The sequence below is a fragment of the Arvicanthis niloticus genome, chromosome 5 (genome assembly GCF_011762505.2).
Source record: "Arvicanthis niloticus isolate mArvNil1 chromosome 5, mArvNil1.pat.X, whole genome shotgun sequence".
In the NCBI taxonomy this organism is placed as follows: Eukaryota; Metazoa; Chordata; class Mammalia; order Rodentia; family Muridae; genus Arvicanthis; species Arvicanthis niloticus.
In genome coordinates this window covers 34053680-34109935 of record NC_047662.1, presented here as the reverse complement: position 1 = coordinate 34109935, position 56256 = coordinate 34053680, and the positions used below count along the sequence as shown (strand labels likewise).

General features: G+C 45.4%; 4 protein-coding genes across 9 annotated transcripts; 1 reads left to right on the top strand and 3 right to left on the bottom strand.

The window, feature by feature from the left end:
* Window positions 1-9550: 9550 nt before the first annotated feature.
* Window positions 9551-14249, bottom strand: Znf691 (zinc finger protein 691). Of its 2 annotated transcripts, none has more exons than XM_034501681.2 (2): window positions 14190-14249; window positions 9551-11017 (listed from the first exon to the last, which is right to left on the bottom strand). In XM_034501681.2, the coding sequence occupies exon 2, from the start codon at window positions 11013-11015 to the stop codon at window positions 10164-10166; it is 852 nt and encodes a 283-aa protein (XP_034357572.1). In that variant the 5' UTR covers window positions 11016-11017; window positions 14190-14249; the 3' UTR covers window positions 9551-10163. The 2 variants fall into 2 exon arrangements, with proteins under 2 accessions (XP_034357572.1, XP_076790424.1); XM_076934309.1 differs by lacking the exon at window positions 14190-14249 and adding an exon at window positions 13707-14183.
* A 1467-nt stretch (window positions 14250-15716) lies between these two features.
* On the bottom strand, window positions 15717-31052 carry Ermap (erythroblast membrane associated protein (Scianna blood group)). 3 transcript variants are annotated; one of them, XM_076934307.1, is made up of 13 exons: window positions 30882-31052; window positions 29947-30031; window positions 27721-27810; window positions 27189-27527; window positions 25642-25923; window positions 23911-24027; window positions 23312-23344; window positions 22863-22895; window positions 21193-21213; window positions 20068-20088; window positions 19945-19971; window positions 19835-19861; window positions 15717-18579 (listed from the first exon to the last, which is right to left on the bottom strand). In XM_076934307.1, the coding sequence occupies exons 2-13, from the start codon at window positions 29969-29971 to the stop codon at window positions 17864-17866; spliced, it is 1731 nt and encodes a 576-aa protein (XP_076790422.1). In that variant the 5' UTR covers window positions 29972-30031; window positions 30882-31052; the 3' UTR covers window positions 15717-17863. The 3 variants fall into 3 exon arrangements, with proteins under 3 accessions (XP_076790422.1, XP_076790423.1, XP_034359650.1); XM_076934308.1 differs by having other exon boundaries at window positions 30885-31052; XM_034503759.2 differs by lacking the exon at window positions 29947-30031.
* A 5094-nt stretch (window positions 31053-36146) lies between these two features.
* Svbp (small vasohibin binding protein) lies at window positions 36147-41860 on the top strand. Of its 3 annotated transcripts, none has more exons than XM_034502834.2 (3): window positions 36147-36319; window positions 36703-36852; window positions 41467-41760. In XM_034502834.2, the coding sequence occupies exons 2-3, from the start codon at window positions 36739-36741 to the stop codon at window positions 41551-41553; spliced, it is 201 nt and encodes a 66-aa protein (XP_034358725.1). In that variant the 5' UTR covers window positions 36147-36319; window positions 36703-36738; the 3' UTR covers window positions 41554-41760. The 3 variants fall into 3 exon arrangements, with proteins under 3 accessions (XP_034358725.1, XP_034358726.1, XP_034358723.1); XM_034502835.2 differs by having other exon boundaries at window positions 36182-36319; window positions 36700-36852; XM_034502832.3 differs by having other exon boundaries at window positions 36318-36603; window positions 41467-41860.
* Window positions 41861-47225: 5365 nt separating this feature from the next.
* On the bottom strand, window positions 47226-55622 carry Tmem269 (transmembrane protein 269). Its single transcript, XM_034503925.2, has 5 exons — window positions 55396-55622; window positions 52593-52690; window positions 51674-51817; window positions 50937-51140; window positions 47226-47489 (listed from the first exon to the last, which is right to left on the bottom strand). Exons 1-5 carry the CDS (start codon window positions 55503-55505, stop codon window positions 47368-47370), a joined length of 678 nt encoding a protein of 225 aa, XP_034359816.1. The 5' UTR covers window positions 55506-55622; the 3' UTR covers window positions 47226-47367.
* Window positions 55623-56256: the final 634 nt, after the last annotated feature.

Genomic DNA, 56256 nt, shown 5'->3' with positions numbered 1-56256 from the left:
GTATAGATAAACTAGTAAATATTTTATTTTCTGTCCTTGTACCTACAATAAATTGCCCATTCCCAGTTTATGACCTTTATTTGCCAGATAGTGGTCTCATTCCTAACCTAGGAGGAATGTTTTCCTTGATCATAAATTTGTTCCAAACCTGCTTTTTTTTCTTAGTGCAATTAGCCTGTGACATATGAAGGTTCACAGAGCTCTATTTGCAGCTTTTGTTCTACAGAGGGCTTGAGATTGCTTGTATCAGTTTAGGAATTCTATAAAATCATGATCAGAATTATGAAATCATTAATTTGTCTACACAGCATTACTACATGAAAGTACATCTTCATATTGATTCTGCAGGAGATCTGTCCAATAGGGTGGGCTGATGCCAAGGAATTATTAGGCTCTGTAATAACGACAGGGAAGGTATATCAGCAGCAAGAGGCATTTCTGGGATGAAGTCTCTGAGGACCCTGCATTTCAGAGTACACCTATCACAGCCATGCAAAACAGTGGGTCATGTCCAGAAAACTCACTTGCTCGTTCCTGTCCTAGATGGCTTCTGACATAAAACCAAATAAACCCTTTCTTCTGTAAGTTGCCTTGATGGTGGTGTTTTACTACACCAATAGAATAGTAACTAATTCAGTTAGAGTCTGTATATCTCCTGCTCCAGTACTTGTCTAATCAGCTCCACTAGAGGGAGATACTGTGTATCATAATTATAATACTCATTACAGTTGATGAACCTATATGGACATAGTTCATAGTTTACCACAGCTTTCACTCCTGCAGACTGGGTTTGGATAAATGTGTGATAACCTATATCTATTATCTATGTATCTATTAATGTACAATATGTGGTATTTTCACTGCTCTGAACATCCTCTGTGCTCTATCCATGCATCTGTTCCTCCATCCTAACCCTAGCAAACACTGGTCTTTTGTCTCATAACTTAGCCTTTTCCAGAATGTCATACAGTTGGTATTATACATGTGGGTTTAAAGATGGCTTCCTAAAACTTAGCATATATATTTAACACCCCTCTGTGGCTTTGTGGCTTAAAAGGCTCCTTTTTAAGTCCTGAACACTACTGCATTGTGCATAGATGCACCATTGTTTATTTACACGCTGAAGGGCATCTTGTTTGCTCCAACTCTGGAAAATGATGAACAGAGATGTTATAAATGGGTTCCAGTTGGATATAACTCTCCAGCTCCTTTGAAGAAGCAACAAGGAGCACGTGACAGCTGGATTATATACTAAAGGCACATTTAGTTTTTAAGAAACTGCCAAACTCCCAATGAGACCATCCACTTGGCATTTACACCTGTCGCTCCACACCCCCACAACTGTTGAAGTCAAAGTTCCAGGTTTGGAACTTTGAAATAGACAGAGTGGTATTGCACTATTGCTTTATGTGTAATTTCCCAACAACATATGTGGAATGCTTCTCATGTTTATTTGACACCTCTATATCTTTGCCAAAATGTCTTTTCAGATCTTTTGTTCATTAAAAAAAAATTCACGTTCAGGGCTGAAAAGATGGCTCAGTGCTTAAGAACACTTGTGGCTCTTGTAAAGGATCCAAGACCAGTTCCATGGGACACCTTCTTCTGGCCTCCTTAGATACCAGGCATGATGTAATGCACATATACACACAGAAAACATTCATACACAACACAAAATAAATAAATCTTTTAAAAAATTGTCTTAGTTGGGCTGGAGAGATGGCTCAGTGGTTAAGAGCACTGACTGCTCTTCCAGAGGTCCTTGAATTCAATTCCCAGCAACCACATAGTGGCTCACAACCATCTGTAATAGGATGAGATGCTCTCTTCTGGTGTGTCTGAAAAGGGTGACAGTGTACTCACATACATAAAATAAATAAATAAATCTTCTTTTTAAAAAGTCTTAGGGTTTTATTGCTATGAAAAGACATGACCACACCAACTCTCATAAAGGAAAGAATTTCACTGGGAATGGCTGACAGTTTCAGAGAGTTAGTCCATTATCATCATAGCTAGAAGCATGGCAGCGTGCAGGCAGACATGGTGCTGGAGAAGGAGCTGAGAATTCTACATCCTGATCACAGGCAGCAGGAAGAGAACTGGCTTAAGCTTCTGAAACCTCACAGCCCACCTAATCATGCACTTCCTCCAACAAAGCCAAGCCTCTTAATAGTGCCACTATCTGTGGGCCTAGAAGGACCTCTTTCAAACCACCACCACCAAAAAAAACAAAAACAAAACAAAAAAAAAACAAAAAAACAAAAACAAAACAAAAACAAAACAAAACAAAACAAAACAAAAACCATGTTTTCTTATTTTTGACTCTCTGAGATAGAGCTTTTCTGTGTAGCCCTGGCTGTCTTGGAGCTCACTCTGTAGACCAGGCTATCCTTGAACTCAAGAGATCCACCTGCCTCTGTCTCCTGAGTGCTGGGATTAAAGGCATGTGTCACTACAACCCAGATGTCTTCTTTTTATTCTAAGTAATGTCCTTTGTGTCTTTTGTCCTTTGTCTTTTGCAATTATTTCCCAGTCTGTGGGTGGTCTTTTTTCTCACAGAACAGAATTTTTTCATGTTCACAAAGCCCAGCTTATCAATTGTTTCCTGGATCTGCTTTGGAGGTTGTGCCTTAAAAAGTCATCGTCACACCCAGGGTCATTTAAGCGTCCTCATAGGCAATCTTCTAGCGGTGATAAAGGTGTGTGTGTGTGTGTGTGTGTGTGTGTGTGTGTGTGTGTGTGTGTGCAGGGGTCCACAGAGGTCAGAAGAGGGCGTTAGAGCCCTGGAGCTGGAGTTAAAAGGGTGCTTGTGAGCTTCCTGTGGGTGCTAGGAACCAAACTTGAGTCCTCTGCATGAGCAATGAGCACTCTTTCTCCTCGGCCTCTCTGAAGCTCCTAGTAGTGTTTTGTATTTTTGTAGTTTTCCCTTAGGTCTTATTCATTTAAGTTGATTTTAAAGAGAAGTTGGGGGTGTTGCTTGTTTTTTATTTTGGCTTGTGGGACGCCTAGTGGCCCAGCACTATCCATTGGACAGATTGGCTTGGCTTCTTTGTATTGATTCAGCTTGTCAAAGATCAGTTAGATACATGCATAAGAGTGTATCTTGGGGCTCTTTGTTCGGGTCCACTAAATTAGGAGTATCCTGTCACTGGACACAATGTCTTCATTGCTACACTTTAAGGAAAGACTTGAATTCAGTGTCTTTTCTTTGCTACTTTTGTAACTTTTCTCATGTAGACCTTGTACCACACATTGTTATTTTTTCACCTGTTTCCAATTTTAGGGATGCTAATGTAGCTGCTATTGTCTTAGTCATTGTTCTATTGCTGTAAAGAGACACCATGACCAGGGCAACTCTTACAAAAGAAAGCATTTCACAGGCAGTCATGTTCCTAGAGAAGTAGCTAGAGTTTTTAATACTAATCGGTAGACAAAAAGATGGAGAGAGACTCTGGGCCTGGCATGGTCTTTTGAAACCTTAAAGCTCACCCCCCAGTGACATACTTCCTCCAATGAGGCCACACCTCCCAATCCTATTAATTTTTTCAAATAGTGCCACTGCCTGGTGACTAACATTCAAATGTATGTACGGGGACCATTCTTATTCAAGTCACTGCAGGTATTATATTTTCATGTTTGTTTAGTGTGTGTGCACACACAAACACATGTCACTTGCTGTGACATGTGGATGTCAAAAGACAATTTGTGGAGTCAGTTCTTTTCTTCCACCATGTGGGCTCCAGGGATGGAACTCAGGTCATGAGGGGAGGTAGCAATCCCTTTACCTACTGAACTATCTTGTGGGCCCAAATGCTAATATATATTTAATCTAAAATTCTCGCTGGGCAGTGGTGGTGCACGCCTTTAATCCCAGCACTTGGGAGGCAGAGGCAGGTGGATTTCTGAGTTCGAGGCCAACCTGGTCTACAGAGGGAGTTCCAGGACAGCCAGGCTTACACAGAGAAACCCTGTCTCGAGAAGAAAAAAAAAAAGAAAGAAAGAAAGTGACCAACTGACCAACTTCTTTTTTTTTCCCCCAGAAGTTTTTTTTTTTTTTTTTTTCTTTCCCCAGAAGTTAAACTCACAGCTGTGTGGAGCCTTCCAATGCATGGAATCCCCCAACAGCTTCTACCTGTCAGATGGTCTGCACTAACTTTCCAATAATTAATCAATTATAGTTGAGGTTTTCCTGCTAGTTCCCACAGAGACATGTGCTTTGTATAATTCTCTATCCAGCCTTCTGTCTCTTCATTCTAGAGGCAATGATTTGGCTCCTGAGACTGTTTCTCATCTGGGGTAAGGAACTGTTGGTTGTTCCACCTGTCAGGACAGAGGGGCGTCTTCCATACTTTACATACAGTTTTACTTTGAGTCAAGGTCTTGCTATGTAGCAAAAGCTAATCTTGAACTCATGAGTGACTTTCTGCCTCCCTCCTGGGTGCTAGAATTACAGACATGCACCACCACACCCAATTTTAATACATTTTAAAATTCAACATAGAATTTGGGTTTAACTAGCATACACGAACTCTCTAGCACTACATAAACCAGGCTTCGTGGCATATTACAGTAATTCCAGCACTCAGGAGGTGGAGGCAAGAGGATCAGAAATTTAAGGTCATCTTTGGCTACCTGGTTTGAGGCCACCCTGGGCTACATGAAATGCTGTCTCAAATAAAAACTTAAATAAATAAATTCTATACCAGAATTAATAACTTACAAGGGCCAATGACGTGCTTTTCTAGCATGTGAGAAGCCTGAATTCTATCCCTAGTACTGAAAAAGAAACCTGAGTAATATATATATGTGTCCATATATGTCCATATTTGGACTCCCCAGTGATATTTATTTTTTGTATGCTTTCTGGTTTTTAAGATTTATTTATTTGCTATACCTGAGTGCTCTATCTGCGTGTGCACCTGTGTGCCAAAAGAGGCCATCAGATCCCATTACAGATGGTTGTGAGCCCCCATGTGGAATTGAACTCAGGATCTCTGGAAAAGCAGACAGTGCTCTCAACTGCTTAGCCATTTCTCTAGCCCCTGATTTATTTATTTATTTATTTATTTATTTATTTATTTATTTATTTCAGTGCTGGCTACTGGACCTAGGGCTTTGAGCACCGCTAAGTTAAACCCCTAATCCCTTTCCTATGCTTTGCATTGTTGCCATGGACTGTCTATTTGAACTTGAGTATCCTTGCTTGAACTCAAGAACTCCCTTTAGCTTTCTTTTCTTTTTCTTGTTTTTGTTTTGTTTTTGAGTCAGGGTGTCCTCTTACAGCCGCCCTTGCTGGCCTTGACCTCAAAGATTCACCTGCTTGTGCTCCAGAGTGCTGGATTTAAAGCCTGTGTGTTACCCTGTCCTGGTGGTTTTGGTTAGGACAGGGTCTCTCTCTGTAGCCCTGCCTTGCTTTTCCTGAGGCCCACCGAGTTGCTGGGACTGCAGGCTTGTATCATCAAAGCAGGAAGCATGTCTTGTACCTGAGGTCCAGTGATGTTCTCCCTTGGCTTTTATCTTGGAGAGTCTGCATTCATCCTCCACTTTCTGATGGACATTTTTGACAGATGTAGTCTTTTGTTTGGCTGTATTTTTTCTCTTTTTTCTTTCAGCATTTTGAGTATGTCTTTTGTTTGGCTGTATTTTTTTTCTTTTTTCTTTCAGCATTTTGAGTATGTCATTGCACTGTCTTTTTTGTTTTTTGTTTTTGTTTTTCAAGACAAGGTTTTTCTATGTAGCCCTGGCTGTCTTGGAACTCACTCTGTAGACCAGGCCAGCCTCGAACTCAGAAATCCACCTGCCTCTTGCACTGTCTTCTTGCCAATCAGGTTTCTGCTGAGAAATTTCTTCATAAGATTTTGGGGAATCCCTTGTGTGTAACAGCTCGTTCATTTTTCTCTCCCTGTTTTCTTTATGGTGTTCGGACTATAATATCTCTTAGCATGGGCTGAATTCTCTGACCTCTTGGGCATGGTTATTCATTTCTACCCTCAGATTTAGGAAGTTTTTAGTCATTATTTCTTGAAATATCCTCTCTGTCCCTTCTGCCTTCACTTTTCTCTTAATGAAACTCCCACAATGCATCAGTCTACTTGATGGTATCTGGTAAGTCCCTGAGGATTGTATTACTTTTTTCATTTTTATTTTTCTTGAGACAAAGTTTCACTAGCTAGCCTAGGCTGATTTGCAACTTCAGATAACTCCTTGCTTCTGACCTCCCTGGAGTTGGGGTGAAAGGCACCTGTTCTTAAAGTTTTGTTCCTCTGATCTGGCAATTTCAAATGACCCACTTGACTCTGAGTTTTCAGATTTTTTTTTTTTTTTCTTTTGCTACTATTTGGGCTGGCAAGATGCTCAGTGGGAAAAGGCACTCACCTCAGCAGTCTGGCAGCCTGAGTTGGCTTCCCAGGACCCAAATGAAGGAGGAAGGAGAGCAGTGACTCTGTAGAGCTTTCTTCTAGCTTCTGCATGCACACTCTGGCTCAGGCACTGCACCCTACATGCACATCATGCACACCTATGATAATAATACTAATTTTTTCAAAAAACAAAGTGTTTTTAAAATCTCATTTTATTATTATTATTTTTTTTAATTGGAGATGTGGCACACATCTGTAAAAGGATAGCTGTCTTTTGTTCTGGTTGTGTTTTGTTTTTTCAAGATAGGGTCTTATTATGCAGCCCTAGTTGTCCTGGAACTCTCTCTATAGTCCAGGCTGACCTTGAACTCGGAGAAATCTGCCTGCCTCTGCCTCCCCAGTGCCGGTATTAAAGGTATATGCCACAGGGCTGGAGAAATGGCTCAGAGGTCAAGAGCACAGTCTGCTCTTTAAGAGGTCCTGAGTTCAAGTCCCAGAAACCACATGGTGGCTCACAACCATCTATGAGATCTAGTGCCCTCTTCTGGCCTGCAGGTGTACATGCCAGTAGACTGTTGTATATATAACAAATAAATAAATTAAAAAAAAAAAAGCTATGTGCCACTATGCCCAGAATTAATGCTAATTTTTAAATACATGTATATGTCTACACGAGCTTATGTGTACTATTTATGTGCAGGTGCTTATAGAGGCCAGAGTCTTCTGAAATCCCCTGGAACTGGCCTACAGGCGGCTGTGAGGCAGCTGATGTAGGTGCTGGGGACCAAACCCAAGTCTTTGCAAAGGCAGTAAGTTCTCTTAACCACTGAGCCAGCTCCCCAGCTGCAGAGGATAGCTTTCAAGAGTCAGTCTGCTCTTTTTACCCTGGAGCTGGAGATCAAGCTCAGATGTCAGGAGTGTACACTGAGCCATTCCTCTGGCCCATGCAGATTCTTTCCCTGCTCAAGTCAGTTATTAAAACCCTTTAGAGAAATTTCAGTTATTATAATTTCCAATTTTAGAATGTTGGTTTGGTTCCTTAAAACCTCTCCACGGATGCCCTCAAATTCTTCCTGCATCATTTTTCCTGACTTTTAGTAAATTCCATTCATACCGGGAAATGCCTTCAATAATCAGCCCACTCCACTCTGGGGGAGGGGTGTCTCCCAGTGATTTAGAGGGAGATGTCACTTTTTTTTGTTGAGACAAGGTCTCTCTACATATCTCTGGCTGTCCTAAAACTCACTATGTAGACCAGGCTGCCTCAAACTCAACACAGTGTCACCTGCCTTGGCCTCCCAAGTGCACTAGATCTCATGTCTCCTTAGAGGTTTTAGGAATTCACAATCTCGTGCACCCCCTAGAGTTCATTTCAGTCCTGCAGGCTTTTGGCACCACAACAACATGCTTTTGATTGTCTTCAGTGGTCAATTAGTATTTAAATTATGTCAAATTACATGTCTAAGATTTTTAGCTTTCTGTTTCTTGAGACAGGGTCACCCTATGTAGATCTGGCTGTCCTGGAACTCAATATGTAGATCAGGCTGGTCTTGAACCTGAAGAGATCTGATTCTGCCGCTCAGATCTTGGGATTAAATGTGTGGCATATGCTGGGCGACAAGTCTTAAGGTAAGGTTAAACCTGGTCACACAGTTCAAGAAAAGAAATGGAAGGGAAAGGAAAAAGAAAAAAACGGGGAGGAAAGAGATATGAAACATAAGTGCGTCGCAAACTGTAAAGTCCTCTACAACCACAAGGGAATCATCTGAGAAGTCTCCTACAGTTTACATTTACCATGTTACATTTACTTATTGTATGTGTGTACACATGTGCCAGGCATGTATGCATGTGATCAGAGGGCAAATTATGGGAATCATCTCTCTCCTTCCAACATGTGGGTCCTGGGGATCAAACTCAGGCTGTCAGGCTTGGGAGCAAGCACCTTTAGCCACTGAACCCTCTTGCCTGCCCAGTCTTCTATAATTTAAATCAAATTCCTAAACACTGGGCAGTAGATTTCGTTTGTGGTCACGGCATCTATGGCCTCCATTGTCTTGGACAAGTCGCTGTCTCTGGCAGCCTGTTTCCTTATCTGTGAAATGTGGACACGCTTTTACCTCTCAAGGTGCCTGTGAGAATTCATGAGTATAAAGTTCCTGGTATATCCCATCCAGGCTGAGTGGCAGGGTCAAGTCATAGCCATCCCCTTATCAACATCCTGGTAACTGGGCACAACTGAAGAGTACTTCTTACCCAGGGAGGCAGGACCTCAGACTGACAGAAGAGATTAACACCCTTAGGAAAGGGTGTCTTGATTTTGGTAAAGGATAGTTGGGTGAACACTAAACTTCCAAGTGAGAAACTGACCTGGGAAACCAGGCCTAAATGAGGGCAGGAAACCTTACTGTCCGAGCCCTAGGGACGAATCTACTGCTACTAATGAAATACTATCATCTGGTTTTAAGAATTTTTATATCACCTCATTCCCAATTCCCTACTCCCTGTCACTGTCATTTCCCTTAGCCACAAAAGTGCTCAATTAATAGTCTGAAGTTTGAAAGGTTCTTATCATATGTGACTTCCTTTTGTTTGTTTGTTTGTTTGTTTTTTGAGACAGGGTTTCTCTGTGTAGCCTTGGCTGTCCTGGGACTCACTCTGAAGACCAGGCTGACTCTGAACTCTGAAATCCCCCTGCCTCTGTCTCACAAGTGCTGGGATTAAAGGGTGCACCACCACTGCCCGGCCGTGATGTGACTTTCAAGAGTGAAGAGGTCAAGGCTGTATCAAGAGGCCACACTAGTACCTACCTCTAGGCCAGCCTCCTTCAGAGGCCAACAAAGGATATGCAAAAAACCATAAGGCTGAGCTGAAGAATCCAGGTCTACACAGGCCTACCACACACCCACTGTGTGTGACCTTCCTTTCAACTGTTTCATCTTCTGCCCTTGAGGGTTTCTGTGGCAACCAAAAGAGATAAAGAATGGCTTGTACAACTAACAGCCTATAGAGGATGTTCAAGTGACTATTTCCCTCTCGATCCTCTTCAAAGGCTCCAGAGGCTTGGCCCTGCTGTCCTTCACATTTCAGAGGAGCCATCACTTGTTTCAGAATACAACTCAACATCTTTGCAGAATGGCTGCCCCGGGACAATCTCCCCTGCACCCCACATTCCCAAATAAGTACACAGGTCCTTTTCAATGAAGTGTTTTACTGTTGATCACTAAGGAGACAGACACAAGTTGGGATGAGAAAACCAGGTAACAAGCACTGGAGTGTCCCTGGATTGTGGATCCCTGAGGCTTCCTTTTCATTCTTACTGGAGGATCACAAGCCTCTCCTTGGACTGGAGAGGCCCTTCAACAGGAGGGCCACACCTCCCAGCCTAAGGCTCTAGAGGCTGACATGGGATGAGGCACAGCAGGTAGGAACTCACAGGCCACTGTAGTGTGTGTGAAGTTAGACAACTTGGGAGGACCTGTAGACAATGACACCATCTCAGGCACTACCCCCAAAGCCAGGGTACTGATGCCCCAGTGACAGGAGCATGTCTTCAGCCTACCCCATTCCCCCCACCCCCGCCCCTGAGGAAATGAAGAGTGAGCACTCTGATTTTCCAAGGCAAAAAACTGCTGGGAAGAGGCAGGATTTTCACTCAGTCCCTTCTTAGGATTTCCTGAGCTTTAGAAGAAGCTGTTCCACAAGTGAAGGGTTTGTGGTCCTGGAGGCCACAGCAGATGCTAAAGGCCTCTTCCTCCATGCAGGTAGGCTCTATGCTCTCCCTCACTCTCTAAGCAGGGCTCCCCTTTAGCTAGAATCCTTCTCCTCCTGCTCGCCCAAGTGTGTTTTCTGGTGTCGGATGAGGTTTGAGCTCCGGGAGAAGTGTTTTCCACACAGGGTGCACCTGTATGGCTTCTCCCCTCTGTGCGTTCTCTGGTGTGCACCAAAGTTGGAGATGTCACTGAAAGTCCGCCCGCATTCAGTGCACTCGTAAGGCCTCTCACCCGTGTGGGTACGGTGGTGCACCCCAAAGCTGGAGCTGTTGCTGAAGCTCTTCCCACACTCACAACAGATGTAAGGGGCTGGCTCTAGGTGGGTTCGGTGGTGTACAGCCAGCGTGGCGCTCTGACTGAAGCTCTTGCCACAAATGTCACAGCGGTATGGCCGCTGGCCGAGGTGATCTTGCTGGTGCGTGGTGAGGTCGGAGCGCCGCCGAAAGCTCTCCTGACACTTGGCACATTGGTAGTGCTTCTCTTCCAGGTGGATGCGCTCGTGCCGGATGCGGTTGGAGCTCCGGGAGAAGCTCTTGCCACACTCGGAGCACTTGTACGGCTTCTCACCAGTGTGGATCCGCTGGTGCGTCCTCAGGTTGGAGGTATTGTTGAAGGTTTTGCCACACTGACCACATATAAAAGGCTTCGCATCTGTCTCTGGGCTTGAAAAGGTCATGGGATCCCCGGGGCCTCTAGCTTGGGCAGTGACTTTCCGCCATGGCTTTTGTGGATGCTTTTTGTGGAGCCCCTCCGACAGGCTCTCCTGCCCATGTTCCTCCCTAGAGGCGATCTGAGAATCCTTTGAGCTGTCCACTCTCCAAGGCTTAGCCCCTTCCCCTTCCTCAGGCAGGTGTGCTTCGGGACTCTCCTCCTTCTCGCTGCCCATCTCTGAACCCGGAGAATGAACACAACATTCAACACCTTTATTCCTTGTGTCTGGCCATGAGACCCCACAGAATCTTGCTTTCTGGTTGAAGCTGTGTACACCTCCCCCCAGGAATAATGTCAAATAACTTTATTTACTCCTTAACTTTCAAATGACAAACTTTCACAGAGAGCTAAGGCTACCCACCACTAACAGATGTACCCTGTGCAATCTGATTGTCACTCTTCTTAATGCCATAAACAATGCCAATCTGGACTATAGTTTATGTGTAAGTAAAGGCACTTCCTCTAGAGATGAATTCACCTTCTTCCTGTTAAGTAGCCATCTACTCACTGACTCTGAGATGAACATAAATACCCAGAAGTAGTTACTTACAAGGCCCAGCGTGAATAGCCTTATGCTCTGCCAACCCATTCCTCTCTAGACCTTTCCATAATCTTCCAACAGGTGAACAAGTCCTACTGCAGGGCCTGAGCTCTGTCTGCCATTGTGAATCAGTGCCAGCTTCACACAGGTTCACACACACACAGCTGCACTCTTAAATAACACACAGCTATGGTCACATTTAGTGACATTCTACCACACCACACGCAGGACCAAACACACTGACGTCAGCTATTTCCACCACATATGCATTCATGTCACACATACAACCAACATACTGACATCAGCCATGTAGACCACATACACATCCATATCTGATACAGCCACAAAAAATACACATGCCCCGCCCTACAAAGTGAACTGAATGGAAATGTACAGAAAGCCAGAAGTATATCCAGAATGCTTGTCTTGCTTTCTTCTGTCTAACCTCATGCCCTGCTAAGATCCCTCAGCGATCTCCTGAGTTGTGCCCACCTTCTCCTTTATAACAGAGTGCTGTGCTTCTTTGCATACTTACTTTTTCACACATCTGTTCTCAATAGTTATTTATAATCAACTTAAGGGACTGGGTCATTGTAGCAGCTTTCTGTAGCACAAGGCTGGGCACTCATTGATTTCTGGATGAGAGGTGAGATGGATGAGAACTTTCATCTCTGCCCCTGTTGACTCTGCCTAGGACTTTAGGATCTATATACAAGAAGCAATGTAGCCTCCACTAATTATTTTTAAATAGGGTTTCTCTATGTAACTGTGGTTGTCCTGGAACTCTCTATGTAGACCAGGCTGGCCTTGAACTGACAGAGATCCACTTGTCTCTGTCTCCTAAGTGCTGGATTTAGAAGCATGTGCCACCATGCATGCCCAACTGTATATTCTCTTTTAAAACTGCTAAGACCATATAATTCTCCAAATGTCTCTCCAGGGCTGAATGCTAGGTAAATATAAGCATAGAAAGACTGCCAGGCATGGTGGCACAGGCCTCTAATTCCAGCACTTGGAAGGCAGAAGCAGGCAGATCTCTGTGTGTTCAAGGACTGCTCAATCCCTACATAGTGAGTTCTGGAACAGACAAAGCTACATAATGAGACTCTGTCTCAAACACTAAAACAAACAAACAAGCAAATAAATTTTAAGACAGACTGAGTTGGGGGCTGGAGAGCTGGCTCAGTGGTTAAGAGCACTTATTGCTTTTGCAGAGAAACCAGAGTCAGTTCCTAGTACCCACATCAGGTAGCTCACAATTGCCTGTAGCTCCAGCTTCTGGGGATCTAATGTCCTATTCTGCTCTCCACAGGCACCTGCACACATGTGGTACACACACATACATATACTCAGGTACACACACATACATATAATACACTTTTAAAACTGAGCTGAAAAAAATGAGTCAGTAGGTAAAGACACTAGTGACCAAGCCTGAACACAATCTAGAAGGTGAAGTTCCAGGGAACAGACAGTATGGACCCATTCTTCCTGGCCATCGCTGCACACGGCACATTACACAGTGCTCAGTAAAAGTTAACATTTTTTTTAAAGGTCCCACAGAGCACTCGACCTAGGGCTGAGCAGTCTGCATGCATCATCTTGATTCATTTTAACAGCACCTCTGTCTTCCCAGTGCTGGGATTAAAGGCATGTGCCACTACACCTAGCTCAACTACGCATTTTTCACACTTTAGAAATGATGAAACTGAAACTCAGAGAAATCAAGTCATTTGCCTAAGAGCACACAGTAAGTGGCAAAACTGAAGCCCATGCTCAACCCTCCAAAGCCGAGGTGTTTAACCATTCCACTAGTACTGGAGGGAGAAAAACACAAAAGATGAGAAAAGGTGCCACAGCAGTTAGGACACACAAAGACATTTCTCTGAAGAGGGCAGGGAAGGAGCTTCACGGAAGAGGTGGTATTTGAACTATGACTTGCAAAATGGACAGATGAGCAAGACCAAGGCTAACAGGGACAGGGAGTCCATTTCTGACTGAAAAAGCAATGCAGAAAAAAATTCAAAGTCACACTGCATTATAAAGATCTGAGGGAGAAGAGACCTAGGGCATATTGGGGTTTCTTCCTCGGAGCTCAGCAGCAGAGTCTCGAGCAAGAGTGCAGAGGAGGGACGAGTTCTAAGAACAAGGCAAGAAGATGAGGTTTGGCCATCACAGATGATGAAGGACAAAACCTGGATTAGAGGGAAGAGACCAAGTTGTGGTCTGAAAGATTAAAGTTCTAGATCTGGGTACAATTCAAGGGCACTGGGAGTAACTTGGAAGGACCAGGGACAGGGTGTGGAAAACGAAGGAAACACTCACGGGAGCTACATAGCAGATCAGAGACGGAACATCAAACAAGCCAGAGGATCTGAGGTGGTCAGGGAGAGGGGACAAAGACTGCAGCACTGTCCAAAGAGCCTAGTTACGTGGGGAAGGAGGGTAAAGCTGGAGGAGTCGGCTGGGAAAGCTGAAGGACAGGAGTTGGGTTCAGAGATGTCCATTTCCATGGCTTGGGGCTGGAGCTGGAAGAGTACAAGGGGCGATCCTAAAGACATGGTGTAGGAGTTGCATGGAGTGGTCCAAGGCCAACAGTGAGGGAAGGAAGGTAGTAAGGCTGGGCCATCCGAGGACCGGGACAGGATCGCAGCGGAGGGACACACGGTACCCGGCGGCCTTTGGGACTCGCAAAACAGCAGCTTTCAAGGCCTTCGCGAGAGCGAAGGGGCCAAGCTCGAAGCGCCCGGCGTCTCGCGTCCGCCTTCCCCATAACCCCCACGTCACCTCAACATAGCCCCGACCCACCTCACTCCAGCAGCTCGGTCAGGGACAGCGCCGCCTCGGTGGGCGGGGAAGAAGCCGGAGCCGGAACTCAGAGAGGACTGGCCTTCTCACCGTCGGGATTGGATCCTGTGAACATTCTTCCTCTCTATTGGCTAGCCTAACTGTCACACTGCACAAGACCTAGGCGGGACGGCCAATAAACATAGGTATAGGGCGCGGCATGCTGGGAGTTGTAGTCCTAAGGTTCGCTTCGATGAAAACATTTGCCCACTTTAGAACTCAGCTGAGACGCTGTCTTCACTTCTAAGGTCATCAGGTTTTATTTCTGTTTGTCTTTTGGAGTTGTGGCCCTCAACTTCTTAAACTTCATTCATTCAAATCTTAAACTTCATTTGAAGTTTACAGTTTAAAATTAAAAGAAAATGTACCTGGAAAGAAGTTTAAAGATAAGTAATTTGATCTCTTTGTCCGAGACTCTTAAGTGTCCTCTTCCAAAGACTGACCTCCAGCCAGGTCGGCCAGTGGCTTTTTCTGTGTCCTACGTGATCCTGTTAACCCAACAGTCTCTCATCAATCTAGATATAATAGATCAGTAAAGTGTCCAGAGATAGTTTTTGTTTAGTTTATCGGTTGGTGTTTTCCCATATTTTATTTTGAAGAACATTAAAGATTAGGAGCTTGCAAGATAAGGAGGATAAAGATGAGTTGATGTGCAAGCTAACTACAAACTTTCCTGTTTGCACGGTCTTTCAGTGGTTGTCTTTGTAGCAGGCTTAGTGGTTGAGAGCACTTCTATCTCTTTCAGGGGACCTGGATTCCCAGCACCCACGTCAGGTGGTTTATGACCACCTGTAACTCCAGATCCAAGGAATCCAATGACGTCTTCTGGGCTCCTTGAGCACCTGCACACTACTACACACACACACACACACACACACACACACACACACTGAGAGAGAGAGAGAGAGAGAGAGAGAGAGAGAGAGAGAGAGAGAGAGAGAGAGAGAGAGAGAAGAGAGGGACAAGTTTTATAATCCCAGCTCTCTTCCTTATAAAATCCCTGGCACAATTATTGTAAGGATTTAAGGATTGAGTGGATAGACAGATAGATACTCAGACAGACAAACAGATATACATTTTCTGCCTCTACAAATAGCTCTATTCTCTATTGGTAAGTTCTCTCAATAGGTGAGACCAGTGTGAGTTAGTTTTAGGATTGGCTATTCAAGCAATTATGTTTGGAGCTGAAGATGTGTGTGAAGTGTATCTATTACACACTATTAGTTTATTTATTTATTTATTTATTTATTTATCTATCTATCTCTCTATTTATTTATTTATTTTGGTTTTTTGAGACAGGGTTTCTCTGTATAGCCTTGGCTGTTCTGGAACTCACTCTGTAGACCAGGCTGGTCTCGAACTCAGAAATCTGCCTGCCTCTGCCTCCCAAGTGCTGGGATTAAAGGCGTGCGCCACCACTGCCCGGCTCACTATTAGTTTATAAATTGATAAAAATAAAACATCAGAAGCCAGACTCAGTAGTAAAACTGGGTTTATTAAGAATGATGTCTAAAGTTTGCTTGAATGGCAGCTGAGCTATTCAGAAACCAAGCCCGTAATGTTTTCTCCATAACTTCTTTCATAATGAAGACAGCAAACCAAGCAATAAATACTCAAGGGCATATTTAATAACAGTACAAAGACAAACAAAATATTCCTTTTGGGCACTGTAACGGCAAATTTTACATATCATGTTGACCTGTCACAAGGGTTCCAGACACTTGGTCAGATGTTACATTTGATGTCTCTGTGAGGGGAGCTTGGACAAGATTAGCATTTAATCAGCAGCCTGAGTAAAGCAGTTACCCTCCTTAATTCCAGTGGGAGTCATCCAATCAGTGGAAGATCTCAGAAGAGTCTTGCTGCCTGATGGGCTTTAGATGGATATCAGTTCTTTCCCTGACTTAGACTACAACTAAAACATTGGCTCTTTCTAGGACTTTGACCTGCCAACTTCAGTCTCATATTTACTTTGTCCCCATGTCTTACTACATCTGCATGGAACACACACACACACTTGGTTCTATTTCTCTAGGAAACACTAATACAGACTCTATTGGAAAGAGCCTGTAGCAGATCTAGTTCCTGTGGGGTCCAGCTGCCTTCCCATCTGCAAATTGGTAATTAAGAACTCCACAAACAGGCCAGATCACATATGTGGGTGTGACTTGAAAGTGCCTTGCCTTCTTTGACTAATCCATATCCAAAACTTGGATTTCTTATTTAAGTATTTAACTTGAAAAGTGTGTGTGGATGTGTAGGTATGTGCAGTGAGTTGTAGATGCCCCTGAAGGCTAGAAGAGGAAGTCTCATCCTCTGGATCTGGAGTTACAAGTGGTTGTAAATTGCCCAATATGGGTGCTAGAAAACAAACCCAGGTCCTCTGCAAGAGCAGAATGAGCTCTTAATCGATGAACCATCTTCCCAGTCCTGAATTTATTATTTTATTGTCTCACCTTATAATCTTTCAAATATGATATCTTATCTCATTTTGGGGGTGGCATTGAGACAGGGTTTCTCCACATAGCCCTGGCTGTCCTAGAACTTACTATGTAGACCAGTCTGATCTATAATTTACAGAGATCTATTTTACAGTAACCCACCTGGGATTACATATTGCACTACCATCCCTGGCAGTAAGATGTCTTATTTGAAACAAGACCAACTTTCTTGAGATGAATATTCTCTGACCTGGAGGCTGTTGTCAAGTCTAATAGTCTTGTGGGTATACATGAGTGGTACAAACTTCCACTTTTTCTCACTAGGCCTCTCTGAATGTCAGGAAGCTTTCAGAAGGGCCATAGCCACAGACTGCAGAGTGACTCATTTGCTCAGAGCTGCACAGCTGGATTGCTTTGGTTACAGCTGTGCCTATCAGCCCGTGTTGAGGTTTCTTGGGATTATGATCCCTGGTCATGATGTAGGTGACTTAATTTTTGAAAACTTGTGCATTCTGGATGTCTCCATTTCAAATTGGCTGTTGGAAACAGCTCTGGGTGTCTCCAAACTCTGCTGCAAACAGCATGAAGAAAACAGAAAATCATGGAGTGTTTACTCTCTGTCTCTAACCCTGAACAAAGAAGAAAGGATGCACGAGTCCCAAGATATATACTTGTAAAAAGCTAGCATGGAGAGTTGGAGGCCTGACTGGGGGAAAAGGGAACAGTCTCTGGTGGAAAACGTTAGGATCTAGGGGCTATAACCTCACAATTGAAAACCCACTGAGCAGGCTGACAAAGAGAAGTTGGTGCCAAGGTTCCCTCAGAGAGAGAGAGAGAGAGAGAGAGAGAGAGAGAGAGAGAGAGAGAGAGAGAGAGAGAGAGAGAGAGAGACCGCCCTTTCCCCTGACCTGAGCAGAGTCCTCCTACTTTACATCCAAGGTCTCGTCCTAAACCTCGGTGGAGTGTGTTTTGTTTATTTCAAAATGTCATCTACCAGGGCAATGGAAGTGTCTAGTCTCTAGAAAAAAGGCAGAGTTCAGTGCTGAACCCTGGGAGAAAAGCGGAACAGAAACCACAGAAGGATCTGGATTGGGGTCAAGGAGATGAGGTACTGGAGAAACAGGTGCTGGGCCAGGAGCCTGAGTCCAGGGTGCCGAGCTGGATGCTCATGAGAGTGGAGCACAGGGCAGAGCCCTACAAAGAGGGAACCTTGAGCCCCTTAAGGGCAGGGCCAAGGTTAGAGGGCCAGGTATCATTAAGCAGAAAAAGCTCAGAACCCTGAGGGGACAGTAAGGACGGATTCACCTTCAGGGACACATCTCCATTAGCACGGTCTTTTCCTTCTTGTTTGGGGACAATCACTTCCTCTGATTTTTGGAGCTCGGTACAAATGATTAGAGGCGCCGTGTTTTTCCCCTCATCATGAAGACAAGGTTCAAAGAAAGGACGAAGTGGGCTCGAGAAACTATGGGTGAAAGTGAAGATGTGGGACTTATCAGTCACATTGTAAAAGGAGATGATGCCGGCTTCATAGTCCAAGAAAATCCCCACGCACTTTGGGGACTGTTTGAGGCGGAAGGAGGTCTGCGGGGACGTGAGAGCTTCATACTCATTCCCGCGACTCTGTCGCACAAGCCAGTGGCCATTGGCAGGCGAGGCCGTGACCTTCCCTTTCCTGCTTACAGACTCACTACACACTCCAAGAATCCATTTGGTCTTCTCACCCACGTACACTTCCCAGTAGTGACAGCCAGTTGTGAAGTACTCGGAGCCCAGGACGCTGACAACAAAGTCAAACCTCTCTGGGTTGTCAGGAACAGGCCGTTTCCTGTCTCCGAGCCTCACACATCTCCGATCCTCAGACAGGATGAGTTTGGGATGTGCCGTGTCCGGGTCCAGGGTAACCGCCACTGCAGAGAGTTAGAGGGGGGTGATAAGAGAGATTTATGTTTTAAGGACTCTTCCAGTAGATTTGGAAGGAAAAATAGTCTGGATGTCCGCAACCTATCATTTATCTGTTTTAGTTTACGGCTTTCTCCCGACCTCCTCCATGTGTGAACTAGACTTCTAGCTTACAGCCAGAGAGCTTGCCTGGTGCGCATGAAGTCCTAGGCCCCACCTTCATCACTACTACATTAAACAGGCAGGGCAACTCACTTCAGTGCTTGGGAGTAGAGTCTGGAGTATCAGTAGCACAAGGTCACCCTTGGCTACATAGAGAGTTCGAAACCAGCCAGCACCACTGCATTAGACTCTGTCTCAAAAAGCCAAAACACACAAAAAGATCTAGACTTGGATGTTAGACATTGGGTTGGTTAGGTTTTTTTGTCAACCTTATTACAAGCTAGAGCAGATAACAACCCGTGGGTCATGACTTCTTGGGGAGTCCCATATCCCATATCCTGCATATCATATATTTACATTACAATTAGTAACAATAGCAAAATTACAGTTATAAAGTAGCAATGAAAATAATTTTATGGCTGGGGGTCACCACCACATGAGGAACTGTATTAAAGGGACGCAGCATTAGGAAGGTTGAGGACCACTGAGCTAGAGCACTCTGGGAAGTGGGAAACTCAGTTAAGAAAATGCCTCTATCAGCTTAACTTGCTATTGGATTCCTTTTCTTGACTAATGGTGGATGTGATGGCGCTCAGCCCACTGTGGGTGGTGTCATTCCTAGGCAGATGTTTCCGACTGTATAAGAAAGCAGGCTGAAGAATCCATAGGGAGTATGCCAGTGAGCAGAATTCATCCCCCGTGGTCTCTGTTTTAGTTCCTGCCTCCACACTCCTGGCTTGGCTTTGCCTGCTGATTAACTGTAAGCTGTAAGCCAAATATACCCTTTCCTCCTGTGTTAGTTGAGGTCACTATTGCTGTGATAAAACACCATGACCAAAGCAACTTGGGGAGGAAAGGGTTTGCTTGGCTTATTATATCCTGGGTCACAGGATATAATGTATCTTATTATATCCTTTGAGGGGAGCTAAGGAAAATCACAGATTTGATCCACCTGTGCTACATAGTGACAGTAGTAGTAATAATAATAGCAACAATAATAACAATAAATGTACAGTCTGCATCCAGATGGACTGGGATGAAACCTAAGTGGCAGAGTTTGAGAAGGATGGACTGTGAAATGAGAACTCGTTATTAACTTACCAAAATGCAGCCGGGCTCTTCTCCAGCCTGAAAGGCAAAGAAGGGAGTTGTTAAAGCTGAGGAGAAATGAGAGGCCACCAGAGGCCAAAACCCGGGAGGGAGCCTCTCACCTGCATTGGCGGCAGCTCTTTTCAACTCTGGGGAAGAAGAAACAGGGGGTGAGCTATCTGCCTCTGTACTTACTAGGCAGGAGATAAAACAGTACGGACATGATAAAAACACAGGCCACTTACTCAGTTCACTCCGAAGTTTCTCTGAAGAATAAAAAACAGTTGGACACATCAGAACCAGGACAGTTACCCACTCCCAATGCTTTAGTCCCTCACACCCACATTCCTAGAGCAGGTATGTATGTATGTATGTATGTATGTATGTATGTATGTATGTATATATGTATGTATATAGTGTTCTGCTTGCATGCATGCCTGCATGCCAGAAGAGGGCATCAGATCTCATTACAGATGGTTGTAAGCCACCATGTGGTTGCTGGGAATTAAACTCAGGACCTCTGGAAGAGCAGTCAGTGCTCTTAAACTCTGAGGTAAATCTTATCTACAGACCCAATAAATACTGTATGTCACACCTGTAGGTGACAAAATAAAGGTGTGAAGATATTATAGAATAAAATATGTTTATTTAAAATTATCACCCAGTCCCTATTAGCTCTTGTTAGCATGTATATTTTCTCTATGTAAAATATATAGATATGTCACATGTCTTCAGGTTTGCTTGGTTTTTTGTGTGTGTTTTGCTTTGTTTTTGAGGTAGTGTCTCCCTATGTTACTCTGGCTGGCCTGGAACTTAATATATGGACCAGGCTGGCCTTGAACTCACAAAGATTTATTTGCCTGCCACTGCTTCCCAAGTGCTGGGATTAAAGATATGCACCATTGTATCTGGAAGGGTTTTTGTTGTTGTTGTTATTGTTGTTGTTGTTATTAGGTGTCAAAAATTTGTTCTCAAAGATGAAGTGACTGAGAATTCAGAGAGCTGTGTCAGATTCAAGTAGAGACTCGACGGTTGCAGATTCTCCCTAAGGGAATACTAGGCCTGGGTATAAAAGACTCCCAGATAGCTTCAGCTTGGAGAGACACACATCTTGGTAAAACAGTTCCCATTTAGAGGCTATGTAAGTGTTATACAGGAAAGAGAAACAGAGAGCATTCACAAAGGGGCTGTGAAGAGCCAGGAAACCACCTGTGGTTTGAATTACCCTATTCCCCTCCCCAAATAGTGAAACTTGAGTCACCCAGCCCACAGCAGAGATGTCATCAGTGACTTCAGCAGAAAGGACACTCAGCCTGCAACACAGATGGCAGCAGAAAGAAGGCGGTGCAATAGAACTCGGCAAAACTTACTGAGGGCTTTGTGGAGTCTTCCTGAAAACCAGAGAGAGACAGAGAGAGGAGTGAGCAACCAGAGCCTGCCCCTTTATCTCTGTGGCTCCGGAAGGCCTACCACTCCACCATCACCCCACAAAGTAAGAGATAGGGTTGCATCCAGCCCAATCCAACCCCTGGTTCCAAAGGTCAGACTCAGGAGTTCAAGGGAGCTTGTACCACTTTCTTGATGGCCAGCTGCCCCAGACTTTCATTCCTCTTTCCACGTGTATCTATCTGGTCTCAGTTCCTCCTTCTGTTTCCGTGTGTGTGTGTGTGTGTGTGTGTGTGTGTGTGTGTGTGTGTGTCTAACTCAAGCCTATTTGTAGCCTCCTGGTTACAGTACCTAAGGTGTAAACCTAGCTACAGGCCCAGCCCTGACTGCCTTGTATGTCTTTCTAATTCTCTGGAGCAATTCTCCAAAGTAACTGTTGCCACAAGTAAGGATCAGAGGAAGTTTGAAATATTTATCTGCTTCCTATACTTTGCAGGAGTGCTCTGGTTTCTCTAGAGGGCCCACCTGGCCCATATGTTCCCCTGCCTAGCATCATCCCTGCCAAAGAATTGAAGCTATGTATCTGAGAGGTTCCACCAAGCTAAGGGCTAGACTCAAGGTAGGTTCTTGGGCTTGGAGCAGTGAAGCTATGTCACAGCTTCTCAGCACTTAGGATTGATGGCTGTCACTTCTATGACTACATGCTTCCATTCACCGTGTCCTGTTCTTACGGAGTATGCCATGGAACCTCTTAACAGTGACACACATGGAATTACTATTCCTGCTTTGCAGAGAGTGGGCTGAGGCTCAGAAGGACGAGAAATTTTCTCAAAGCCATCTAGCTAGTAACTGACTATGGAGACAGGAGTCCAACTCAAGCCTGTCTGATTTCTGAGACAGTGTCCCCTGCCACCACACAACACTGTCCCCTTTTCCTCTTAGGCAGAACAACCAGTGTGACTGCAGTGTGCACTGCACGCTCCAACTTCAGGTTGGAGAGATACAGGGTGAAACACAGATCCTAACACTACTCAACCATGAGCCGTCAAACCAGTGATGTACCTTCTCAGCAAGACTTCACAAGCATGTCTGTTAACACTTGCTCTGGCTGGACCCCAGCACACATTCATTCAATTAATGATGATGGCTTGGCATTGAGGAAAAGGGGCCCCAGTCCCTGTGACAGATCTTTGGAAAGGTTTCTCTTGTAACACTGAGAACTTACTATCCCCACATTACAGATGAGGAGTCCAGAGCTCTGGACAGGACCGAATTACTCAAGGCCAAGATGTGGCAGACCAGCAAGCTGAGGCAAGTCCCGCTGACCCCAGAGCCTATGGTCCTTCCACATTGCCTCTCTCCATGTCAAGGTCATGTAGATTCCCGAGATTCTCATGCATCCCATGTGACCTTGTTCACGTATGTTTCAGTCATATGCAGACCTCCTTTTACAATGATTGTAGAAGAACTGTTGAAGGGAGAGTATGATGGTCCAGACCCAGCATTTGGGTCTTGGCATCTCCTCAACCACTGCCACAAACTCCATTGCCCCTTGACACTGGAAACTACATTCTGTACTGTGGAAGGACTGCCAGTATTTATGATAAGTAGAAAGGATACTGCCTTTGTTCCCTGTCTTGTGCTCCATACATACCTTTTTCTTTGGCGTGGTCCTCCAGAAGATTTTCTAGAGAAAGAAAAGAGAAAGCAAATGAGACTCTTGGCCACTTGTGTGGAGGGTCTCTGCTGGTTTTCTCAGCCCTGGAACTGTCCGGCTCTGCCATCTTCAGCTCCACCTCATCTGGCCTCATCTTTCTTCTGAACAACAAAAAATGGAAACCCAATTTGTCTCCCGTGTCTTGTCTTACTCCTCTGGTCTCTTCACAACATAGTAGCTGAAGAGCACACGTCAAAGCGCGATTCTGAGCAGGAGGTCCCCATCGGCTGCTTTGCCATCTCTTTTAGGAGAAAGACTGGGTTCCTCCATCAACACAGACAGAGGTTGAGAAAACTTTCAGGGACAAAGTTTAGTTCTGTGGACACTGGAGATACAGAAATCAACAAAACAAAAGCATGCCCCTGACCCCTGCCCAGGACACTTACCCACCTCCATCACCTGCTCGTACAGGAGCTTCTCTAAAAGGGGAGAGAGGAGAGGGTGAGCTCAGCTGAGGAAGCACCCTTCTAACACACGTCATTGCCCAAGCATGGTCTGAGCTGTCTGAATAGGACTGACCCCTTTTGCCAATATAGATGTGTGGCCATTTGAAAAGATCACAGTCTTCACGCCATCAGATGGGGGAAGAAGTGTTAGGTTATGTAACTTTCCAAATCCTTTGCAATTAAGATCCTGAAAAATGTGACCATTTTAAATGAGGGTTTTATCCAAATGAATATAATTGGATTTCCTGATTAGAAGGCTCTAATTTCTTAGTTAATTAGAAAGCTGCCAGGGTTGGTTCAGATCTAATTTTTCAAAGGCTGAGAATTCTTATCTCTACTCAGAGCCTCTCCACAGCTTACTCCACTCCCTCTGCCATGTGAGTCCCTGGCATATGGCTGTCCCATTTTCAACTGGCCGGGTCTCCCACCTGCAGCAAACGTCATGTCCACATCTACTCCTGTGGGTCTTTCTCCAGAGCAGTCACGGTCTCCCACGCCCCCACACCCCCGTGCCCACAGCTCCTTCACCACAAAGTTACCTTTTGATTTTTTTTGTTTGCAGATGAGCCAAATGCCAAGAAGGATGAGGAGCCCCAAGATGGGCAAGACCACAGAGAGAGCCACCGCTGGAGAGGACAGACTTCCTAGATCCGGGGCTGAAACAGAGACCCCCAATGACCACCCTCAGGGAGACATCTGAGAGCTGCTCCCTGCCTCGAAGGGCAGACGGCCCAGGCATGGGCCTCGGTCTCCACTGCCTCTAGGAAGAGCCCTGCTGAGACTGATGAGGCTCTTTGCTTCTCTTGGGAATTCAAGCTCCCAGTGACAAAGAGAAATGGGGTGCTCATATTTCACGAAGGCTTCTCAGCCACAAGCTGACCGTGTCCTCTAACTCCATGGACACATACTCCCAGGGACCTCACAATCCTGAATGTGCGCTCCTTAATAATTGCCAACCGTCCCTCGTGAATCCTTTTTCTCTTTCTGGTATGCAACCACAGGCTCAGCCGCAACAGTGTGCCCCAGGCCAGCCTCTCTGATCCACTATCAGCAGTGAGCACAGCAGCAGGCAGAAAGCCCAGGCAGGAAAAGAAGAGTGCCCCGTGTGTGCGACTGAGGGCTGTGATCCCAGTGAGTAGGGGAGGAAAGGGGTGGAGCTGTGACAAGTGGTGGGGACTTCCAGCTGGCCCGATGCCCTTGATCAACCTTTGGGTGGTTCTAGGCAAGAGACCCAGCCTCTCCCAACTTGGTTTAACTCATCTGTAAAATGGAGATGGTAAGAGTCCTAATTCCCTGGGACTTGGGGGAAAAGGAAGGGCTTAAATAAGTCACCTTAAACTCTTATCAGCTAGGGAGAGGCATATCAGAAGTAAGAAAAGAAGGGCATAGAGGAAGGAATAAAGAAAGGGCTGGCAGATGGCCAGGAGGCTGCTCTACCAACTCATTTTATCGCATGACTCCATATTTAAAGGGTATTTCAAAGTGTCACACCTTTTAACCTAGCAATTCCATTTCCTTAGAATGTGATTCTGAATCAGCTCCCAAATGGTGTGAAGATGTCCATTACATTATTAGTTATAACATGAGGGGGGAAATTGCAAGGTATCTGGATTTCCAGACACAGCCTTTGGTTAATTTGTTTTAACCTATAGACATATAATGAAATTCTATGCCACCCCAAAATCAAGTTATGAAGATATTTAAGGATATAGATGAAAAATAGCATATGGCTGGGCAGTGGTGGCGCACACCTTTAATCCCAGCACTTGGGAGGCAGAGGCTGGCAGCTCTCTGTGAGTTCGAGGACAGCCTGGAACTCAGTCTACAAAGAAAGTCCCAAGTCAGCCGGTGCTTACTACACACACTCCTCAGAGGTACATGCATGTAAGTCTTGAAAGCCATATCCCCAAAATATTAGCAGTAGTTCTCTATAATTTAGGAGAGTCTATGCCATTGTTTTGATCTTTCTAAAGTGTTTTATTTTTTCAAGTTTTTTTCTTTTCTTTTCTTTTCTTTTTTTTTTTTTTTACAATATACATTCTTATAGCTATAATATGATTTAAGTCATGGAAATTTTGAAAAAAAAAGTTTACATTTTATGTGTATGGGTGTTTTGTTTGCATGTATGTCTGTGTACCATATGTGTGCCTGGTGCTCCAACTGCCGAGCCATCTCTCTACCCCCAAAAATTCCTTATAAAGCCTCCACTGAGGTAGGGGCTTCCTCCAGGCCTCTTAGGAGCCTCAAGCTTATCTGCATCCCAGCATTACCTCCAATAACCATGGCTGTTGTCTTCTCTTGGCCAAGGGCTTCATTAAGGACAGTGCAGGACACATTTCCCAGAGCACTGTCCCTGATTCTGCTGGACACTGCTGTTCGGAACAGTCCAGTTTCATCCAGGGAGTAGGCCTCCGAAAGGGAGAGTAGTGCTCTCCCCGTAGTGTCTCTCCACCCAGTCCACGGCTTTGGGTACCATCCCACTGACCGGCACACCAGCTCGATCCACCCAGCATCAAAGGCCTTCACATGGATGTAGGGATCAGAGCCTAAAACTGAAGAGGACAGATTGCCTGATTGAGACAACAGCTGACTGGCAGAGCTCTGGCAAGGGCATGGTCCTAGCCAATTTCTTGTCCTCCACACCTCCAGCCTCCTCTAATGGACAGCCACAGCTGTTAACAAAACTATAGCATCTGTCTTCTTACCCTTACCCACAGCTGCTCGGTCCACCACAATGGGATTAAACAGTCAATCCAAACAAAGTTCAAGATCCACCCAGGACAACACCAGCATCGCACTATTATAATTGTTTTGGGACCCCCAGTCTCCATTTGAAAACGACGTGTCCTCTAAAGGACTCCATGACTGCAAAGAGTCTACCAACTACTGTGTGTTTTAAAGGAATTCATCCCGCTGGGGCATGTAACCAAATGACAATCTAAAGTTGATCAGAGGGGCTGGAGAGATGGCTCAGGGGTTAAGAGTACTGCCTGCTCGCCGGGCGGTGGTGGCACACGCCTTTAATCCCAGCCTGGTCTACAGAGTGAGTTCTAGGACAGCCAGGGCTACACAGAGAAACCCTGTCTCAAAAAAAAAAAAAAAAAAAAATAGAGAGAGAGAGAGAGAGAGAGAGAGAGAGAGAGAGAGAGAGAGTGTACTGCCTGCTCTTGCAGAGAACCCAAGTTTGATTCCCAACACCCACATGGCAACTCACATCTGTCTTTAATTCCAGTCCCAGGAGATCTGACCCTCTCTTCTGGGGTCTGTTGGCCCCAGGGACTCGTGAGGTATACAGACATGCATGCAGGTGAAACACCCACACACATAAAATAAAAATAAATAAATCTTTAAACCGATGATCTATGGTGACTGCACAGAGCTGACAAGGAGCAAACGCAGAGACTTGGATTGGATTTGAGCTGGATTGATTTTTCTAAAAACGCTGAAGCTAGTTTGAGAAACAGTATCTGCCTTTTGGCGCTTCAAATACTTAGAGCTCAGAAAGGAACTGTGCAGCGATTCCTTGTCACCGCTGGGAATTCTGGGCCTTGAGGACTTTTCCTTGCAGCCCTGATTATCAGTTTCTTGGTAGTGAAGAAGAGAAAGCTTCCCTTGTTGTCTAAGCCAAGTTTACAAGTCACCAACTATATTTATTCAAGGTCCTGTTTTGGACAATGTTTTCCAAAGTCCAAGTTCCTCCCCTCCTCACAACGAAACACAAGTCAGGGTTTCATTGAGTTGAACGGACAGGACTGGAGAAGTCCGAGCTGATAAGGTAGTTGCCACAAATAACCCCGCCCCTCCAACCCGTGCTAACCTGCCACCTGCAGGGTCACATTGTCCTCTCGACTTGAGTTTCCGACCCAGGCCTGACACTGGTACAGCCCTCGGTCCTCCAGCCTCACATTGCTGATTTGCAGGATGTAGCTTCCCTTGTGAGCATCCCTCATCAGTGTCGTCCTGCCCTTATATTCTGGCATCAGGTCTTCATCGCTGTCCTGCCTATCCCGGAACACGTGGACAGCCTGGGTGCCACGTGGGTGTGTGGGCCGATACCACCTCATCTCAGTGAGCACCATGCCAGGCCAGAGCAAGAGAGGGCAGGGCAACTTGGCTGTGTCCCCAAGAGGGGCTATGTAGACCTTGTCAGCACCCCCTGTGTGACAGAGACCAAAGGGAGAGAAGGATGCTTTAGCGACCGCTTGGGAAGGAGTGAGAAACGGGGTTTTCTTAGGGAAGGGCAATCCTGGGAAGGATAGTGGAAAATGGAATCCAAGAAGAACCAAGTCCCAGAGCCATGCCTCATCCCTGTCAGACCTCCCAGGCAGAGAAAGATCCAAAACTCTTACCTGACACCTGAGCAGGCAACTGGAAGATGGCTATCGTGAAAAGGCAGCCGACAAGCCAGGAACCAGAGGGACTTGGTCTCTCCATATGAACTAGGACAGACATGGGAAGATGGCTGATGAATTTGATCTAAGAAATCTAGGAACTGTGGCTGAGACACATGGCCCACCTGAGGAGCAAGGACAGGTGCTTCTAAACCCAGCTCCACCACTCCACTCTCTTTTGACACCACCCTTACTTACCCTCTTGTGACGATATGACTAAAATCCTCAGAAACTCTTCTTCTTAAAGTAGTTTTTAATTAATTTTAAATAAAATTTTATATATATATATATATATATATATATATATATAAATGCCCTCATATATAAAAATATATATGCCATATAAATACATATGAGGGGATATATATAATTTTTTTTAAGACTTATTTATTTTATGTTGGTGAGTATATAGTTGCTCTCTTCAGAGACCCCAGAAGAGGGCATCAGATCCTATTACAGATGGTTGTGAGCCACCATGTGGTAGCTGGGAATTGAACTCAGGACCTCTGGAAGAGCAGTCAGTGCTCTTAACCACTGAGCCATCTCTCCAGCCCATATAATTTTATTTATATATATTTATTTTATTTATACATAATTTTATTTATATACCTATAAAATATATTTATACATATATAAATTATATACATAAATAAAAATGCCCTCAGGCTGAAGAGGGTGTTGGCTCCCATTAACTGGAGATGCTGGTGGTTGTGAGAAAGCCTGCTGAGTGCACTGAGAATGTCCCCCTGCAAGGGCGGCAAGTGCTCTTAACTGCTGAGCCACAGCTCCAGTCTCCCTGCCAGCTTTTTTTTTTTTTTTTTTTTAAAAAAAAAAAGACTTATTTATTTTTTCTTATTTATATGAGTATACTGCAGCTGCCTTCAGACACGCCAGAAGAAGCATCAGATCCCATTACAGATGGTTGTGAGCCACCATGTGGTTGCTGGGAATTGAACTCAAGACCTCTGACAGAGCAGTCAGTGCTCTTAACCACTGAGCCATCTCTCCAGCCCTGTGCCAGCCTTTCAAGTTGACAATCAACCAAGGCTGCAAAGTCGTCATCATGTGCTATCATGAAGAAACCAATCCTTCAAACAGGCACTGAGCCTAGTTGACTAGACCTGTGCTCAGGTCTTACCTTTTCCTATTTGCCAGCCCCACATCACTAGCAAAGCTGTGTAATATCTGAGCAGCCATGTTACTAATCTGTTGGGGCAGGGCTTCTTCACAGGCAGGTGGACAGATTCAGGAAGAGAGTATGCACCAAGCACTGGCCAAAGATGCCTGGAGACATGTGCTTGATAAGTGTGTACTAAACTCAAAGAGATAGTCATAGCTCAGAGGTGCAAACCACAGTGTTTTAGCAGTGGGAGACCCCACAGAGTTCGCTGGTGGAGCTCTGCCTACCCACTTGCTATTGCCTGAACTGCCTAGCAGGAAGCATTTTCTGTCCTGCCACACTGAGGAGGAAGTTGAGAATGCAAACTGTCTAGGAGGAGAACACCTCCCAATTATCTCCACCTGTTTCCACCCTTCCCATCACTTTGGTTACCAGAAAACAACCTGAGCGCTGGAGCAATGGCTCAGCTCACAAGACTACTGCCTGCTCTTGTAGAGGACCTGGGTTCAGTTCCCAGCGTCCACATGGCAAGCTCACCAACATCTGTAGTTCCGGTTCCAGGAGATCAGATGCCCTCTTCTGACCTCCACAGGCACTAGGCACACATTCATGCATGCAGACAAACACTCATACCCATAAAATAAAAACAAACAAATCTTTTTTAAAACATAAAGCTGGTTGGGAGGCAGAGGCAGGAGGATTTCTGAGTTCGAGGCCAGCCTGGTCTACAGAGTGAGTTCCAGGACAGCCAGAACTACACAGAGAAACCCTGTCTCGAAAAACCAAAAAAAAAAAAAAAAAACCATAAAGCTGGGCTGGTGAGATGGCTCAGTGGTTAAGGGCACTGACTGCTCTTCCAGAGGTCCTGAGTTTGATTCCCAGCAACCACATGGTGGCTCAGAACCATCTATAATGGGTTCTGATGCACTCTTCTGGGGTGTCTGAAGACAGCTACAGTGTACTCAGATACATAAAAATAAATAAATCTTAAAAAAATACATTAACTTTACTTTATATATAAAAAACAACAACAAAACCATAAAGCCATCATGCAGCTTTGATACCTGACATCTTTCGTGAGTGTGGCATTACACACGTTTCCCATGCCACCACATGTTCCTTTAGCAGCTTCAGTGTTCCAACACAGACCTGTGAGAATTTGTAGAAATAATTCCATACAGTTGAACATTGCTACAGATGACAGTGGTTGGCAACTGGAATCAGGAAGCTTAGTCCTAAGGATCGTAGTGTAGTCTCCAACTAAACTGTAACTTAAAGCAAACTGCTTAAACTCTTGGGCCTTGAGTTTCCTAATTTTAAAATAGGAATGTTTTAAAATTTCAACACCAAATTGTCCTAAGAGAAGGGCAAAAACATAAATATAAAAGTTCTTGTTTTCCCACTGCCTTGCATATATCAAGTTTTTAAAGTTTTAATCAATTTGATAATGAAATACTATTTTTTAGATTTTTTCCTTTGACTTATTGTCTCTTAATGGCTTGAATAAATCTTTATATAGTAAACATTTTCCCCCATGACACAAGTTGGAAGTGTTTTCCTTCAGTCAGTCAGTCAGTCACCTTTTAAGTTTGAACTAGTTTGATTTTTAAAGCTTACAAATTATAAAAAAAGAAAAGAAAAAATATTCCAACAGACATTCTCTTGCCAGTCTTGACCAATTTATGAAGACTCTACACATCTATAAATGATCAGCTGATATCGCCCAGCCAGGGACCCAGCAGATGGTGAGGCCGAACTGCACACCTGCTGTAGTATGAATAACTACTGTGACATTAAGTAAGAGTCTTAGACAGAACCTGCCCAGCACTCTTGTAACTTGGATTTGAGGATCCTAAGTGACAGCTAACCATTGTCCCATTTTGTCCTTTAAGATGATATTTGTAAAGAGAAAGACTATTTCCCTGCTGAACTTGAGGATCCTGAGAAATTTAAAGAACTAAACAGGCTAAGGAAAGAAAGGAGAATGGAGAGAACTCACCACCTTTGGGATGGGAATCTTTGTCCTTTAGCTGCAGAGCTGGAGCCTCCTAGCTGGGAACACTGGGCTCCCCACAGGTAGGGCAGTCTGACACTGGACAAGAATGCCAGGAAGATCTCAAGAGATGGGTATGCAAAAAGTTCATATTCTAGTCTGATGACCAGAGACTCAAAGCCACAGAGGGCCTCTGGCTGTCCCTATAAACAAACAAGCAACGCCCTGTCTGCCCATCCCTGATAAAGTAAGAGTACAGAAAGGAGGCTCCCCAAAAGCAAGGGACCTGTATACTGCCGTGGCAAAGAAGGCGCTTCCCCCCCCCCGCCCCCCACTCTCTTTTACCCCAGTGCTTGGCACCAACCATGACTGCTGCAATTTGATTCCATTGCTCCTTTTTTTAAAATAAAGGCTTGCTCTCTTGTATTTCCCAACCAGCATAAATTAGAAGCTTCATAAATGAAACTGGAGACCATTATTTTGAGGGAAATAAGACATACTCAGGAAGACTAGTTTTCTCCTATATGTGGGATTTACATTTAGGGGTGTGTGTGTGTGTGTGTGTGTGTGTGTGTGTGTGTGTGTGTAAGCAAGTGTACAGGTTATGAAAGTCAAAAGGAGACCATGGAAGAGGAGAAAGAAACCATAAAAGTCAGGGGGAGAGTAAAGTAACACAGGCAGTATGAAAGCACAGGGAGGAGCATTGGGGAGGAGGGAGAACAGTGAGAAGGGGTTGGGGAGTGTGTGAGAAGATATTGGGGGAGGGGAATATAAAAGAACAAAGTCTAATGATATGTACATATGTAAATGCCACGATGAAACCCATCAATCACTTTGTACGCTTTTAAAAATTGACTTAAAAATTAGAAGGTTGGTTTCAAGACACCCGCCAATCAGCCATGGGTTTTATCTCCAGCTACACCTTGATATATACCTCCAGACAAGCCAACTTGCTTCCTGCCCCTCTTCAGGCGTTACACCCTTCCCAACTGACTTGCCTTCTTCATACTGACTGTACTTATAGCAATACCAAGTATGCACTTGCACTTTTATAAAGAAGTACTGGTCACTCAGAATTCCTCCAGGGTTTTCTTTTTCAGTCAACACTGGGCTTTGAATCTAGCAGATTCCGGTGGTGGCCTGCACTGTGTCCCCTGTTGATGGCTAAGCTGTCACTTTCAGTGTAGCTGAGGCTTGTCAGCAAGCTATAGAGCCCCGGCAGCTTTTTGCTTACTATCTGAGATTCTGTGCAGACTCCTGCAAGTTTCCCACTAGTTCCCCAGACAAAAGAAACCCTTTTCTTCTCCTAGATCTCCTAAAAATCCTTGCACTAAGGAACTTGTCTCATACTTTTCTTTGGGTATGGAGGTAGCTTGTACTAATTAATTCACTTGGTAAGACTCTGGGTTTCATTTCCAGCACACCACACACACACACACACAAACACACACACACAATACACACAACTCACATCATCATCTCATCATCATTCGTGTTAGGAAACCTCCAACTGCTCTCTCTCCTAGTTGTCCTGAATATATAACAATCAGACACGTACTCACCCTAGAATGCTAGCACTTACATCTCCTATTTGTTTGTTGGCAGTTGTAACTCAGCCTTTGTCTATGCCCCTTCCCCTGGGGGTTTAGTTATTTTGTTTTCAGACAATATCTCACTACATAATCCAGGTTGACTTCAAACCCATAACCCTCCTGCATCTGCCTCTTGAGTGGTGGTGACATGCTTCACTTTAAGGGGTTACTTGACAGAGGTCTGGACTTCCAGCTAAATAACTATGGTTTCCTGAACACCTCCCAAACCCTGAGGTGCTATTAAAGAACACTTACTTTATTCGAGACAGAGTCTGCTTGTGTACGCCAAGCTGGCCTTACACTTGGGGTCGCCTGGGTGCTACGATTATAGACACTCATCCCAGTGCTTGGATCTGGTACTTTTTCCTGGTTATTGAAATATAAATATCCACTGTAAAAATTTCACAAAATGCAGGAAAACTTAAACAAGACAAATATAATCCCTACTAATAAAGCAAGATTCATTGATAATTTTGCTGTTCCTTCTCCCACTTTCTGTTTTAAAACTATAAAACAAAATACTGTGGTTAGACAATATATGCTCTTTGTGGCTTTTTAAGTTTTAATATACTAAAGCACTGGTGTGCTTGTGTGCATGTGCGTGTGTGTGCACACGAGTGTATATGTGTGTGTGTGCACAGTGTGTGTGTGTGCATGTGTATATGTGTGCATGTGTATATGTGTGCATGTGCATGTGTGTGCGTGTTTATGTGTGTGTGTGTGTGTATGTGTAGAGGCCAGAGGTTAGGGTCAAGTGTCTTCCTCAATTGAATTCCACCTTGTATTTTGAGACAGAGTCTCTTACTGAACCTGGGTCCACCGAAGTGGTTAGGTTGCCTGGTCATCATGCCCTAGGGAAGCTGCTTGTGTGAAAAGCATTGTATTATACCATAAAACTTTCTCCTGTGCTATTTTAATGGTTGTGTTGAATTTTATTATAGCTACTCTTTATCATTTTGTGTTTTGTTTGTTTTTGTTTTGAGCAGGGTCTCTTTGTATAACTTTGGCTGTCCTGAAACTCACTCTGTAAACCAAGCTGTCTGTCTTTGAACTCACAAAGATCCACCTCCCTCTGCCTCCCGAGTGCTGAGATCAGAGGTGTGTGCTACTGCAACCAGCCCATTCATTCATCTTAATTCTGATGATAAGATGCTGGTTGTCTTACAGACAGAGCTGGTTCTGGTCATTTACTTATGACAACTTCTTAAAAGTGAAATTGCTTAAATTAATGGTTGGAGTCAACTTTTTAAAACTGGAGTAAAACAACTTTGCCATTTTACATTTTGCTTCCTTCTGGTATTGGGCATTGAACTTGTGGTCCCCTCCACACCGTGGCACATACTCTACCACTGATTAGATCCCCAACCTTCTTACTTCTTTGAGACAGCCTCTCAGTAAGTTGCTCTAGGCTGATCTTGAAATCATTTTATATGTAGTTCAGGTTAGCATTCAATTTGTGATTCTCCTGCCTCAGCTTTTCTAGTAACTGGGATTAGAGGCATAGTGTTTTAGTCATTTTAAAGTCTATATACAAAAGTATTAACATTGCCATGCATCAGATCTCTAGAATTTTGTCTTGTAAAATGAACTCTATATCCATTGAACAATAACTCTCCTTCCCCCCTCCCCCAAGCCCCACTTTATGTTTCTTAAGAATTTGACTAATTTTGATATCTCATAAAAATGGAAGAATGTAGTAATGCGTGTGTATTTATGTGTGTGTGCACATGTGTGCACACTCATGAGATTATGCCCATTTTTAAGGTTTTGAGATCTAGTGCAGAACTGGCCTCTGAAAAGAATATAACAACTCATACTTAGATTGAAAGCACCTTAGTGTCTACGTAGGCTTTCCATTGGGTGTAGCCCTGGCAGCTCTGGAATTTGCTAGGTAGACCAGATTGGCCTTAGGCACACAGGGATCCATTTGCCTCTCCCTTTGGAGTGCTAGGATTACCAGTGACAGAGGGACAAAAAAGCAGATCTGAATGTGTCTCCGAAGGCCAACATCTTCTGAACCCTGCCTGAAGTGCTCGTTTAGCACTTACTAGCCTGGTAACCGTGGATACATCAGTGAACTTTGGCATGCCTGCTCCTGTTTAGAAATCATACTGGTACACATGTCTTTATGAGGAATAGGGGACTTAATAATGCAATGCTCTCAGAGTATTGCCTAGAATGTAGGAAGCCCCAAAGGAAGGAGCTATCCTTATTACTCTGCCTCTTCCTCCTTCACACATTTCTTGCTAATATAACAAATGAAAATGATATCTTGATTATCTGTGGGCTGTTTTTCCCTCTCCTTCCCCCTCTCCTTCCACCTCCCACCTCGTGTGTGTGTGTGTGTGTGTGTGTGTTGGCTGAATATAGTTCTGTCGAGATTTCTGTGATAGTTTGAATATGCTTGGCTCAGGGAGTGGCACTATTAAGAGGTTGTGAGTTTGTTAGAGGACGTGTGTCACTGTGGGGTTGGCCTTTGAGACTCTTCTCCTAGCCATGTGGGAGACAGTCTTCCTCTTCGCTTCAGAATAAGATGTAGAGAAATGGCTCAATGATGAAGAGCACTTGTTGCTCTTGCAGAGGATCCAGGTTTGGTCCCCACATGGTAGCTCACAACTGTCTATAACTTCAGTTCCAGGGGATTCTATAGTCTCGTCTGGCCTCCAGCAACATGCCTGTCTGCACACTGACATGCTTCCTGCCATGATGATAATGAACTGAATCTCAGAACCAGTAAGTCAGCCCCAATTAAATGTTGTTTTTTATAAAAGTTGCCTTGAGCCGGGCAGTGGTGGCGCATGCCTTTAATCCCAGCACTTGGGAGGCAGAAGCAGGCGGATTTCTGAGTTCAAGGCCAGCCTGGTCTACAGAGTGAGTTAGTTCCAGGACAGCCAAGGCTACCCAGAGAAACCCTGTCTTGAAAAACAAAAACAAAAACAAAAACAAAAAAAAAAAAAAAAAAGTTGTCTTGGTCATGATTGGTCATGATGTCTTTTTACAGCAATGTAAAACCTAACTAATATAAATTCTGTCAGGCTGAGAGTATAGCTCAGTAATAGAAGGCTTGTATAGCACATGGTTGTGGCCCTGAATTTGTTGTTCGTTTTGTTTTGTTGAGACAGGGTCTCACTGTGTAGCTTTGGCTGGCCTGGAACTCATTATGTAGACCAGGTTGGTCTCCAACTCATAGAGATCCTTGCGCCTCCCCCTTCTCAGTGATAGGATTAAAGGCATGCACCTCCAGGCTGGGCTAGGGGCCCTGTATTTTAAAATAGATATATAGATATAGAGAGAGACAGGCAGGCAGGCAGGCAGGCAGGCAGACAGACAGACGGTCACTTTTTCAAAGCTTTCAAAGCACTGTAGCAAACAGGATCCCATTTGATCCTCCTTATATATCTATAAATCAGAAAGGAAGCAATCAGCAATCCTGACTTTCTTGATTTAGAACCTGATGCTCAGAATTCCAGTACTAGCCAATTTCAACCACAGGAATCAGATTTTGCCTTTCAAAGCCTCACAGTTGTCCCAGAAACTAGAAGCCAGGAAAAGCTTTGGTTACTTGTAAGAATGTCCCCGCTCCCGGCCCCGCCCTCCAATTACAGGCCCCGCCCTAACCCGCCTCCGATCCCGCCCCTCCTGGTCCAGCCACGCCCAAGTATGCTCGCTGCGCGCGCGCAGTGGCTTCTGCGGGAGGAACACCTCAGGCCGCGGCCCCGCCCTCCCCGGCGCGGCCCGCCCAGTCCAAGGGCAGCGGGCTGGGCGCTGCGGTCCCGCGGAAGGGGGAGGCTAGGGTGAACCCCGCGTGGGGGCTTGTCTGCGACGTGGCGGAGGCCGGGAGCCCGAGGCCGGGTAAGGAAGCGCGCGGACCCCCGAGCCGCCATCTTGCTGCGGAGGGGCCGGGCGGCCGGCCGGGCGGGGCTGGCTGAGGGGGCTGCCGCGAACCGAGTAGCTTGCCCCTCGGCCTCAAGACCCGGCCCTACCGTACGCCCCCGGGTTGGAGCTGCTTTCTCGGGCCTTCTCATCTGCTGCTCACCCGGGGTTGGTAGGGAAATGACCAGGAAATGACTGCTAGCCCATTGTGCAGGAAACTGAGACTCAAAAGTGAGGAGACTCGGCTAGGAACGCACAGCAAGGTGCTGGCGGTGGGACTCCAGGGCACCCTGCCTCACCTGCCAAGCCAGGGAGTTGGGAGAAAGACTAGCAAGCGGTTCTCTCTCTCTTTCTGCCAGCAGGTCAGAGCTGACCAAGAAGCATTCAGAAGCCAAACCATGGATCCACCTGCCCGGAAAGAAAAATCCAAAGTTAAAGAACCTGCCTTCAGAGTGGAGAAGGCTAAACAGAAATCTGCCCAGCAGGAGCTGAAGCAAAGACAAAGAGCAGAGGTGAGACTAAGGAGGGGGGCTCTGTATGCCTGAGTCAGATGGAGAAGGTGCTGGAAGAAAAAACAACAGAGAAAACTTCACAAGGGCTCCCTGCTTGCCCCCAGGCATTGGTCCCTCCAGAGGTAGAGAGTCCATCCAGGTCCCAAATGGTGAAGTGGAAGCCCAGAGTCACACACCAAGTTAGTGTCAGAATCCCAGCCTGCACCAGGTCTCCAATTGGCTCCTGGCATAGAGCTTTTGTGTTCGAGATCTGAGGAGTGCACAAAAAGAGAAGAGGCAGCTATGGATGAGAGGGGGGTCAGAGGGAGGAGAAGATGAACAAATGAATGAAGGAGAATACCAGTGTGACCTGTGACCCGGTGCACATGTGCATCTGGTGCAGAGAGTAGCTAGTTGGTGGGCAGGATGGTAAAAGTCTTCACTGGAGAAGCTTGACAACCTGAGTCTGTTCCTCAGAATCCATAAATAGGTGAAAGAACAGGTCTACATAAAACTGACCTACACACACACACACACACACCACTACCACCACCAAGAACAGCAGCAGCAACAGCAGGGTTTTTTTTTAAGCGTCTGCTCATAGCCATGTAAAGGCCCAAGCTTTGAACCCACCAGTGTGCTTCTTTGTTCTCTCAACACTTACAATCATTTAGAAACAAAAAGCTTTAAAATGTTTGCATTGCTAACGAAACACATCCAGACACGAGTATTTTAATATTTAGTATTAGGAAAAAAGCTTGCTAGTCTTTTTGTCTCTTTGTTGAGTGTGTTTTTTGAGAAAATTTAAAGTACAGGAAACACCTGGTATTCAGCTTCTCAGATTGGTAGTGATTAGTAGTATTGTCGAATTTTCCTAGAATTTTCTTAAGATAAAGCCACATATAATGTGACGTCTCCTTTGACTGTTTCTTGTCTTGCACCTTTTCTCCCTCTCTGTGGCTAAGCCCTTTTGTTTAATGCATTTTCATTCAAGTAGATGAATGCATTACCTGTCTGTGTATGTTTTGTTTGCGTAGCATTTTAGAGATAGTCATGTTACTTTTAAGAATCTGTTTTCTTTGTTCTTTATAGTGTCTACATTATAAACCTATTTTTAAAAGATGTATTTTTCATTGTATGTGTGGTGGATGTATGAACATGAGGTCAGGTGGCCTTGGAGGTCATACAAGCACATCGGATGCCTGGAGCTGGAGTTACAGGTGGTTATAAGCCACCTGGCATAGGTGCTGAGTGTGGAACCAGGGTCCTCTGGGAGAGCAGCAAGGGCTCTTAGTCACCGAGCCCTCTCTTCAGCCCCCAGACCACCTCATTTAGGGTACTCACCCATTCCTCCTATGATGGGTATTGTGATTACTTACATGTTTGCTTTTTACAAACATTCATGGTGGGGGGAAAACCCTTTTAGATGCTTCCTTGGCACCAGTGCTAGGATTTCTATCAGGCATTTGACTAGAGGAATTACTAGGTGGCAATCAACTCTCCCACACATTGCCAAATGGCTTTCAGAGGATTCCTCAAGCTCACACTCCTGTTGACAGTGTGAGACATGTCTCGTTCCTTTTGGTCTGACAGTTGATATTGTCAAACTTTGTTTATAGGATCCATTTATTAAATAAATATCCAGCTGCTGCTGTGGGTAGGCTGGCGTTTATGGACTCGAGACACATGCCTTGCCAAGACAGAGAACAGTTCTACCTTCATAGAGCATGTATTCCAGTAATCATAGTAATTTCAGAAGTTTTCCGTTCTATGAACAAATGTGCCATTTCTTTACCTGGGCCCAAGCTGTTGATCTTAATTGCTTTGTGGTTTAGCAGGCAATTCAAGGGGTGCTGTAAGAAACAGCTCCCCCCAAACTGTTGTGTGCACCCTGAAAGCTAGATGTGGAGAGCATTGTTCCTGTCCTTACTAGCATTGACTTGTCTGGCTTCCATGCATTCTTCCCATGTGATCTAGCAACAGATGCTTGTGAATATGCCTTCCTCAGTGCCGATTTGGTAAAATGAGGGTGGTAGGATCTACCTCACGGTGTTATAAGGAGTTGAAATAGAAATTATATAGGTAAAGCACTTACCACAGTGCTTGGCAAACTGCAGGCATTTGACAACAAGCAGTGATCATGACCTGGAGTCACCATGTTTCCAAGCAGCCAATGTGCTTTTACCATGTGGATTTAGAAGGACCAGCTGGTTATGTCCATATTTGCTTGCTGGGGTGTCAGACTGGATGTCCATGCTGGCAGCAGCTGGCACCTGTAGCTCCTCATGTCAGCCGGAGATGGGCCTGCACATGTGTGAGCAAATGCCAAGGCAGGTGTTACTGTTTTCCCCTTACCCTTTGTGAATCCTTTTGGAATAAGTTCTGTGACCCGAGTCCAGCTGTTCCTGAGGGCAGGCCTGTGGTCAGAGCAGTGCTTCTTACTTTGTGGCCCCTTGGTTTTGTTTCTGTGGTGTTAGGGCTTGAACCCAGAGCCTGTATATGCCTGTGCTCTACCACTGAGCCATATCCCCAGCCCAGTCTGCCATTTGCTTCCCCAACAGCTGTCTTGCTATTTTGTCTGTGTTTCCTGGAGTGGAATCTTCCATAGGAATGTGCTTCAGGAAGGAAGGCGGGCATAAAGATGCTGTCTTTTCAGAACGTTAGCTGTGAAGGAGAGCTCAGAGGCATGCATGGGGTTGGAGGCTCATTTGGAGGTGAGGTAGCTTATCTCTGCTTATCATAGCACTGCTCTGACCCAAAGTCTCACTCCTCACCTCAGATACCCTGGACATCTTAAACTTTTTCTTGCTCTGCTTACTTTCCCCTCTCTGCTACCATTATGCCTCTTTGACTGGGAGGTCTCTAGAATGCTACTTAATACCCGTCAGTCCTGGGACAGAAAGTAACATACAGATCACAAAGGCTGGCAGGTATCAAACATACAAGGCATATTATAAAGTATAAATGTAATCATGTGTGGTTTAAAGAAGAATAAACACCTTCATATCTACCACTCAGCTTAAGAAACTCAGCTTGAAGCCAAGCCCAGTGCATTTGGGAGAATGAGGTAGATTGATGAGTACATGAGTTCAAGACCAGCCTGAGTAATGTAGTGAGGCCTTGTTTCAAAAAAGAAAAAAAAAAAAAAAAAGACAGATGGAAAGAGAAGTGGGGAGAAGGGAATAGACCTGTAACTTGGAAGCCCCAGTTCCACATCTGGTGATGTGCGTGTTCGTATGACTGTTTAATTTTCTGCTGACCATCCCATTGCTGTTCTGTGTGAACTCTACCTCTGTAGTGTATACTCCTGAGTAGTAGTGCATAGCATAACAAAAAGTTACTGTTTTGCATATTTCTGGATTTTTATTCACCTGCCACTATCTCTGGCCTCAAGTTCATTTTAGTTTGTTTTGAGATTGAGACAGGATCTCTCTACATAACCCTGACTGATCTAGAATACTTTATGTAGACCAAGCTGACCTTGAACTCACAGAGATCTGTCTGCCTCTGCCTCCTGAGTACTGTGTACTTTTTCTTTAAGATTTTTTAAAAACTATTATTTATGTGTGTGTGTCCTTGGAGCATAGGTGCTAGAACTGAACCCCAGCCCCGTTGTAAGAGCAGCAGCACTCCTGACTGCTGAGCCATCTAGCCCTCTGGCCCCAGGTTCTACCCTTCTTTTGCCTCTCAAGATTTTCATTTTGTTTTATTGAGATAGGGACTGTATTATGCATCCCTGGGTATTCTAGAACTATGTAGACCAAAGTGGCCTCAAACTCACAGAGGTCTACCTACCCCTGCTTCCAAGTGCCTCTCAGATAGCTTTATTGTTATGAGTGTTTTGCCTGTATGCATGTCTGTGCACCATGTGAGTGCCTGGCCCATAGAGGCCAGAAGAGGGCATAGAATCCCCTGGACTGAAGTTAAAGACAGTTGTGAGCCACCATGTGGGTGCTGAGACCAAACCCATATCCTCTGCAAGAGCAACAAATGCTCTTAACCATTGAGCCATTTCTCTGGCCCCAAGTTCTATTTCTGAAATTGGTGGTGGACACTTTATTCTGTGCCTGGTTCTCTATTCCTGGACATTTTTCCTTACTACATTTATGTGTGTCGTGGCACATATATGGGGGTCAGAATGTTTCCAAGATTTTCTTCCTGGTACATGGCCTATGCCAGGTCATGTTCCCACTACCTCCTCCCTGGACTTAATTTAAGTAGCTGATAATCCCTCCTTCCACCACCACCCCATCTGGTCTCCAGCCATCTTTTCCAAAGCACAGATAGTCAGGTTTTCCCTGCATACCAATGTCTGCTGTCTCTAGAGCATGCAGGTGAAAAGCCAGACTCCCTGGAGTGGCTTTGAGGCCCAGACATTCCTGTCTTTTTCGGCTCCCAGCTTCCCTGTGTATACTCCACATTAATACACATGAAGTTCCCAGAACTGATCCTATGCTGTTCCCTCATAGCTGTCAGGTTCCATAAAGACCAAGCCCTGTGCCTCATTGCTGATCTCCTCAGTCCCTGGATGGAAGCTGCCATCCTGTCCTGGTCACTGCCCCCCAGCCCCTCCTGCTACAGTCCTAGCATTGCTACAGCTGCTTCCATTGCTAATGTATCTGTTTCTCTATTCAGATCTATGCTCTCAACAGAGTCATGACAGAGCTGGAGCAGCAGCAGTTTGATGAGTTCTGTAAGCAGATGCAGCCGCCTGGGGAATGAGCCAGCCTGCATCCCAGTCAGAGGGACTGGCGCCTTTGTGAGCTCATTCCCACTGTTACACTGAGCTGGCCCACTGGAGCCTTACAGAACTAATCAGGACTTGTGGAGACCTCTGCTCTGAACTTCCTATAGGTAACTTCCACCACACTGCTTTCTACTCTCAGAACTGGCCCATTGCTTGCTGGATAGACTTTTCATTTAGGACAGTGGATTTTTCAAAAAGACCTTTTTTCTATTGTTTGAGAAAAATCATTGTTTCTTGTGAAACTGTGTGTGTTCCCTAAAAATAATAAAATGCAAAAATGTTCGTTTGTTCTTGCTATAGAGGGAATGCCAGAAAGTGGAACAAAGACCAAAGTAGGTGGGACTGGAGGGGTGACTCAGTGGTTAGGAGCACTGGCTGCTCCTGCAGAGAACCCAGGTTAGATTCCCAGCTCCCAGTTCACAACCACCTGAAACTCCAGCCCAGGGCATCCATCATCATGTTCTGGCCTCTTTGGGTACCATACTCACATACACATACCCATACAAAGTTACACACACACACACACACACACATAGTTAAAATAGGCACCATGCTCACACATACCAATACAAAGTCACACACATATACACACATACACATATACACACATAGTTAAATAGGTCTTTTAAAAAAAAAGAGCTGGGCATGGTGTAGCACCCCCTTAAATCCCAGCACTCAGGAGGCAGAGGCAGGCCAATATCTGTGCATTTGACGTCAACATGTTCTACATAGCAAGTTCCAGGCTAGCTAAAGCTACATAGTGAGACCCTGTCTCAAACACACACATACACACACACACACACACACACACAGGGAAAAGGAGGAGGATTGGGATCCAATGTCCATGGGGACAGTGCTGGTGACTTTGCCTTTGGAATAAGGACAGCTCATTAGTTTCTTGAGGGGAAAAAATGCAGGAGTTGGTGGATTTGGTAAGGCAGTATGGAGGTCCTTTGGGGAGGAAGAAGCAGGTGACAGAAAGGGGAGGTGATGGAGGCTTGGGGGGAGGGTGTGAGACAGTGGTCTAGTTCTACAGAGAATGGAAGCATGGGCGACAGATGGGCGGCAGTAATGCGTCATTGGGAGGAGCAGACACTAGACACCAAGCAGTGCTGGCCAGTGCTCTCCGGCCCTGGTTGGCTTTGGAGGGAGGCATAGGAGATGGAGAGTTGTGAGGAAACGAACCAGAACTTTGCTTGGCAGCTAAAGCAGAAGCAGAGAAGGGCAGGGAGGTGTGTATTCCCATGGCACGGATTAGAACCACATCCTGGCTCTAGGCTGTGAAAAGTAGGTGAGAGCCAAGGTGTGGGCACATGCCTGTCGTCCCAGAACTTGAGAGCCTGAGCCAGAAGGACTGGGAGTTTAGGGCCAGCCTGGGCTACATAGTGAGACCCTGACTCAGTAAATGAGAACTGGCAGAGAGAAGGGACTTGGAAGGTGTCTAAGGCTCATGGGTTAGAATTTCTGTGGTCCAGAATTGACGTGACAAACATTTCTGTAGTAATGTTCATTTTGATTAGAGACCTGTCTGCTCCTGACAGCTTCCTGTCTTGGATTCTAAGAAGAAATTGAGCATCTTTGGAGTTATTCCAATTGTGGTGAGTCAGCCACTAGGCAAGAATTGCCTCTTTCCATCTACAGACAAATCACTGTCCAGAAAAGGGCACACTTGCAGAATAGTTGACTTATTATATCTGCCAAGACAGAGTAATCAGCCCTTAATAATTCTGCATCACTAGGTCTGTCAGATGATCCTGGGCCAGAAGGCTGAAGATCGGATTCTCCAACGTTCTGTAGTATAGGGACTGTCCAGGTGTTCAGTGGTCTCTATAAACTGGCTAAGTTTTAGAAACTATGCTTTGTGCTTCCCATAATTTCAGTCAACTCAGTCATTCTGGATTTCTGATGGGGTTGAAAACTTATAGTCTTATAGCCAATCCTTGCTATTTACTTTGAGAGAAAAGACTTGAGAGGATGGTTCTCAGCTGACATTCATTCTAAAGCCAAGAAAAAAAAAAAAAAAAAAAAAAAAAAAAAAGCCAGGTTCAGAACTAAGTCTTTTATTTAGGAGAGATGACAGAGGTTCTGCTTAGTCAACAAAATGATGGACTGGGTATTAGGTCTATCTTGCACCTTACTGACATAAATTGGTATAGTTATGCTCTAACTGTATTTTGAGAGAAAGTTTTATTTTAACAGGAAGGGTGATATGTAGGAGTAGCTAAGGTGGGAGGAGCAAGGAGAGGAGGAGTAAGGAGAGGAGGAGGAGAAGGAGAGGAGGAGCTAGGTGATGAGAGAGAAAGAGAGAGGGGGCCAGACATGGAGGCAGATGTTCACATGTCTCCGCCAGTCAAAGATAGTTGATATATCTAGGTTGGGTGTTAGGTTACACTTCTGATTGATATTGAGCATTACCAAATTTATAAAGCCATTGGTTAACATTAAAAAAAATTGTATAAAAGCAAAAAGGAGAAGGGGGTATGGGATAGGGGTTTTCTAGGGAGGGGAAATGGGGAAAGGGGATGGCATCTGAAATTTAAATAAAACATCCAATAAAAAAAGGGGGGGAACCAATCTAAATTCTGTATCACATGCCTTCCTACATAGGGAGTTCACAATAAATCAACGGAGGAAATAAAAAATAATAATAATAAAATAAAAAAGAATTTCTGTGGTTGAAACGGAGCTAGAAGTACCCTGAAAGGGATCAGAGAGTAGAATTCAGGGAACAGACGGGTGAGAGGCCATTCTTACTGGAATGACAGAGCCAGGGAATTACTACAGAAGGCCGAATAGGATGGAGAATCAGGTTTTGGAGTTTGCTGAAGGACTGGGAAGCCAGAGTACCGGGTCAGTCATCTCTGAGAAGTGCCCGTGTCAGGACTTGTCAGGTGACCTTGGGCAGGTCACTTTGCTTCCTGTGCCACAGTCTTCATGCCTTAAGGAGGGATGTTACTGCTCTGTTTTGGTTGAGTCAGTAATGGAAAGAACCACATCTGAAGTTCATCTGCCACACAGTAGATGCTCAGAAAACAGCACAACTGTGTGCTAACTCAGACCTGAGTCCCTGTAAACTTTAAAAGGTGCCCTTGCTCTTTAGAAGCTGTGGTGACAAGGTAGTCTGCACTGGGAGCCACTTCCCACTGTTAATGCTGTGTCTGTGTGACAGTGACAGGGAGGACCACAAACCCTTACCTGTCTGTCCACCCTTGCTTCCTTCTTTCCCTCTTTTCTTTTTCTCCTTCCCTTCCCTCTCTTCCTCCTTCCTCCCCACCCTCCCTCTCTCCCTTCCCTTCCTCCTTTCTTTCTTCAAACAAAGCAGAAAGCATATTCCCTCCTACATGAGCAGGTGGTAAAAAAAAGAATATGCCTGCCTGTAATGTTCTAGGCCCTGCTGATCACAGGGGTCCAGTACACACACAGATATATGTGACTCTTTTTTTTTTTTTTTTGGTTTTTTTTGAGACAGGGTTTCTCTGTGTAGCCCTGGCTGTCCTGGAACTCACTCTGTAGACCAGGCTGGCCTCGAACTCAGAAATCCACCTGCCTCTGCCTCCCAAGTGCTGGGATTAAAGGCGTTCGCCACCACTGCCCGGCTATATGTGACTCTTTACTCCCATTTGAGCTACTAGCCAGGGTTGATGGGTGGCAAGCCAGGAACACACACACACACACACACACACACACACACACACACACGCATGTGCACACACGCCCCCCCAGAGAGAAAGAGAGAGTCAGAGTCTGTGAGGTCAGTCTAGGTACTTGGTTTTCATCTTGGGGCTGCTGTACCAGGCCTAGAGACAGGTTTCTGAAGGGAATTTTCAGACTCTGTCCTTAGGAACCAAATACCCAGCTGCTGCTTAGGGGTCAAGGCATACAGTTGTCTCTGCTTCCAGCGTGTTCAGGAGTGTAATTCACATCACATCGCAGCAGGGTTACTGCAACACTAAGCAAGCGCTGGGATTTAGGGCATGTGCCGCCATGCCTGGATAAAACTAAAAGTCTTTTTTTTTTTTTTTTAAAAAAAATAGTTTTTCAAAGTTTAAAGAGTTGTTAAATTATTCCTTTTATCTATCCTTCACAATAGAGATCATATTAAATGATAAATTCAAGAATCCAGGGGGTGTTGGTAAAAACAACAGCAAAAACCTCACTTATGAAGCCTGACAACCCAGAGAATGTAAGTGGGGTTTATGACAGTAAACTTTTGAACATTTCACCCTAAAAGAAAAAAACCAAAAGCCTAGAGAAAATCACCTATTAGTTACTAGCCTGCGGATCCCATTGGAAAACGTCTGGGCATCAGGAAGGAATTACGCTCACAGTTGTAGACCTGAGTTTTCCAAAATTCCAGTTTGCATATGAAAGCCCACATTTTAAAATGTATTCCAAGTATTTGCATGTTTTGTGAGGCCACAGGGGGCTGGGCACCCCTGAAGAGGCCACACATGGTTGTGCACTGACCTGTTGAGACTGGAAACAAAACTTAGCTCCTCTGTCAAAGGGACCAGTGCCTCTCCAGTGCCTCAAACCCACATCCCCTCCTCTGAACCCTGGCAACAGAACTTTTTCTTGAAGTAACAAGCATACTCAGTTTATACTTCAAGAAAACCCTGTCAGAACCAGCCTAGCTTGTGTGTTTGTCTTCCTGCGGGGGGAATTAAATCCTCAATGCTACAGATGAGGATATGGGTTTATAGAGATTAAACATCTCACTCAGACTACAAAAGCAGGAGGGTCCCAACATAGGATCCCACTCGGAATGGAGCATTGCTTTGGGAGGGGAGTCGCCACTGTCGGGGTTCAGACAGAGACCTGCCTGGGCTCCCTGACTTCATTCATGTGCTCAGCGTGCATTCATGATATCCTTCACCTCTGTCCCTGGGCCAAAGCCCAGGAGGAATCTCAGAACGCGTCTTCTCTAGGAATAAGGCTGCGCCGTGAGCTGACAGCTGAGCCCCAGTACCGCACACTCTGCTCTCTAGACCTCAAAAGCAGACATGCTGCAGAGGAGCTCTGGCGCCACCGCGTGGGGAATGGCAGAATTAGCCAACCGTCCTCATGTCCCACCAGAAGACAGACTCTCCCTGGTTACTCTCTATAAGGTGCAACTTTAGAATACGATGTAATCAAATGCAGTATTTCTGTCTTGTTTGCATTTTAAAAGGCAAACTGGCATCTGAGTAGAGTTTAGTGTTTGAGAATTTAGAAAAGAAGCATACAGAATGAGATCTTAGAAGCCAGATTCTTGGGCTTTCTTTTGGTAGACCGCCGTTATTGGATTATTTAACATGGGGTTCCTGTTTCTCTTGTTGCTGCTTTTTCAGCTCTGTGAGGGACCTGTGAGGGACAGGGGATTGGGTAGGAGCCACTCAAACCCCCTTGATTGATAGATAGATAGATAGATTGTCCTATCATCTCTGCTCTTGACTATTACACCGAGTGATGCATTTAGGCTGCCAATCAATTTTTTTTTTTTAAAATAAAGTCTCATGTATCCAAGGCTGTGTTTGAGTTTCAGCCTAAAACTTAGCTTGGAAACAAAAGTCTATCCTACATGACTGATTAAAGTATTACCCCAAAAGGAGTCTGAACCCTTAGTAAGGAGAAAGAAACAACAGCTTCTGGGCCCAGGGTGGGTCGATGTGATTCAGAAGAGAGTGCATCGAGCATATGACAACACAGGCATCTGAAAGCTTTAGTGAAGACAGGCAGGTCTTGGTCCAGCATGCTAAGCCTGCAGCCCACAGAGCCAGCAGGAGTGGTGACGCTATGGCTTCCTCTTGCTAGAGCTTACTACAAACTCCTCTGCCCCACAGGGTTTCAGGGGAGAAGATATAGGAGAGGGACCAAGTCAGGCAGTAAAAGGCGGTGAGCGGGAACGGAGAAAAAAACAGCAGGATAACACCTGGAAAGAAAACGCAAACACTCAGTTTCATGAAGCACCTCACATGGCTCCTACCCAACCCCCTGTCCCTCACAGAGGGACAGAGACAGCAACAAGACAGGAATCCCACGTGTAAGTTCAGTTTACTAAGAAGATGGAAGCCCCTAATTGGAAGCTAATGTAATCTCAGGTCCATTCTGTCCATCTCAGACCAGAAGCCAAGACTGAATCCAAATTGACCAGAGCCTTTTCAATGAAAAAAAAAAGTCCTAATTATTTGGAGTTTAACATGTAATGTTAAATGCCTGAGACTGCTTTAGAGTGGCCTCAGCTCCCACACCAAGAACTCTGAGTGATCAGCAAGGCTCACTGGGTCCAGACCGTGCAAGCACATGTTCGTGCTGAACATCCACTTTCCTTCTGGAGTCTGGAACTTTGTCCCAGCTAGGCAGAGGGTGCCTATGTGAGTCTCTGATGGCCTTCCCTAGAAGACAATGCTTCGAGTGAATGACCACAGTTCAGGGCTTTAAGGATTGAGTGTAACTTTCTGGTGCCACCTGGAGTAGACTCTGAACAGCTAGCATCTCCTTTCTGCAGTCACATCCCATGCACCCTCTGCTGATTTTGAACCACATCCTTCATTGGTGGGTTTGGTTTGGTTGTTTGTTCTGGGTTTTTGTTGCTTGGTTGTTTTGGTTTTCTTGCTATTGTTGTTTTAGTTGTTCGAGACAGTTTCTCTGTTATAGCTCTGGCTATCATAGAACTGGCTCTGTAGACCAGGCTAGCCTAAAATTCAAAGATCCAACTACCTCTGCCTCCTGAGTGCTGGGATTAAAGGCATGTGTCACCACATGGGGCCACATCTTTGTGTTCTAACCAGTCTTAGCCATAAGTACCATAACATGCTGAGTCCTGAGGCCCCTCCAAGCAAATCACTAAACCTAAATGTATTCTCAGGTATTCCCAAGACAATCTACATTTCAGATGAAACACTCTCAGGCATTCGGACTCCATCCTGGTACATTTACTCAGCACTAGACTCTCTGCCTTTCATTTACACTTCGTCTTACTCCTGTGACTTAGAAGTACATCTACCTTTCTCGTGGGAGACAGGGAAGTAACCTGCACAAAGGCCTAATTCAAGTCTAAGTCTGCCTGACCTTTAAAAACTAGACACTCAGCCTCAATTAACAAGTATACAGAGCATCAATAGTCTCATGACAGGATCTGAGGTAGCCCAGGCTGACCTAAAACTTGCTATGTAGCTGAGGACAACTTTGGACTCCTGATCCTTCAGCCCCCACCTCCCAAGTGCTGAGATTACAGGTATGTGCCATTTTAGCCAGTGTGTGTAGTACTGGGGATGGAACCCCAGGGATCCGTGCCTACTATGAGGGTACCCTACCAACTGGGCTGCATCCCCAATCTGACCACCACATATGCTGTAAGATCCCATTAGAGTGTGGCAGGTAACCTAACAAAAGGTCACTTCTGGGGAACAGAATCAGCTAAGCAGGTATGCTAAAGTTTTGGAAAATTGCCATTGGAGAACAGTCATTGGTCTGCTGAGGCAAGGGGGCAATGTTTAAAGCCAGACTTGTCCTTTAAAAAAAAAAAAAAAAAAAAAAAAAAAAAAAAAAAAAAAAAGATGGCATTCACTCTCCAAAACTGGCCATGGGCCAGCTTCTCAAAGTTGAAGCTCTGTAGGGAAAAAGGGTCTTCAATCTAAGGTGACCCATTGTTCCCCAGGCAAGCACAATATTAACCTCATCCACTGAGAAATGTGCACAATACTGGCATTAACTGGTGTCAGAATCTATGAGATGCTGTTTCCTCCTTGACTCATAGAGCAAAGAAGCCCAGGAGTCTCACACTCTCTGTGTGGTTTATTTTGAGCAGAGAGGATCGACTCTAGGAGCATCACCTCTGAGGAAAACACTCTGAGCTAGGAGAGGGGAGGAGGAAAAGATGGAGCCAGGAATTGCCATTTACAGTCTAAGAGCCTACCAGAGAATTACCTACCTTATTGCCTCATTCCATCCCAGTGAGCCTACAAGCTAGGAACTTGGGGCTTTAATTATAGATGAAGGAGACTGAATTCAAAATGGTTAAGTTATACAACAACCACATGCAGAAGTCAGAGCCTCAGCTGAGGTCCATTCAGCTACAAACCCAGACTCTCCTCACCATTCTGCCTCTGCCTTTTGGGCACAGGGGAGCCAGCTCCCAGAAGTTGGACAAGGAGGTTGTACTAGTGCCACATAAGATACACATCTGAAGGAAACAGACCATAACAACCCAGAGTGGAATCACAGCAAAGGAACAATGGAAGAATCTCCAACTCCCAGGGAGTCTTGTTCACAAGCACACATTATAAAAGAAAAACTAATACTGAAGAAACCTAACTTGGGGCAACCCTGTGAACATCTTCCAAGGCTGGAGCCCACACTCAGCTGCTTACACTTGCCTCCATCCCCCAGTATCAGCTCTAGTTCCAACACCTCTAAAATCCAGCTGCTTCTCCTTATCCATCACACCACCACCTCCTATCTGAACACTGGTACACTGTAGTCCAAGCAATGCCTGAACGCTGCTGTTCTGACCATATCACTTGCAATCTGGGTTCCACACACGATGTCTCATTTGCCTTTAGGATCAAATCTCAAATCCTACCCAGTCTACCCACTTCACTAGCCTGAGTCTTTGTCACTGGCTTTCCACACAAGGACCAGCCACACTGCTCTACTAAGGCTTCAAGCACCTTCTCAGCCTTCAGTCACTACAAAACAATATCCTCTGCCCGGGCTGCCCTTCCTACCCATCCTTCAGATCTCACTTAAACATCCCTCTGTAATAAGTCACCTGCCCTCTGAGAGCACCCTGTACTTTCTCAGGGCATCAAAACAAATCCCAGTTTGTAGTTACTTAATTTATTTTTGGGACAGAGTTTCACTCTATAGCTCAGGCTGGCCTGGAACTCATTGTATCTTGAACTTGCAATGATCCTCCAGCCTCAGCATCCCAAGAACTGCAATTACAAACACAACCACTATACCCAGCTTTGTTTGTTTCCAATTCTTTTTTGTCACTTTTATTTGTGAGTTTGTTTTGGTTTTCTCCCTCCCTGAGACAAGGACTATGCCTGGTTTGCCAGACTGACTCCCAGTACCTGGCACATAGCACATGCTCCCTAAATTCTACTGAACTCATTAACTTGGGCAGATATTGAGCACAGCCTAATTCTGTGCACTGGAACTCAGAGAATGAAGAAAACAGTTTCCTATGCAGGTGAGTACACTTAGTATTTTCAGACATTAAAAAAATAGTAAATCTTTGGATATTTGTTTTTGGAAACTGTTAAGTGACAACAGATTCAGTGGTGAAAGGTCCATGAGAGCAAAGCCCATGGGCAATGCTGCAGTGAGACATGGTGTGACCACAAAGATGGCGGCAGGTATTTGAACTCACCTCCTATGTAAACGATTTTTTTCCAGTGGTCCGAGTCTAGGATCTCATCGGGTGGGTAGCAGCTCTGGTCAATCATGAAGAGAATCATGAGTGAAGCCATGCAGCAGAGGATGAATGTATTGCCTTTAGTCAGAAGGCAGGTGGAGGCCAAAACACAGGAAGCATAGGGGCAGGGTAGGCCCTTGTATCCAGAGGGACTTCCTCCTAGGGAAAGACCAGGGGATCAGCTGCTTCCTGGCTCTAAGGGCACCTATTACTTTGGGTCTCCTGTCCATGAACTGCCAAATTCCCTAAGCCCAGGAGTGAGGAGGTCATTTGGTCATCCACAAGCAGATGTCATACAGGTTTGGGTATGTGTTGGCTTCTGGGGGACAGCAGGCATCAAGAGGACTACCAGGTGTGCTCATACCTTAAGGCTCCTTGAAAGGCCAGTCTGAGCTGACTGCTGGGTTTCCACCTTTTCTGTGTGGTCTTAGGAAGGCAGCTGCCCTCATTTTAGCACAGTTTCTCTTGTTTGGGAGAACTGGTGAGAAGCAACGCTCCACACACAGATAATACCAGAGGGACACAGCTGCCAAAGAAGCAAGGACCCGTGTCTCCCAGACCAGGGCTCTGCCAATACAGCCCTTAACCTCCGGCAGGCTCATGTAGAGGAAGAGGAGCCCATACGTGACCCCTGGCCTCTCCTGCCCCTTGATCCCTTGCCACAGTCCTAAAAGGAATTGGATTCCACTCACCAGTTGAATAAAAACACAGGCGGAAAGAAGTGGTTAACACATAGATGATGGCCAGGAACCCATTCAGAGGCCCATCCACACCAAGGAGCAGAGCCGAGGCCAGGCCAAAGGTGGTGAAGACAGCAAAGTCATTCAGCTCGAGTCCTGCTTCAGAGGACAAGGTTAACTCACAGGTGTGTGTTCAATACCCTAGCTTCACCTGGAGCAGTGACAATTTAGAGTGCTGGGCTCTCAGAGGACAGCAGCTGCCCCCTTAAGGTGGCCTGTAGGTCAAAGCCTGGGCCTCCCCTAGGCTCTGCCTCTGCTGGTCCTCGTCACTCAACATGCAAGACTGAGTGCACGTGTTCAAAAGCGCCAGCACCTTTTTCAGGCAAAATCTTCCAAGGAGCCTTTCAAGCTGCTCTGCCCGGGGTTGCTTCTCATCTCCTCACTGACCCTCACCATCCTCTTCACTAAGAAAATTATAGAGGACACTCTTCACTTAGAATGAAGGTGATCCCCAACAAACACAAAAAAGCAAGAGAGGATAAAGAGCAAAGAAGTTGCTTGAGTAAGTCAGAATGAGATCTTACCTTATAAAACTCACAGTAACCACAATAATGTGCTATGAAGTGTAAACACCAAAACAAAAACCTTCAGCGAACTGGCATAAATCAAAAGAAGAGTAAATGGATAAAACAGAGAGGTGAAGAAGATAGGACTGAACACCAGGGCAGGGATGGGACAAAGATGGGGAAGAGAGCCAGCCCAGAGGATGGATCTAGGGTGCAGACAGCAGGACTGTTTCTGCTACTGGCATGGGCATGTGCACAATTGGGAGTAACTGAAGAAGGCCTGCCTGATGTCAGAGGACAGGTGGTAACCGGAGACAGATGCTCCCCATGGCAGGGATGAGAGTGGGCCTGAGGTCTAGACTCACCCAGTTTGTGGCAGATGTTGAGGTGTTTGGTCATCGTTCCTATTGCAATGTCTAACAGGAAGCTGATCAGAAGCATCCAGGAAGCACAGTGGGATTTCCTAGAGGGCAGGCCAGCAGGGCAGCTTCTTGTAGTGCCCACTGGACAAGTCCCCCACTCTGCACAAATCTCTACCACACACAGGCATGCACACACACACACAAAGCACATTCCCCACACTACTCACAGCTCTTCTAGATATTGTGCTTCAAATGTTTCACACACACCCTCATATGTGGCTCTATCCCTCCCAAACTCCCAGCACATGATAGCTTCCTGACCCCCTCCCCACAGTAATCACTAAGGTCCCTTCCAACCATTAAGTCCCAGGTGTATTTGATGACTCGGGTTCCTAGTCTAGTGCAATCTCTACCACCACCTCACTGTGACTTTCAGCTAAATCACTGGGTGTCTCTCTAGACTTTTCCCTCCACTTGTGAAATGAAGGATTCATGCTAACAGCTTCCTCTCCTTTCTCTCATCTGTGGTAGATTTGGTGGGGATCCCCCCAGCTCCCCCCACTGAGGCGAACTGTTTGGGAGGGATTAGGAGGCGTGGCTTTGCTGGAGGAGCTGTGTCACAGGGACAGATTTCGAAGCTTCAGAAGACTCCAGCAGCTCCCAGTGCCCCTCTCTCTGCCTCCAGCTTTCTGATGAAGATGTGAGCTCTTAGCTGTCTCTCCCCCATGCCTTTGCACTGCCCTAATGAACACTGATCCTATATATGCCCAACTAAATGCTTTGTTTTAGAAGTTGTTTTGTCAAGGTGCTTTATCACAGCAATAGAATAAGTAACTAAGACACCTGCTCCTCAGGAGCCATCCACCATTTTTTTTGAGACATGGTCTCTCACTGGGACCTGGAGCTCATTAGTTTGGTAAGACTGGATGGCCAGTGAGCCCCAGAGAGTCTCCTGCCTCCACCTCTCCAGCACTGGAGTCTGAGTGCACACCACCACGCCTGGTTTTCTTACATGCTGCTAAGAACTGAACTCAAGCCCTCACACTTGTGCCACGAGCACTTTATCAACTGAGCTATCTCCCCAACCCCTGGTCTTGAATCCTTGATCCTCCTGCCTCCACCTCCTTAGTGCTGGAGTTACAAGCTTACGTCACTACACCTGGTTAAATTCTAACTTTCCTAATTAACCATCTGGTACTTATTTTTCCAGTACTGTAGACTGAAGCTTGGGCCTCACACATTGTAGGCAAGCACTCTCCCATGTGTGATCCCAGGTCAGGGTTGTACATCCTTTCCACTTCTGAGCTTTAGTTTAATTCCATTTGACCTGACATCACCTTCTTTATGCCTTCTAGTCTTTTATATATCCAGAATGCAGTTTGTCTTAGTGAATTCTCCAAGACAGCCTGAGCATAGTGTGCAGCCTGCTGTTCTTGGATAGAGTGTCTGCAGGTGTCAATCACATCCAGAAACTGGGTGGTGCTACCGAGCTTGATATGCTTGCTGGTTTTCTTGGATGAGTGCTAGGCGAGGGCATCTCCAACTTTGGTTTAAATCGGCGTCTCCCAAAGTTCTCTGAGTTTGATGTACAGTAAGGATCTGTCAGTATCTCGAACTCGATGCTGGCTCTACTCTAGGTGGCTTCCCAGAGTTCCTCTAGCCCCCACGTTCTCCATTGCACCTTGTACATCATGTGGTCCCAAGTCCCTGTGTGAGCAGCCACACAGTCCAACACAAACCTGCCCACAGAGGCCACTGCCAAGCCCACACTGGATCACAATGCTTAGACGACCCAGCAGAAGCAAGGGAACCTGACCTCAGCTGCCTCCAAACCGTCAGCATGTTTAGCCCACACCTGAGTATCAAAAAGGGCCTGAGCCTAAATGAAGATCGCAGAAGGATTCAGAATTGAAGATAGGTACGATTGTAACACAGGACTACCCTCGCAAGGATTTGGTTAAAGTGAGTTTTTCCTACCACAGATGTGCCTCCTCCCACTATATTAGACTCTAAAACTAAAAATTTATGGATGAAGAACAGGTACAGAAAGAATCAAGTACACGTCATGAGTGCGTCACAAAGGGGTCTCTTTAAAGAGCTGATTTATCAAAGGTCTCAAAATAGAATCCAACTTACAGGAACATACATTGTTCCCGCTTTCTTGGTGGCACAAGTGTGACAGAAGTTCCAGAACAGTGCTCATGTCAGATAGACAAATCATATGTTCTGATTTGAGAACCAGAAAATATGAACAAAGCCAAGTAGGGTGGCTTGCACCTACAGCACTGGGAAAGCTGAAGCAGAAGGATCAGAAGTTCAAGGACAGTCTAAGCTACACAGTTTAAGACCATCCTGGGCTGCACTGGGGAAGAGAGAAGGTGGGAGGGGGGAAACAAGGGAGAGAAGAGAGGGAGAGAAAGAGAGAATGGCTATGAGTACTACTATGCACCTTTCCCCCCCTCCTACAAGCCATTCTCAACTGCTATAGCTGAAGGAACAAGAAAAATTATAATATAAATTCCTCATGCTATGTGGAGGGTGAGGCGCGGATGTAAATTAGCTGAAGTCACATATCAGACTGTAGTAACATGGAGGCCAGGATCCTGATCCCCTGAATTTGAAGCCGTGTGTATGTGTGTGTGTGTGTGTGTGTGTGTGTGTATGTGTGTGTGTGTGTGTGTGTGTTACTGTCCCCATCCCTGAGTTGATCCTTTGCCATACTGGCCAGGTCTCTGGAGTCTGTACCTGATTCCTCATGCCATAGGCTCTAGCTTTAGGCTAAGAGCAGGCAGTGCCCCAGACCTACCTGCTGAAGCTGCAGAAGATGGAGAAGAGACCCAGGATCATGTTGGCCAGGGCCAAGGCATTAACAATGTCTTTCCAGGAAAAGTCAGAACTGATCTGCTCTTGGTTCATGATGTGATGACCTGTGGCCCAGGAGAGAGGTGCACAGGGTTCTCAAGGTCAAAGCGTCTCCAGAGAGACTCCCAGAGACCCCATCCAAGAACTGCACCTTCTGACACTCCGTCTCACCAACTGGATTGAGAGGGACAAATTAACAAGGAGACACTAGAGTTAAAGGCAAGGTTTGGGAAAGCTTAGCAGTGGGCCAGATGAACTTGTGTGGACATCCATTCCCCTTGCCCTGGCCCTACAGGAAGGAGCCTTCTTGATGCCTCAGAGGTCTCTATCTGTGATGGAACCTTGTCAGAGACTAATGGCTGACTTGAGAGAAGCTATACCCACTCCCTCAGAGACCTCAGGGCATACCACAACACTGGCCCCATCTCCAACAGAGAAGGAAATCAACTCCTCAGAATGAATGTGGACACCACTCAGTGGCTCCCAGCACTTTCCACCGAGTCCTCACCTCTGGTCTGGGCAGTGCAGAGGGTGTACTCTTTCTTCCCCCATTTTATGAGTGAGGAAGTTCAAGTTCAGCAACTTGGAGAAATCTGTTCAAAGTCACACACTAAGTGAGTAGAACCGAATCTCAGCTGCTTGGTCCTAAACTTGCTACTGTTCTTGTTGGCCAAGACCCCAGAAGGAGGAGGTTTGGGGACTAGGACTGAGGAGTTCACCTGGACAGCTTTACCAGACATGCATGTTGGGGCAGGCCACATCCAGGCCTTTGACCACCCATCATCAGATGTGTGACATCTCTCAG

Bases quoted from the DNA above. Each gene is read 5' to 3' on its own strand.
- Znf691 (XM_034501681.2), bottom strand. From the start codon at position 11,015: ATGGGCAGCGAGAAGGAGGAGAGTCCCGAAGCACACCTGCCTGAGGAA.
- Ermap (XM_076934307.1), bottom strand. From the start codon at position 29,971: ATGCCACACTCACGAAAGATGTCAG. The intron at 27,528-27,720 runs GTAAGAGTTTTG...TCTGTCACACAG, and splicing joins GTTGCCTGCTCAGGTGTCAG to GGGGTGCTGACAAGGTCTAC. The intron at 18,580-19,834 runs GTAAGTTAATAA...AACTCTCTGCAG, and splicing joins AAGAGCCCGGCTGCATTTTG to TGGCGGTTACCCTGGACCCG.
- Svbp (XM_034502832.3), top strand. From the start codon at position 36,532: ATGACTGCTAGCCCATTGTGCAGGAAACTGAGACTCAAAAGTGAGGAG. The intron at 36,604-36,702 runs GTGCTGGCGGTG...TTCTGCCAGCAG, and splicing joins GGCTAGGAACGCACAGCAAG to GTCAGAGCTGACCAAGAAGC. The intron at 36,853-41,466 runs GTGAGACTAAGG...TTCTCTATTCAG, and splicing joins AGCAAAGACAAAGAGCAGAG to ATCTATGCTCTCAACAGAGT.
- Tmem269 (XM_034503925.2), bottom strand. From the start codon at position 55,505: ATGAACCAAGAGCAGATCAGTTCTGACTTTTCCTGGAAAGACATTGTT. The intron at 51,818-52,592 runs GTGAGTCTAGAC...CCTCTGAAGCAG, and splicing joins CAACATCTGCCACAAACTGG to GACTCGAGCTGAATGACTTT. The intron at 47,490-50,936 runs GTGAGTTCAAAT...TTTTCTTTCCAG, and splicing joins AAAAATCGTTTACATAGGAG to GTGTTATCCTGCTGTTTTTT.